Below are 66,471 nucleotides of genomic sequence, written 5' to 3'. Positions count from 1 at the left end.
ACTATTCATCAAAAGTTATCATTAAAAGCATGGAGACACAAACCACAAAGTGACAAACACACACACACGTGCACACACACGCATGCACGTGTGTGTATATATGTAAGAGGCTGCATGCCAAATATATAAGGAATTCCTACAAGTAGATGGGAAAAAGGGCAAACATCCAAAAGATGTAAATGGACAAAACACTTAAATGAAGAGTTTTGGATGTCAATAAACATGTGAAAAAGTGCTCAACTTCATTAGTCATCATGGAAATGCAAATGTGAACTATGTGAGGACTGGGGCTGGGGCTCAGTGACAAAGCACTTGCCTTGCATGTGTGAGGCACTGGGTTTGATTCTCAGCCCCACGTATAAACAAATAAATAAATAAAGATCCATCAATAACTAATAAAAATGTTTAAAAAAAAAAACTATGTGAAAACTGCAGTGCACATCCACCAGAATGGATAGAACTAAAAACAGAGATAATAAGGCATGTGAAATAACTGGAACCTACCAATAAAAGTGTACAACTGATACAACCAGTCTCTTCCATATTGTTCGGCAATAGAGACTAATGCTGTACATACATGCACATCCTTTGACACAGGAATTTCCCTCTTGATGTTTACTCAAAAAGAAATATGTATTGGGCTGGGGCTGTAGCTCAGAGGTAGAGCACCTGCCTCGCACGTGTGAGGCACTGGGTTCCATCCTCAGCACAACATAAAAATGAATAAAGATATTGTGTCCAACTACAACTAAAAAAAAAATTTAAAAAAGAAATAAGCACATCGAAAGTCATGTATAAAAATTTTCATGGTAGGGTTGGAGCTAGGGCTCAGTGGCAGAGCACTTGCCTAGCATGTATGAGGTACTGGGTGTGATCCTTAGCACCACATAAAAATAAACAAATAAAATGAAGGCATTCTGGGGCTGGGGCTGGGGCTCAGCAGTAGAACACTTGCCTAGCATACATGAGGCCCTGGGTTTGAACCCCAGCACCACACAAGAAAACTAAATAAACTAAATAAAGGTATTGTGTCCATCTACAATAAAAAATATTTTTTAAAATATATTCTGTCCACCAACAACTACAAAAAAAAATTAATGGCATTATAGTATCCAAAAACTGGAAATAGCCCTAAAACTGGAAACAGCTACCCATCAATAGTAGAATGAGTAAGCGTCTATCATGGTATATTCATACAATGAAATCCATCAAAAATCTTTAAAATGAGCAAATTATATCTACATATAATGTGAAATAATTTCACAAACACTATTTTAGAAGAAATCAGACATAAAGAAATGTATGCCGTGTGATCTATTTTTCCCGCATTTGTATTGGTGCATTGTAGCTGTACCTACTGATGGGATGTGTTACATATCTGTACATACACACAGAACGATACAACTGGCCACTATCACTTCCCCTTCCCTTGCCACGTGATTTAATTTGTATAAATTTCAAAAACAAATAAAACCAATCTTCATTAGGCTCCATATAAGTGGTACCCTTTGGAAGGAGAGGGGGATAGTGGCTGAAATGGGACATGAAAAGGGTCTGGGGTCCTGGTAATATTCTATTTCTTGACCTAGGCACGGTTATCCAGGTGGTCTCACTTTGTGACAACTCACTGAGCTGTACACATAAGCTCTGTGCGTTTTTTCATGACTTTTGATTTTTAAAAACGTTAATTCACCAACACAAATGGGAGGGTAAGCCCTCTCCTTGGGTGTTCCCTTCGCTTTTCTCTTTCCCGAGGGCCAGCCCTGCAGACCTGGAGCCCCTGAGGACGGCCAGCTATGAGAATAGACCTAGAAGTACAACCTGGGCGCATCCCCTCCTCTAAGTCAGGCACTTACTAACCCCGGGTCGTAGCTAAGAGAAGGAACCAGAAGTCATGTCTCTGAAGGAAGATTGACGTGTCTTAAACAGGAAGAAGGAGTACAACTGAAGGGCCATGAGGGGTCACTCCTGAGAGACAAAGCAGGTGAGAGTTAGAGGAGGTGGTGAGCAGAGATTTGGGGATTTCCTTGGCAATGGCTCATCCCACATGATACCATGCAGGAGAGGGCTGATTCCAAATGGCTTTACACTGGCAGATGAGAGTGTGCAGTTCTCAGTGCCCCAGCCCCAGACAAACAGCCCAATGGGGGGATTTCAGTGACAAATGGGGGGGTAAGATACTTAAGCCCTGATCTTTTCCTTGTTCTTTAAATCCCACCACTCTGACCATGTAATGTCGAGTCTATAGATCTCGGATTAATGTGGGTCTTCCAAGAGAGGCCAATGCTGGGTGAGCTATGCAAATGGCTAATCAAGAGAAATACATGTGAAAGAGACCTGGAGAGAAATAATAAGAGAAAGAAGGGAAGCCCTTCAAACTTCAGTGCAGGCCAGAAGTGCAAGAGAACAGAGGAAAGAGTGGGAAGAGTCCCAACCCCAGCAGAGTTCCAAGAAAGGCTGATGGGGAGCCCAAGCCAAAGTGGTCCAGCCACTTCTGTCAGCACTGGATCACCCTTCGCACCCTGCCATGCTGCATCACAGGGTGAGAAGCCCCAGAGAAAGCACAGCCTGTGGACAATGCAATGATGGACTGGCAGACAGCTGCAGGGACTGTCCATCAACTCTGCCCCCTGTTGCAGGAGACTGCTGAGGTACTGACTTCCACATTTTACTCCTGGTTCTAAGAGGATCTGCTCTTCCACACCACTTCAAGGAGAAGCTCCTCCATGGATCCCGTGGGCCTCTCTTCCTGAAGCATAATTTAGAAGGGGAGACAGTAAGTGAACTGCAGCCTTGGTCACTCTGACTCTTTCCAAGGACACAACTGGTGATCACCCTCTTCCTCCTCCACCCTGCCTTCTTAGTCACTAGCCTTAGTGAGCACCTTGACAAGTCGTGACGATTTCCCTAATGATATAACCCAAGACTTCATTTCTTTTTTTTTTAATGTTCTAATTCGTTACACATGACTATTCATGACGGTAGCCAAAACTTTATTTCTGAGGAGCCTGAGCCCTTGACTATCGAGACAGGAGCAAAAGCCAGGTACCTGATTGTCAAAGAGAAGGAAATGGGTTGCCAAGGGACAGCACTTCTCTGCTCAACCAATTGCTAACCCCACTTTCCAAACCCACGATTACTCCCTGGGCTGCACTTGACCTGCCTTTGGGCACGTAGGGAGGAAAGAAAAAGAGGGCGGAGGTCTATAAAACAACAAGGCACACCCCCTCCTCCACAGAAAATCTTCATCAAGCTTCTCCAGAAATCTTTACCATAACTGATCTTAGGCCTATCAGCACAAGAATCTCTACAAAAGAGTTCAATGTAGTTAAACTTCTTATTTCCTGTTGTTCCATCTTATTTAGACAGGAAAAGATCAGCACTCCAAGTGCTGAACGCCCCTTTACTGTTTTTCACAAACGTTATGGACGGTCTAGTGTAAATAACAACACATATAACAGTTTGTGAAAGTGTGCTTGCAAATGCAGAGTGCAATATGGAAAAGAGATCTATTTAGCTAGGCCTCTGGCCTTGGGCCGGAGCTTCCCAGAGATGTTTACCTTTCAAAGAGAAGAGGTCACTAGTTGGGCTTCATGGTAACAGCGGGCAGGGGGAGGGAAGAGAGGGCAGAAGCAGCCCTCCCCTTCTCAGGCACTGTCTTTGAAGGGTTAACTTGTCCTGAGCAGTGAAAGAAAAAGCTGCTTTGAGCTTCTGCAGACTGTGAACTGCTGAGCTTCTCCCTTACACGCTGGGTTTAAAGTTCTGAAAGTACCTGAATTTGGGGTTCAGAGGAACTGATTGATTACAGGGAAAGCTTTGCCCTCTGAGCCTGACTACAGCCAAATAAACCTGTTTCCTGCTCCTATTTGGTGTCTTGCCTGTCTATCCCCACAACCCTAGGCGTGTCCTGCCACCTAGGCCTCCAGCTCCTCTGAACTTTGCAGAGCCCTGTGCTGAGCCCTCGCTTGGTGCCAGCACCTCCTTTCCCTCTGTCCATCTTCCCTGGAGAAGCCTGGGCCAAATGCGACTCGGGAAGCTTTTCAGCACGGCCCCTGGGTTCGGCTACAGCCAACACGATCTCCACCATATTAACCTGACGAAACACCCAGAGGGGACTGGGAGCAAAAGTTGACATGGTGAGCGAGGAACAGATTCGAGCCAGCACCACGCTCTGGGAGTCCATCTTTCTTCACCTTCCCATTGATGACTTTGGCCTTGACCCTAACACCTCCCACGGGGGCAGAACTCTAAGATCACAGTTCACTGGTCTTTCCCTCAGTTTCACATGCTAATAATGGATGACATTAATCCTGAACCTTTCAGCATCTCTTCCATCGAATCAGAATTGCTTTCTCATAGATTATATTAGAAAGATGACCAATATCCTAAAGCAACCAAAAAAAGGTGGCGGATGGAACCCCCAGACTTTGAAAGTGTTGCTCTGAGCTGGGGCCTCGGCTGCCCCTGTGGGGCTATTCCAAAGCTCTGTGAGGCCGGCTGCTTCTGGGTGGGGTGGGGTGGGATACCATCATGACCGAGTCATCCTGCCCCTACTTGTAGGGTGAGTTAGCGGGGTGTGTTCCCTGTCTGTGGATCAGGCATTATGTAAGCCCCCAGGCATTGGTGCAGGCTGAGGCTATGCAGACAAGAAAAGTAAATCCACCCCTCTGGGAGAAAACCTTTGGCCCTTCAGAATGGAAGAGGCCCAGAGGAGGTCACATGGCTTGTTGGCATCCGCAGGAAATAAATTGCTGAGCCTGACCTTGAACTTGAGATAGTCCTGCCTCAGCCTCCCAAGTTGATGAGATTACAGGCCTGGGCCACCATTCCTGGCTGTGTCTTCTAGTCCTCTGCCTTCCATCCTCTGACTGGGTGGCCAAGCCATTGGCTACTAACAAAAATATGTATATATTCTCACTCCAGGACAGTTCTTCCAAACAACGTGGATATAAGGGGCATCACTCTACCGACTAGAAAGAAATATCCCTCTGCCTTTTAAGACCACATTTGAAAGTGGCCATCCTGTAGCTTCTAGAGGCTAGACTTGGGGCGAGACACTGCTACAGCTCTGGCAGAAGACATGGAGTCTGGGCTGCCTACCCACGCAGCTGACCCTGGCCCCACAGTTATGTCAGCCTTACCACCAAAGGCACCATTTCTACTGGGGACCAGACTGCTTGGGAAAAGGGTGGCGCAGGACTGATCACACACACACACCTGGGATAAGATAGGGCTTACTGTCAGGAGCCTGACCAGGCTGCTCTGCAGGGAGAGGGGCGGCAGCAGCAACCCCCCCTGGTTACCTCTTATGGGCTAGAATCATGGCTGTGCAGTAGAGGCGGGTTTAATCTTGGGGACTGGCTTAGCAAGCATCCCCTGATCTTGTGGAAGACAAGTTTGTTCCTTGGGAACAGAGACAGGCGGTTTTCCTATCTCTCAAGGAGGGAACAGGGAAACCAGCACATCCCCATCTCAGGGGCCGGTCAGCTGTCTCCTCTTTATCTCTCAGTGAGAGAACAGGCAGAGGCCAGCCTCGTTTCCATTTCCTGAGAATGAGAACACATTCATAAGGTGGGGGTGGGGAAAGGAAGGTGGCTGCAGTTGGGCCAACACTGCTGTTGGGCCCCTTTTAGGACTTAAGGGCCCGTTAGAGCCCGGTTCACAGCGAGCAGTTTCGAATGTGTGCTCATTCGATGTCTAACGGTCAGTGGATGCCCAGGGCCTGATAACGGGTCAGAAGCGATTTCCCAAAAAAGCATCTAATTTTCTGCTATGGATAGAATGACCTTAGTCCAGAGCCCCAGGCCCCTGCATTGCTCTTCTCTCTCTGGGGCGTGCCCTAATCTCCCTACCACATCTTTCCCCACTGTTGACCCCTCCAAAATCACAGGACCTGCCAGCTCCTGGCGGAACTGCTTGCACAACAGTGTGGACCTGCTGCCGAGCCCTTCACACTCCTGATCCCACTCAACTCTGGCAACCTTCAGTGTTACCTGGTGCCTAGCCAGAGCAAAGCTCCCGGCCGTGAAATGTCGCCTCCAGAAGCCAAGGAGGCCTGCCATGCTGCCTTCTTCATGGCGGGGGATGCAGGAGGCAGTAGTTTGCCTTTTATTCTGGATGTGAAATCCCAGGCCCGCGTGCTCAACCCCAGGGTTGCAGACGCCCCGGTGCACGGTTTACGAATCCCAAAGAAAGAACAATGGAGAACTCAGTGGGGTGGGTCTGGACGTTTTATTACTCACGTAGTCCTCAAAGGCCGCGGGCAGCCACATGGAGGTCCGCACACCAAGGGAATACACACAGGATAAGGTGTGTGCCTGCTGGGCAAATGGACTTCTTTGGACATTTTACGAGTATATTCTTTTACTTTACAACCAACCTCACCTAAAGACTGGAGGCAGAGGAAGTGGCCAGTTTCCCTTCTCCTTATCTTTATTATCACATTCTTTGAGGTCCTTCTTATCTCCTCACCAGGAACAACAAGCCCAACACTACCCCTGACCACTGGACTCTTAAAAATCTCATTGAAGCAATAAGTCCCTGGATCTTCAAAGTGCATGTGTCTCACCAAGAACTCCAAGGCCGGAGTCACCTCTTGCCTATCCTGTCTTGTCAGTCCGTCACAGAGCGGGAGGACCAAGTTTGAGATCAATCACTAGGACCTCTCAGTTGAACTGGATTCTCAGCTACCTAAGGAAGGGCCTGTGGATTCTTCCCCTGCAGCCACCTCTCCCAGCCTCACAGGCAGCAGATCCCCACTCACAAATCCCACAAGGATTTTTAAGAAGTTCTGCATCGTCTTTGACAGGCCTGACTTCATCAGCATTATCATCTTCTGGGTGTTACTGTGAAACTGATCAATCAGCTGTCTCAGGCTTCTCAGCATGGGCATTACTCACCGATGTTTTCAGACATGTGTGTTCTATCACCAGGGGTAGATCTCTTAGAAAAGAATAAGGTTGATGGATGATAAGATCGGATGAAAAGGACCTGAGGGGAAGGAGGTGTAATCCGTTTGAAGGCAAAGCTAAAAGGGAGCTGGATTAAATTCATTATGAACCAAGTGAAACTCGGGGGAGTGGCTCGGCCACCCGCTCTGCCCTGCAGACAGCATCATTTGCATTGTATTCTACAAGTTGTTCTGCAGGAACAGCCTCTGAAGGATGCTCCTGGAACAATGTGCTGCTCTGACAGGGGACAATACCTGGTACTGGAGCCCTGTGAGGTCCCCGACACAGTGCTGTTGCAGTTCTTGCTTTGCACAGGAAAGGAAGAGAGCTGAACTTCCCCGTGGGTATGGGAGCACACTGGCCCTGGAGGCTGGCTACCAGGAGACCCTGCGGTGACCAACAAAGGGGTGGCACACTTGTGGCAAGACTCTCCATGCAAGCATTGCACGTCTCTACCCAACTCCCAGGCTTAGCCGCAACTCTTCCCAACAGTGTGGACTGTCAGAGCTGGAGCCTGGCATCCACAGCAGGGCCACAGTTCCAGACCATCAAAGTCATGGACCTACACAGGTGCACAGACACCCGCATATGCACAGGTGCATGTACACACACACGCATGCACACACACACACACACACACAACAGCATGACAGCTCACAGTGTTGTCGATGACACTCTGGTGCAACTTCCACTCTACAAAACCAGCCCTGAGAACCCACCTCCTGCCAGGCAGGATGCAGGCCTGTAATCCCAGCAGCTAGGGAGGCTGAGGCAGGAGGATTGCAAGTTCAAGACTAGCCTCAGCAACTTGATGAGGCTCTAAAGCAAATTCAGACGGAAGTCAGCCTGCCTCCTGAAACCTGCTCTTCACTGCTCTTCCGCATGATGGACTCCCAGAGTCCATCATGGACTCCAGAGCCCGCCGGGCAGAGCCCACTGTCTGGAGAGCCATGGACTTCCACAGCACAGTCCGGTGAGATCTGACAGGGAGAAGCCCAGAGACTTCCTCCGGGCAGCTGTTTGCAATTCAGAGCTCAGGACAGCAGGGAGTGGGACCTCCTCCGGCTCCAGAACCCTGCATCTCCTAATCCTTCAGTCCACAGGCCACTCTGGAAGGCATTTGCTTTTCGAGAGTTTACTATCAAAAGTAGCACCTAAACTGAGACCTGCCTTGTCTCTTACTTAATATTGGCAGGAAGGGCCTCGGGTTACAAGGAAACTGAGAAATAATAGGTAAGATTTATCTCTTAAGATCTGCCTCCTGTTGAAGGGGACCAATAGATGAGTTTGGTGGGAACACAGGCTGAGACCAATTCTATAAAATGAGCCCACTGTACTGGCTCCACACAGCAATCTGACTGCAGCCCCACCTGGCCCGAGGGTACAGGAAATTTGTCACATTCCTCCACAAACAGATGCAACAGCAAAATGCCTCCAGTCAGGGTAGAAGAATGTTGGGGTGAAGAAGATAAGGGCGAGTTACCAAAGAAAAGACAGTGGGTTGCTAACCCCTCCAGGGCATGCACTGCCCAGCACAAGCAATGACCCCCAGGCTGCCCTTTCTGCCCCAGGCACCTACACCGAGAGGAAAGAAAAGGGGAGGAGGTTCTGGGGGCACAAAAGAGCAAGACACACCCCCTCCAACCGGCACCCAGCTCTGGGCCCCACTTCTATCTGGAGAAGTCTGTCTCTGTCCCTTTCTTAAATGAAACTTGCTTTCTACGCTTGCCTTGATGTTGCTCAGTGTGTGATCTTCAACACGGGGAACCAAGGACAGGTTCCTGATCTCCAAGACCCGAGTCACTGTGGTGGGTGGGCCATTTGGAGAATATTCTTTTGTCCTGTTACCCCCCTGATGATCAGTCCACAAAATATCCTCTGGTGTGATACTTGGCCCCTGCTAAAAACTGATATTTTAGGACTGTGCTGTCCAATAAAGTGGCCACCAGCCAAGGAAATGGACTTTTAATTAATTTGAACTTAAATTTAAAAATTGTAGTGTAAACTATGCTTTAAGCATATTCACAGGTTCTGTGACTAAGGATATGGGCATTATTGGGTAGGAACAGTAATTATCCTGCCCTTGTGAGTTTCATTGTGTTGATGGCTAGATTTAATAATTGTTGGGATCTCATGATCTTGAAATGCTGTGGAACCTCTTGTTATTCCAACATCTCTCTCTTTAGCAGGTGACATGATTTGGGGGACAGAAGTGACAGCCGTTCAAGAGATGTCTTCCATTTGCAACAACAACATCAGGGCTTCATCTTATTAAATAAAATAAAATTAAAAAGATTCAAATGTTGACCAGTATAACTCCAAAACCCATGTCTTTATCCACTACCTATAGGGCCTTCCTGCTTCTTACGAGTCTGACACTGAACCCTCATCTCATTCTTGGGAATTATTGAAAACTAAAAAAGCATCGACATTTTCAGTTTTGATCTCGCTGGTGGCTGAACTCACACCCCACCTGCCTAGTCCTTCTACAAATCCAGCTTCCCTGCTGTGTCTTGAAGAATGATTTCCCCAGATCCTAGTGTGGTATCTGCTGGATTCCTCCCGATATCTTGAATTACACGCGAGTTCTAACTCACACACAACACCGGAACACAGCTCATTCAGGTTCTTGGACACTTCATAACAAGGATGATCACCTTTCCTTTCGTTTTCAGTGACCTGTCCCTCATTGCCACCTGAGACCTCACAAGAATGGCCCTGGTGATCATATTTCCAGCCAACATCCTGTTTGTGGCAGTTGTATAGCTGCACTCCACTCATTAGTACCAAAATCTGAATTAGGCTACATTTTGGACTCTTTCTGTCCCCCGAAATCCACATGTCAAAGCCCTGTCCCACAGGTGGTGACACTTGGAGACAGAGTCTTTAGGAGAGATTGGTGTTAGATGAAGTGGGCCCTGGACTAAGAGCACCCGTGTCCTTAGGAGATGAGAAGAGACACCAGAAATCTCTAACTCAACGCAGTGAGAAGGTGGCCATCTTCAAGCTAGGAACCTGACCCCGCCGGCACCCTGATGTGGACTTCCCAGCCTCCGGAACCGTGAGAAATCTGCTCTTGTTAAGCCACCCCAGACACTCCCCCGACTCTACTGTATGTATTCAGGGCAGCCCAAGCTCAGGCAAGTTGCCATGATTTTACATGGTATTATGTAAAAGTTCTGAGACCCTGCCTCAAAATAAAACATAAAAAGGGCTGTAGATGGAGCTCCATGGTAGGACCTGCCTGGGTTCAATCCTCGGTACCACAAAAAAAAAAAAAAAGAAAGAAAAATCATCAATAAGGCATTCCATTTATTAAAATACTGTCATTTTTCTAACTTATGTAATGTTTGTGGTATTTGTCAACTTTTTGAAATTTGTAATTTGCTGCATTCCTTAATTCACTCTAAATAAAAATCCACTTTCATTTTTCGTTTTACATTGATGGCTTTGTTTTCTATTTCTGAAAAAAGGCCCCCCCAAAATGTGTCAGGTCCCACAGTACGTGCTCTGGCCCTCACGCTCAGGCCCATCTTGAGCACCAGGGACCCCCAGCTCCAGGACGCCAGGGCACTGTCTTGTCTCTCTCTGGCATCCAAAGTGCTGGAGTTACCTCTCCATAGGGGCGTCCTCTAGCCGAACAGCAGGGTCCTGGGGACAGGCACAGAGGTCCCCACCCAACAACAGGAGCTCACAGAGAACGTGTCTGTGGAGGGTAGTAAATTCCAGGCAGGCAGTGGAGGGACAGGATCCGGCTGACGTGATGGCCCGGGAGCCAGGACAGGAGTCTTCAGTCCTTCTTTGCCCCTGAACAGAACACACTTCTCCCTGGACTAAGAGGTCTTTGTCTTTTCATCCATCAAAGGGGAAAGCAGTTGCCGGCTCTGTGAGATGATGCGTGTGAACGCACCTAGAGAAGTCCAAGGGGCGTATAGATAAGTGCTGGGGATTCGCTGTATCACTCCTGCTGACGATTCCGGTTGAACACAAGTGACCAAGACACCTGGGACCTCGAATTCCAAGTCTCCCCTCCCCAGGCGCACCCCAGTTTATTGAAATGGGTGGTGGCAACCCAATTCAGTTTCCACAGGGAGTAACAGCATGGTCAACTGCACAATGAGAGGGTGGAGCCCAGGGCTCCAAATGCCCCCGAGGTCAGAGCCCACCCTCAGGTGAACCCGACTCCCTGCTCTTTCTCCACAGAGTGTCCCCAGCTCACCTCTGAGCCCCTTCCTCTCCCCTGGCACAGCCCCCTCCTCCTCAGCATGAGCGCAGAGGATTCAGTCCCAAACCCAGGCACACAATGAGCAGTGGGCTGCATGCTGTCCACACCCCAGTCCTATTGCTGGTGCCAGCATCTGCCCACTGAATTCTCACCTTCATTCAAAAAGATGTCATGCTATCCATAAAAGTCCTGCCCAAGCTTTGCTTTTTTTTTCATTTTTCTTTCTCTTTCTTTCTTTTTTTTTTTAAGGTAATTGCCCATAGTGCTCGCTAGCCCTACAGAAAAACAGGAACTAAAGATCAGGGTTTGATTTGTAGCAAAAGGTGGGTGCACATCTGTTCTGCCTGTAGGATCGGAGGCTCCCAGAGACTGGAGACGGAAGACAGACGGGCCTGGCAAATCCCACTCCCCACCCAGTCCTTCCCACCCCATCCCACTGATGGGTGGTCAGCCATGCTCCCCCTGCAAGGGCAGAGTCTGTGGCTGGTTTGTCTTTCGAGGCTCCCTTGTGGTCCCCCTTTGAGGAAGAAGTGTGAGCTTGCCAAGGCAGCATCACGGTGGTCAGGAGAGCTCTGCCCTGGAGTCCACAAGTTCAGGTTCAGTCCCAGCCGCATGTATGTTCTCAGAGGGCTCTTGAGCAAGTTGTCTCACCTTTCAGTGACTCCATTTCGTCACCTGTAAAACAGGGGACTTGATAGCATCTCTTCCATCATGTCGTGCAAACTAAGTGCATTAATACCATCAAGGGCTTGGAACAGGGCCAGCGTGCGGTATGTCCCAATAGTGGTTAGCTACTTCCTCAAAACCCTCCTTCTCCCTCCTCCTCCACCCGCCATCTCTCACTAAGGTGATGCTGTGGTCCCTACTTGGGAGCATGGCCCTGGCCGCTCTCTGACCAGCTCCACTTTCCTACCTCTTTCTAAATTGAGAGCATCGCTGTTCTCAGCCCTCGCCCATCCCCAGCCCCCAACGACGGCTCTCCTGAAGCCCAGGGACAGCCAACCAGCACCTTCGTGGCACTAGATAGAGGACAAGGGGGGGTCAGGGTGGGGTCAGTCTGACCCAGCCAGAGGAAAGCTACATGATGCCCGATCCTTCCCATTAGACAGGCAGCTCCGATGACCGGGGGCATCTTCCCCCAGACTGGAAGCTTCCTGGGGGTCATTGTGACTAAGGGCCAGAGCCCTTTTTCTGCTGGGTTCTCAGGCCAACTTGGGGGGAGGCTGATGGAGTAAAGCCAGTAGACCCCCAGCACATAGGTGAGGGTGGACTTTACAGGTGAAGTCCCAGCTGTGAGGACTGCTGGTCCCAGGGGACAGGTGGCTGGGATCTCAGGTTCTGAACTATGCAGCAACAAAGAGGACCCACTCCCAAGGCTGCTGAAGTTTCTCTCAGAGATTAATCCCATTAGCAAGGTACAGAACACAGAAGCTCCTCCCGGGCTGCTGGCCCAGCTTCCCCACCCACCTCCCGGGAATGCACACAGGCATGACCCCGCCACTCCCCAGGCCACAGCTCTATTACCCCAGTGGCCTGGGCATCAGCCCACAGGCACCCCATGGCCTCCTCCACTGAAGGTGAAGCACCCCTGAAACTCAACAGTAGGTGCACCCCTACCCCCCCTCCAGCTCCCGCCCACCTTCTCCCACCTCTGCTAACCCTTTACTTTTACATTATCAGGTGAAGCGCTGACACGCGGTTCTGGAACCACGATTAGATCTTCAGGCTTTGTTTACGGATTCATTAGAGACAGCCGAAAGCGGAGGCGCAGGGTTGGCAGAGTGGCGTAATTACAGGATGGCAACCCGATCATTGTTTACTACGCAGCACAAAGTTGCTAAGATGACATTCCTTTGTCTAATGGTTCCAAGTCACAATCTCTGGTCTCTTTCAGGATGATTATCTAGGGTCAAGACCAAACATATTCTTTTCATTCTTTTTGCTACAGGTTGAATATTTGGGCTCCCTCTAAAAATTCACATGTCAAACCTAACCCCCAATAGTATCTGTAGTGTTTGTGATGAGATCGTTGGAAAGGGATTCAGTCACACAGTAGAGACCTAAAGGAGCCCCTTTACCCCTCCCACTACGGGAGAGCCCAGCAAAAAGACAGCCAGCCATCTGGCCCTCACCGGACCCCGAGGCTGCTGGCCCCTCGATCTTGTACTTACAAGCCTCTGGAAGGGTAAGAAATAAATTTATGTTGTTTAAGCTACCCAACCCATGGTATTTTTTTAAAAAAAAAAAAACAACCTGAATAAACTGAAAGGGCTAAGACTTTTTAACTCTCATTTGCTCAAAATCATGCTACATTAAAAAAATATTTTTAGTTATACATGGACACAATATCTTTATTTTGTTTATTTGTTTTTATGTGGTGCTAAGTATCGAACCCAGTGCCTCACATGTACAAGCCCCAACCCCACCCCAAAATCATGCTACATTATCATGTGCTTTCTTCCTGGATCATGATCTCATTTTTATTCTCTGTTTTATCTGAACATCTCTAATTGCTTTGGTGGATTCTCTTATTAAGAAAAGAAATATAGGAGCTAGGGTTGTGGCTCAGCAGTAGAGTGCTCACTACAACTAAAAAATAAATATTTTAATAAAAGAAATCTATCTTTTATATTACTATATAATATAGAATTACATATATAAGGTCATATGTATTACCAACTAATATAACTAAAGATTCTTATTCTATTAAATAAAATTTTTTTCCACCAAACAGAACTTTTCTGGAAACCCCATGTTGAATATTTTTAAGAATGCAGTTTTCTTCTGGTTCCTACATTTTCTCCTTTCCATCTAGGGCCATTGATTTTTCTACATATTGTTTTAGTCTTCCTCTTTTATACTGTGAGTGTTAATATTAAGGTGATCTTACATCCTTAGGAATTAATGAAAGGTTAAGTTAGCTTTTCTAAGTAACTCTTTTTTTTTTTTTTTCTAACCAAGGATTGAACCCAGGGGCACTTAACCACTGAACCACATCCCCAGCTCTTTTTTATTTTTTATTTTGCAATAGAGTCTCACTAAGTTGCTCAGGGCCTTGCTAAATTTTCAAGGCTAGCCTCAAACTTGCAATCCTCCTGCCTCAGCTTCCTGAGCTGCTGGGATTATAGGCATGTGTCACTATTCCCATCTCCAAGTAACACTTAAATTGATGCAGGTTTCCTGCATTGCTGTAAACATGTATATGTTTCCCAGCTGGTTTCTCCCCTGCACAGGAGAGCTGCCTACAGGTACCATTTATAACACTGAAGAGCTGAAGACTGAGTTAACAATTGTTCATACCTACATAATGAAGCCTCCATAAAACATGGGGTTCAAAAAATTTCCAAGTTGTCAAAAGCATCCTTAAGGGCTGGTACTGTGGCTCAGCGGTAGCACACTTGCCTTGCATGTGTGAGGCACTGGGTTCGATTCTCAGCACCACGTATACATAAATAAAATAAAGATCTATCAACAATACCACACACCAACTTCACAGGACAGAATCTCCTGCACCTGGACCATCCCATCTCTTCATCTGCAGTACGTCTTTATCCTTCACCATATCCTTTATAATTAATCAGTAAACATAATGGCATAGCAAATTATCAAACATAAGGAGAGGGTTGCAAGAACCCACAATTGTAGCCAAAACATATAGAAGTGTGGGTGACCCAGGGACCCACTACTGGCAATTGGCATCTGAATTGACAGCATCTTGTGGGACTAAGCCCTTAACCTGTGGAATCTGGCACTAACTCCAGGTAGATATTGTCAGAATTGAATTAAATTGTGGGACACCCAAATGGTGTTTGGACAGTTGGAGAATTTATTGGAGGTTAGGGCATCACAAATACACTGTCAGAAGTGCAGTACTGTGTGAGGAGAGGAAGTGTTTTTTCCTGTATGTTCTCTTTCTATAAATTTTGCATGCATTGCAGTGAGCATTTTTTGGTCTACATGAGTGTGTATCTTTTTCAGCTTGGAAACTTTCTATGTCGCAGTTACTTCTGCTCTATTATGCTGATCCCTTCCCAGGAACAGCTATAACCGTGGACAGTGCTGTGCTTCAGGGTCTAGATGCCGAACCACATCCACTAGGCTATGTGATCTTGGCTGCTTTATTTTTTTTTTTCCTTTAATGAGATAACTTTTCTTTTATAGCTTTATTTTATTCATTTATTTTTTATGTGGGGCTGAGGATTGAACCCAGGGCCTCACACGTGCTAGACAAGCGCTCTACCACTGAGCCACAACCCTAGGCCATTGGCTGCACCTTAATTTTCCTAAACCTGGCTGCTCATGTGGGAAAAGAGGGTAATGATACCTTGCAAGGATTCATTGTGATGTTTGTGAGTGCTTAGTATAGTGACTGCTACCTGAAAACTCTCAGGTTGCAAGGTACCCGGAGCTTTAACTTCCTGTTCAGAATAAAATCGAAATTAAAAAAGGAGCAAAGAGCTAACTCTTTTATAATTATAACTTCATATGTGCTTCATCTTAATTTCTACTTGATACTTAATCTTCCATGGTTGGAATAATTGTTTTTAATTTTTCCCTCTGTCAAGAATAATGTTCCTGGGGCTAGGCTGTGGCTCAGTGGTAAAGCACTTGCCTCGCATGTGTGAGGCACTGGGTTGGATCCTCAGCACCACATGAAATAAATAAATGAAGATATTGTGTTCATCTACAACTAAAAAAAAAAAAAACTAGGAAAAAAAAAATCATGTTCCCAGCCAGGTATGGTGGGGCACACCTATAATCCCAGTGGCTGCAAAGGCTGAGACAGGAAGATCACAAGTTCAAAGCCAGCCTCAGCAAAAGCAAAGTGCTAAGCAACTCAGTGAGACTCTGTCTCTAAATAAAATACAAAATAGGGCTGGGGATGTGACTTAGTGGCTGAATGGCCCTGAGTTCAATCCCTATCACCCAATTCCCCCTCCTCAAAAAAAGAATGATGTTCCCACTCAGTGTGGTGGCACACACCTATAATCCCAGTAGCTTGGGAGGCTAAGGCAGGAGGATCTTCAGTTCAAAGCCAGCCTCAGCATCTCAGCAAGACCCTGTCTCTAAATAAAATATAAAAAAGGGCTGGGGATGTGGCTCAGTGTTTAAACACCCCTGGGTTCCATCCCTAATACAAAAAAAAAAAAAAAATGATTCCCCACCACTCAGGAGCCTGAGACAGGAGGGTGCCAAGTTCAAGGTCAGCATGGGCAACTTTCCAAGACCATGCCTCAAAATAAAAAGGTCTGGGGATACAGCTCAGAGTAGAGTGCCCATGAATCAACACCCATACCAATAAAAATGAAAGAAGAGATAAAGAGAGGGAGGAAGGAAGGGAGGAAATATGTTAAGATTTTGTGACTCTTTCACATAATCCATTTTTTTGGTAATACAAATAATTTCATCCTCTGAATTGTGCAATAGCCAGGCATGGTGGCACACACCTGTCATCCCACCGACTCAAGAGGCTGAGGCAGGAGGACCACAAGTTCAAGGCCAGCCTCAGCAATTTAGTGAGCCCCTAAGCAACTTAGCAAGACCCTGTCTCAAAATAAAAACTAAAAAGGTCCGGGGATGTGGCTGGGGTCAAGTGCCCTGGGTTCAATCCCCGGTAAATATTCTGAATGTGAGTGTGTGTGTGTGTGTGTGTGTGTGTGTGTGTGTGTGTGTGAGTGTGTGTGTACCCTTCATTTATATATTATATAAAATGAAGATATGTGGGTTCTAATGTTAATTCTATTTAATAATATAAAGGGCTAATAATTCACCTAGTGGATGCTGTAGCTGTAGAGAAAGTAGTTTAAGATTTGTTATTATTGGTGGCTTTTGTTTGTACTGTTTTCTGGTTTTGCTTTTGTTTGGGGAGCTCTGGAGAGCCCAGCACTGTTCACTTTTTGTTTCGCACACCCCTGCGCCCACCTCATCCGCGCTCACCACCCAGGCGGGCTGTCACTGATATCTGGGATCCTCAAGTCAGCAGGGACAACTACCTGTTGCTGCAATGACATGTCCCTTCTTCTCTCTGGCACTACTTCCTGCCCTGTTCTTTGGGAGCTGTGGGCTCTTATTAGATAAAGGAAGATTGGAAAGAGGAGGGAGCTCAGAGCCCTGGCTGCCCCTTATTAGGAAGAAAAACAGAAATTCAATCAAACAGACTAAGAATTGTCCATTGAAGGACCTGGGGTATGACTCAGTGGTAGAGCTCTTGGCCCGCATGTGCAACCCTGCGGTGGTGGGTTTCATCCCCAGCACCACTAAAAAAAAAATGAAGGGAGGGTTGGGAAACCCTGTATAACGGGAAACTCCTTCTCCCCCCACCCGCCCGGTGAAGGAGGAAAGGGAGGACTCCCCTTTTAAGTACCACCGCCCAGAGAGGGTCGCTGTTGGAGGATGAGGCTTCCACACAAGGTGGGGGGATTTGAGTTCATTGAAGTGTCCAGATCCTGGGTCCTCCTCCTGCTGAGTGCTCTCTGCTCCCACCCTGTCTGACACCCCTGTGAACTCTCTGGCTTAGGAAGGGATTGCATAGGCGTCCAAATCTTTATTATCTTGCATCTCTACCCTGCCTGGATTTTTTTTAAGTGCCAAAAAATAAATAAAATAAAATCCTGCCAAGATGGCAACGCCCGTGTTTTAATTGCAATGTCCCTGTTAACCACCTCCACTAAAGCCGCAGCAGGCCTGTTTTGTGGCTGGATGTGTGTGGAGGGGGCACTCCAGGAACCGCTCAGTGAAACCCAGAGGAGGATAAACCACAAAGGGAGGGGCGGGGGCTGTGGCTCCGTGGGAGAGCGCTTGCCTAGCACGTGTGAGGCACTGGGTTCCATCCTCAGGATCATGTAAAACTAGATAAATAAAAAGTGAAGGTATTGTGTCCATCTACAGCTAAAAATAAACATTAAAAAAAAAAAACAAAAGGGAGCCCCATCCCCTACCTATCTCTAAGCTCTCCCAGAAGCAGACCTTTGGGGACAACAGTTCTCAAAGTGTGGCCCCCAGACCCGCAGCGCCTGAGAAGTTGCCACAAATACACATCCTCAGACCCCGGACTCGCTACGTTAAGGGCCTCCGGGAGTGGGGCCCAGTGAGTCCCCTGTAACCAGCACTTGGGGGGATTCCAATGCAGGCTCGAGTCTGGGGACCACCACTCAGAAACCAGCGTCCACTCGCCCTTTCACAGGCTGCAGAAACTGTTCCTAGAGCAGAAGAACCGCACGCGGCCCTCGGCCCTCGAGTTCGGTGCCCATCACGCCGGGTGGTATGAGGGGGTGGTTTCTCCCATGTTCATGGGGTTTCACAAGGACATAGGGCTCCAGGGGCCACTGTCTGTCAGTGCCTCCTGTGTTTCAAGGCTCAGAGGAGGGCCAGCAAGGGGCCAGGCCAGGACCCATGGCACCAGGACACAGGGCCCGAGGGTCAGCCTGGTCTGCGTCACACGGTCACACTGTGGCAAACAGAAGTAGGGCAGGAAGATCGGAGGACCCCAGAGCAACGTGGAAATGGGAGAAAGCTCCTCTAGGAAGGCGGGGAGGTATAAATGGGGAAGAGACGCCAGTGGACATACGAAGTAGGAATGAATGCAGGAACGACTCCCAGGACCCACAGGTGGGACCAAGGCAGAGGACAGGAGCTGACTGTCAAAGAAAAGGAAATGGGTGGATGACACTCCCCTCACCCGGCGCTAACAAGGCCGGGAAGGTTGCACTTTCCAACACAAGCAACCCCCCCCCCAAGGCTCTCTTCCTGCCGTTTTGGTCAGCTTTCGGTCACCTAGGCATGGAAGAGAGAAAACCAAAAATCTATAAAGGGGCAAGACACCCCACTCCCTCGGGTACCAGCTCTCGACCCCCTCCTCTCTGGAGGAGTGAGTCAGTCTCTCTCTCTCTCTCTCTCTCTCTCTCTCTCTCTCTCTCTCTCTCTCCTAGTTCTTAAATAAAATTTACTCTTTTATTCTTGCCTCAACATTCCTCTGGTATTTAATCTTCAACACTGGGTGAACAAGGACCCGATCCTTATTTTCAAGGCCAGTGTTACAACCATGCAGCTAACTATTCACCCTTTATTCCTCCCGCCCATCCATGCCTCTACCTACTTGTTCATCTGTCCATCTGTCTATTTGTCCATCCATCCACCCACCCAATAAGTTAAAAAAAAAATGGCCATTAGTGAAAAACTCCTAGGGGTTAAGTTCTATACTAGGTGCTGGGCATCCAAAATCAAATACACTATCCAGCCCCTGGAGCCTGGGTGTGGTTCTCTATTCTACGCTCATGCAGAATTCATTAAAATTACAGACCAACATTAAATATGGGCACATGGATGTTCCATGAACCCCAGTGGGTTTGAGAGAAACCATGTTTGCCCTGTTTCATGGTAACCACCTTGCTTTCTGGGAATCTTTAAATACCCAATTCCGAATCTTCCACTCCTGGAGAAGGCTTTTCTCTTCCTGAATTTGCTCCGACTAATGTTTTTTCTAACTGCTTTCCAGCCTGTTCTTTCAGTTGTTCAATAGCTTTCAGTTTCTTCTTTAGGTTTCTGTCTGTCTGTCTGTCTACTTCAGGGTCACCAGAAGATGACGGAAGGACAGTGTTTCGTGATGTGCTCTATGGAGCAGGAGTAGGTGCCAAATCTGGCTCTTGTCATTTTTTGCTTCCTGCCCAACAGCGTTCTTAGCCTCATGCTTCCTTTGGTTTTGAGGGCCGTGTTTTGATGACGGCTTATCATTTCCCGGTTGTGGGTTCACATTCTGAGGTGGCTCCTCTTCATGCAGTTTGGAACTGTGACTGGTTTATTTCATAAACCTGGAGGTCTGTAAGCTGTGGCAACTTCAGGGTCCTCACCGGGCACTTCACTCAAAGCTGCTTCATAACTGGTAAGTTGTTCTTGTTGCTGGGAATATTCCATCAAAAAATGGCTGCCAAGAAATCTCCCACGATTCTGCGTTCGATGGCACCTCGTGCTTATGCAAGATGGAGCCAGCGTGGTGCCAAATCTTGTGCCCATAATTAATGCATAACCTGGGAGCACATGTGGCTGTAATATGCTCACTGTCTGGGCACTGCGCAAAATAATAAGTTAGTAGTTTTTAATATACCACACTTCCATTTTCCCCTCAGATTTCCAAATCCAGCTGGGACTCCTATATGTCCAAGAGCGCAGAAATAGAGTGCACTGCAAGACCCCATCCCAAAGTCAAACGCAGGGTCACATTCCAAGTTGAAGATCATTGCCTTGGCAGGCATAAAACCATAGCAGGACAAAACCTGGTAGAGCTAGAATCACACCCTACATCCTAAATGGGGCCATTTTTTGGTAACTGCACTCTCCATCTGTTGCATTGTAGTGCCGTTTGTTCTCTGTAATACGAAGCTCCTGTCTTGTTAACATCACCAACACAGCAGTAGCTTTTTTTATTCCATAGCTCTGTAACCTTATCGGCTTTAAAGAAATTTTATTGGCTAAAACTGCGTGAGGTCCAGCAGAGTTGGGGTGCTGACACAATGTAACAATTGAAGGTGCCCCTTTACTCCCTGGGACATGGACAGCCACCTGAAATGGTCGTGGCCCAGGTGGTAAAACAAAATCATCCACTTTTTGCAAATGTAATTCACTTACAATTGTGTCCACGTTGTTGTTTTCAAAGAAGTGAACTTCGTTGTTGACACTTCGGGCACAAATAATTTCATCTTCTGACCAGGATGGACACCAATTCTGCATTTTTTTTTTTTCTGTATGAAAGATTTCAAACATGTCCCAGTTTTCCTGGGACAGTTTTCACATCATTAAGCTGCAGATTGGGTAATCCAGCTGGGCTGTCTTTAGAAGTTTTCTCCATTGCTCCAGGAAAATAACGTTCCCTCCTCACTAAAGGCGTAGACTTTGCAATTTTCCCAGATTGCCTTGGAAACACTTTGCTGTCTGTGAAATGCAGTGGTCTGTCCACTTTCTGATCTTCGGACTGTCAATAGCGGCATTGACAGAGCCATCTTGTCCCAGAAAAAGGGACCCGTTTGGTGTTAAACACCTAGCAACAACTGTCATAACTAAAGCACAACAGTTCTTTCAGTGTAACTTAGGATATCACCTGTGCCAGCCCCATCAAGAGCAAGGAACACTAGAGGCTTTGGAAGAGGAATTCTTAGGCAGAAGGACGACCTGAAAACTATCAAGACTCCAGAGTCGGAAGCTTTTGTAGTCAGCTGTAGGCCTGCAGGTCTTCCTACCCTCCTCACAGGCAGACTTGGTTTGTTTCCTAGCCCTAAGTGACAGAAATAAAGGGACCTCTGCCAAACAGAGGCTCTGCCAATAGAAAGATATTTTACAAAAATAAGATGCCGTTAGAGTCTTGACGATACCTTACGGAGGCATCTGTTACATTATAAAAACTAAGTGTGGTGTGTACAGTCCTGATAACTCTGGCAACGTAACTGTCCCCAATAGAGGCCACGTAACTGTCCCCAATAGAGGCCACGTAACTGTCCCCAATAGAGGCCACGTCCTCACTGGCTTTGTCACGGAAAGAACCTCTTAGCTCGTGCACTTCCTGGTGAAAAGTTACTGGTTTCTCTCGTCCTCGTGATAGTCATTGACGGGTTCCAGATGCTGCGACGTTCGTTTTGCATAATCTCGTTCCAGCACTAAGTGTTTTCGTTCCTCTCGTAGAAGCTCTCCCTCCCACGTGACTTAAGACCTGTGCTTTCTCAGCTAGACTTTTACCATGGACCCCTTGACAGACCCAGAACGTTCCTAAAAGGAAATCCCAAACTGCTTGCCCCTCTCAGCCTGAAGCAGCTTTACAGCAGTCAGGGGCCTTGACCAGAAGGGAGAGTGTGACCCGGGCAAAGACAGGCAGCTAATCATCAGAGAGGAATGGAGAGACAAGTCTCTCCAGAGGAGAGGGAGGTTGCCCTTTCCAACACAAGCCATCACCCTCTGGAAGGCTCTCTTCCTGCCTTTGGGTCACCTTTCGGTCACATAGGCATGAGAAGAAAGAAACCAAAAATCTATAAAGGGGCAAGACACCCCCCCATTCCCTCAGGGACCAGTTCTGGACCCCTTCCTCTCTGAAGGATTCTCTCTCTCTCTCTCTCTCTCTCTCTCTCTCTCTCTCTCTCTCTCTCTCTCTCTCTCTCTCTCTCTCTCTCTCTCTGTTCTGTTTCTTAAATAAAATCCACTTTGGGCTCTTGCCTCAGCGTTTCTCGGGGTTTACCCTTCAACACCAGGGGAACAGGATCCCATTCTGATTTTCCAGGATGGTCTCACCTGCACTCGGAGCTCACGAGTCCTCTGGCACCATCCTCTGTCCCACCTGACTCACGGCCTGCTCATCAGCTCCATGAACAAGTGTTCCCACTCCCCCCCACACACAGGGCTAGGAAGTCTTCTGCCAGAGAAACCCAGGAGCCCATGAGTCAGCTCCCCAGACCAAGGTCCGGACCCCTCTTCCAGGTCCGTCCTGAGCTGTGGGGCTGACCCTGAAGACAGGAAAGGGGGGACGAAAGGATCTGGACTTGGGCTCGGAGTTCACAGAATCCTGCCCCCAGGGCAGCTCTGCTGGGCCGCGCCCAGGGCTGAGCCAGAGTAAGAGGCTGGCATGCAGGCTGAGATGTGTCCTCAAGATGGGTCAAGGGCCACGCCTTGTGGGGTCTGGTGGAGACGGGAGGGTGTCATCTCTGTCATCCTCCAACCACTGCCCCACCCAGGGCTGGACACGCCATGGCTCCCACCTCCCACCCACCCTCCCCTCCTGATGCTCCCAGCCAAGCCAGGGAGCCAGCCTGACCAGCACCTCTGAGAGGAGCGGCCATGCCATCCGAGAGGGCCCGCTGGGGCTGAGAACCTCCCGAGGGCAAATGCCCCCGTACGTCACCTCATTCGCCTTAACCCCACGTGGGTTCAGGCCCCGTCCCTATTTCAGAGATGTGATGATTCTGAATGAGAACCAGCAAATTCCCAAGGACAAACAGCCAAGAAATAAGTCAGCCAGGATTCAAGCCCAAGTCTGTAGAGGGGATCCACAGCAGAGTCCCCCAGGGGTTTTTGACCAGCTGTAGAGAATGTCCTAGGCAGGAGGTAATAAGGTCCATTGATTTTACCCATCCAGGGAAGGAAAGGCTGAGATCGTTCAAACACAGGCCCGAGCTTCCCGCTCCAGGGCCGGGGAGCCGGAGCTTCCCTTCCCCTCTAAACAGGGGCACGGACCTTGAAGACCACCCACCAGAGGGCCGGACGGTGTCCTGTGGGATTGGGGATGCAAGAAACGGCTCCTGGCTCGCGTCTAAAGCATTCTGGAAAGGAGAGCCAGCCAGCTCCAAAGCACATGAGGGGAGGCAGCTTGAGAGGTGACCGCCACTTCCAATGACCTCCAGCAATTATTAGGGTCCCAAGGGCAGATATGAATCCCCACCAAAGGGACCTGCCTGCAGGACTGACCCCCAACACAGTCTATGTAGAGCCTTCTGCTGGAACCCGGGGGCAGGAGGCTAAGTGACCAATTGAAGGAGAAGTGTTCCCATCAGGAGTTCACAAGGAGGGGGAAAGCTCAGGGAACCCCCAAAGCCACCCCAACTGAGGGAGTCAGCACTTGGATTTCCACCACCCCAGGAGGACTCCAAGGTCAGTTTGTTTGTTTGTTTGTTTCTGTGCTGCGATGGAACCTAGGGCCTCCGGCATGCTCTGCAAGAGGTCTACCACTGAGCCCTATCCCTGTCCTTCAAAACCAAATTATAGATGCTCCTGTCAGAATACCTTTGTGATCCGTTCTCTGTCCCCTCCCTCCCCCTTAGAAGCGCCAGGGTGGAGGGGAAGGGGGCTTGAAGGACAGAGAAAAGCTGCAGCATGCTGCAAGGCGAGCCCCGGCCCCGCAGGAGAGGCACCTTGACCGGGATGGGACCCAACTTCTCACCATCTGAGAATCAACACCCCGAGCGACTAGAGAGGCCATAGGAGGGCTAGGTTATAGCTCAGTGGTGGAGCACCAGCCACCTGCACAAAGCCCTGGGTTCAATTCCCAGCTCTGCCAGGAAGGAAGGCAGGCAGGCAGGCCTGTGATCCCAGCCATTTAGGAGGCCGAGGCAGGAGGATCACAAGTTCAAGGCCAGCCTGGTGAACTTAACAAGACCCTGTCTCAAAATAAAAAACAAAAAGGGCTGAAGATGCAACTCAGTGGCAAAATGTGCCCATTGGTTCTATCTCAAGTACAAAAAGTAAATGAAATAAAATTAAAAACTAAGCTCATCTTCCCAGATTTGTAAGGGTCGGAGCCCTGTGTAAAACACCTTTTTCAGGCACTCTCCGTCAGCTCTTTATCCCACAACCCTCACAGCATGGACGTGTGATCAACCATTCAGCCAAGATTTAGTGAGCAGCTACTATGTGACAGGCCCTGTGCTAAATAAGATGAGGATGGCATGGTGCCTTGAGCTGAGTAGACTGCAGTCTGAATATCAGGAGGAGGGGGAGAAGAAGGGAGACAGACAGACGCATAAGCCAGTCCTTAGCACTACAGTGTAATAAGGACTACTATACAGGCATGTATTATTTCCAATGGGAGATAAGAGCAGGTGGCCCTTACCTGTGCCTAGGACCTAAGATGTCACCAAGGAAGTGGCATAGAAGGTTGTGGGGGAGGGGGCTGCAGGCATTGCCAAGAGACGGAAGAAATGGCACACACACAAATCATGGAGGTGCAAAGGACCGGCAAGATGGGGAGGCCAAAGCGAGTGTCCCTGGTGTGGGCAGTGCTCCTTCTTTCTGCCAGCAGGGGGTGACTTTAGCAAGCTGTCCAGGGAGGAGGTGTGGGCTTGGGTCCGTGGAGCTGGGCTAGCAAATGTTCTGTCCACTTTGGTTCTACATCAGGGTTTTTTCTGAAATGCCTGTTAGCAAACACAACTCACCAGAATCAAACTTTCTACCTGAAACATACACAGTCCCCGACTCCTGTACCCTCAGTCCTCTTGGTACAAGGGCAACACTAGCTGTATCATGCTGTGGTGAACTTTTCCTGTTTCTGGTTGACTCCTTCAAAGGACCCCACATTAGCTGCCTCAGCCGTCAGACCAAATAGCGCCTTGCTGCTGCGTCTTGTCCTAGCTCCGCGTTTCTCTCCACGTCACTAAAACAAAGGTTCCTTTGGTCTCCAGAAGTTCTCCTATCCAGGGCCCAGACCCAGGCCTGGGGAAGGAGACAAGTTACAGAAAAAGAAGAAAAGGCAGCGACGAACTCGTGAAGGTCTCGGTGCAAACCTAAAGACCTAGAGCTGGTTCTAAGGTGTTGCAGGAAGGCAAGGCAGGGTTTTTGGAACCAGCTTTATTTGCCAAAATAACGAATGTACCACAATGTCAAAGTCTATAACTCAGCTTTTTTCCTTACCTGGGTGGCTACACATTATCAGAGCTCGGTGACTTGACCCTGAAGAGCAGCAGAAGGGTCTGGACTCTGTCCTAGTCAGCTGTTCAAACACCTGGCTTTAGGTTCTTGAAGGTGGTCCCTTGGCAATCCCCCCACCCCCTCCTCTGTCCCCAGGGCGGAACCACAGTGAGAGGGAACGGATGGCCAGCAGGGGGAGCCAAAGGACCAGTGATGGGGAGAGGAAGGCCACTGGTCCCCAAGCCCTAATACAGCTGACCCTATGGGCTGTCCTTCCTAGCCCCATGCTCTGACCTCAAGTGGACATCAAAACAGAAAGGAGACATTTTCAGCCCCACATTCGGGGCAGGGGACCAGGCAAACACTACCCTCACACCAGGTTTTTTGAGGGCTCTTCCCCGTTCCTTGATGAGACTTTGTCTACCAAGCCTGCTCATATCCTGATCAAATTTTGAACAGTAAATTCGCATGTTCCTAAACAAATGCTGCTGCAGCTCTGAGCTTCAAAAGACACTTTGTCAAAACATAGAATAATCTGTCAGCGCGCAGTGCAGGTCACAGAACTGGCGGATCTGGCGATGGTTCATCCTCTGGAGAGTAAGTGGCCGACAAGATGCTGGACTTAGGACAGATTTGCCGCAATCTGTAACTCGGGCAAGGGCACCCAGAAACAGAAACTGAGTGTTGGAAACTTTGGCAAATATTGAACATCAACAGGAAGAAACTGGGTGTGGTCATTAAGACGGTAATTATGCCTCTGTGGGAAGGTTTGGTAAGAAGTCAGGAATATTTGCCTTTGGGGTGGGGAACACATTGAAAGGAGTTTTCTTCCCTCCCTGGGAGCGGTTCCCTCTACACACACTTGGAATATCCCCCCTCACCTGAGCGACTCAGAGCAGGCACAAGCACAAGGGCTTCTCGCTTGGCTCAAGGTTTAAATCCTTTGCCCTTTCTTTGATGGCTGATAGTGTTTTCTCATTTTCTTTCAAAATTGATTAAACCCATAGTTCCATTATTTTAATGTTATACATTTTGAAAACTTTCACATAGAATACAAATATCTATTTCGTATCTTATTAAGGTGCCAAATACCAAGACACAGGTGTCACCTCTCGCCCCATATAACAACCGCGGAGAAGGAGCTCTCCCAGGCTCAGCCGGCTCTTCTGTGGCTGATCACTGAGGCTGACGTCAGGGTAGGGCTTCCACCATGGAGGAAGAAGCAGAGGGAGGGAGGGGGTCTCCAGGAAAAGAGGAAGAAGGATGGGGGTCCGTAACGCGGGACACAGAGCGAGCAGGGCTGGGAAACTGTCGGGAAGTTGCCATTCGTTGTCCAGGGTTCCTGGGCATCAGGGGGAGAGAAGGCACCATGTGAGGCACGTGGGCAAGTCCCCAGGGGACACAAGAAGACAGTCCCTCAAGTGTCACGCCTCCGCACTGATGTTGTTCAAATCCTCCTGTGAGTGGGGACTCCCTCTCTGTCCAGTGAAAGCCTGGTCAGTGGCAGCTGTCACCATGACCCAGCCAGACATGTACCCAAGAACAGCTTCCCATAGCACCCCCAGGACAAGTGCACAGCCACACGGCACCCTGGACACCTAGCAAGGAGGTGGAGAGGGACTCCCCTGCTCCACCTGGAAGAATAAACCGGGCAAGGTGAGGGTGGGGGAGGGTCAAGTACATACCATGAGGTCAAGTTTAAAAAGTAGACCCACGTGGTACATTCACCAGGAGCACAACCACGTGAAAGTCAGAGGCTCAGGAAAGAAGAAGGGACACCCAACTGGAAAGCACAGGTAGAACTCTGAACTGTTCATATTTTTATTTTCTTCTCTGTAACAATGTCTCTTCAAAATTCCTAAGTTTACAGCCCTTTGCTCCTCTGCCCCGCCCCCCAGGACGCAGGGCTCTCTCTCTTCTGCAGTATGGAGGAAACGTGCTTTGCCCACTCGCCCCAGACGTGAATCATTACCACTTAGGAACTGGCCAGCAATGCCCCTTGCGGGCCCCTTGCAGGGTTCTAATGATAAACCAAAACCCAAAAACTCTTTCTTCCCATAAACACACCCATATCATTATTGACAGAATCCACTTTTATCCTGGTATCAAAAAATATACCAAAGGCCTGGGGATGTGGCTCAAGTGGTAGCGCGCTCGCCTGACATGCGTGCAGCCTGGGTTCGATCCTCAGCCCCACATAAAATAAAGATGCTGTGCCTGCCGAAAACTAAAAAATAAATATTAAAAAAAAATCTCTCATTCTCTCTAAAATAATAATAAAATAATAAGTATACTAAAAGTTCATCACTAAACTGTTATATTTTTCCCCTCTTCAATTCTTTGCTAAATATCTCACTGTCCTGGAGACTTCTGCTTCTTATTCCCTTGGTGTCCACTGTGTCCTTGGCCTTCTGGATGTCCATGACATCCCATGGCACCTCGAGAGGCGCTCCGCTCAGGCTCTCTGCAGTCCAGGCTGCACGCGCCTTTCCGGACCTCAGACACCTGAAGTCTGAATCTGCGGTTGCTCCTTTCTCTTCCTGGTTCCTTGTGGGGAGGATTCTGTCTTCCCGACCCCAAGCACATCCCTCGGGAAGACCCAGCTTGACTTCCCCACCACAGTGGGAAAACCTGCTCCCATCCCACCCCCCAGCCCCTTGCCCTGGAGCGCACCCCCCTCCACAGACGGCAAGCCCCCCCAGGGAATTCCACCCCATGGAGGCCCTCCTCTACTGACTGGGCCCTGGCGCCTCTTCTGAATGCCCAGACCCACAAGCGATTCCTCCTGGTCGGCCTCCTTCCCCAGGCTTTGGGGTGAGTGGGATGATTTCAGCGTGCACGGGACTCATCCTCCACAGTGCTGGGCCCCGGCCAGCTAGGCTCTTTCTGTGGTCTTTGTTCTTACTGCTCATCTCCAAATAGTAACCACACTAGGTGACAAACTGAATTGCACATTGTCCCTACCCACAGTCCCTTTGAATCATTTGGGTCTTGAGCTCTGGTGACTACTTCTGCAATGTGGCTGTGATGTCATTTCCCTATGACTGGATCTGTCAGCTCTGTGCTCCTGCGGTTGTCATTTTGACATATGGCTACTTAGTTTAAAAATAAAGAATTCAGCTGGGCACGGTGGCGCCCACCTGTCATCCCAGCCACTGGGGAGGCTGAGGCAGGAGGATCGAGGATTCAAAGCCAGCCTCAGCAGTGAGCGAGGCCCTAGCAACTCAGTGAGACCCTGTCTCTAAATAAAAATATAGAAAAGGGCTGGGGACGTGGCTCAGTGGTTAAGAGCTCCTGGGTTCAATCCCTAATAATAATAATAATAAAGAATTCGGTGCCAGGCAGTGACACACACCTGTTACCCCAGCAACTCCAGAGGCTAAGGCAGGAGAATTACAAGTTCCAGGCTGGCCTGAGCAGTTTAGTGAGACCTTGTCTCAAAATAAAAAATAAAAAGGGCCAGGGATGTAGCGCAGTGGTAAGGTGCCTCTAGGTCCAATCCCCAGCATCAGGAGGCAGGATTCAAGTTGTTCCTTATAAGGAAAACGACCTTCCTCTGCCCTGCCCCAGGCCCACTCCCCAGAATGTCACCTTTAACAAGGTTACTGCTACTCCTTGTCCCAGACCTGACCTTAGTCACTTCAGCCCGATGCTGAACAAGTCCTGGGTGGCTGCTCTGAGGGACACCAGCACGTGGCTTTCTCCCTTGTAAGGAGGTGATAGGTGCTTGGTTCCCAGCGTCCACACCCTTGAGCCTTGAGGGATCTGGTAATAGAAAAGCATCTCTTTCCTCTCAACAAATTCAAAACTACCTAATAAGTATTTGCTATGTTATTACTACTTTACTATATTAATAAAACTCATTATAATTGTCATCTACTATAATACTGTACTAAGTATTGTAAACGTATTACTTCCTTTCATTCTCACACCTCTAACACTCCCACTGGCTCCACCCCACCCCTGTACTGGGGATTGAACGCCACCAAGCCCGCTCTCCCACTGAGCCACACATCCCCGGTTCTTTTTATTTTTTATTTTGAAACACAGTCTGGCTAAGTGGCGGAGGCTGGCCTTGAACTTACAACTGTCCACAGCATCTCTGTTTAAGAGAACAGAAAGGAGGCTCAGAGGGGTACAATTAGCTTGCGCATGCTCAGGCCTCCAGTGAAGGCACAGTGTGTGGGGGCGTTTGCAGTCCTGGGGTGAACAGATGCTGCAAGGGCTGTGGTCGAGCTATGACCCAAGGACCACGCGCTCAGGGAGCTGGGCTCCAGAGCCCAGTCACACACTGGACAGCTGGGTATTCCTGTGTGGCCATAGGTAAAGAACATCCCCCGTCCCCTTCTCTGCTCAGGGAGAAAGATGGGGATTGGAAAGATCTATTTGGAGCTCACACCAAATACTCCGTTGGTTCAAGCATAACTATACAGAGCTGCCAGGTAGAGTGGCTCACGCCTGAAGTCCTAGCAATTGGGGAGACTGTGGCAGGAGGATGACAAGTTCAAGTCGAGCCTGGGCAACTTAGAGAGACCCTATCTCCAAATTTAAAAAGGGCTGGGAATGCAGCTCAGTGATGCAGTGTCCCTGGGCTCAATCCCTAGCACTGGGGGACTATACAACTCTAACAGAATGACCCTTGTAAAGAATCTTTGAGGGCCGGCCGGCCGCGGTGGCACATGCCTGTAATCCCAGAAGCTCAGGAGGCTGAGGCAGGAGGATCACAAGTTCAAAGCCAACCCCAGCAAAAAGCAAGGCACTAAGCAACTCAGTGAGACCCTGTCTCTAAATAAAAAATACAAAATAGGGCTGGGGATGTGGCTCAGTGGTCAACTGCCCCTGAGTTCAATCCCTGGTACAAAAAAGAAAAAAAAAAAATGAAGAAGAAAGAGAAGGAGAAGGAGAATCTCTGAGGGAATTAAGGCCATGATAATGTCAGAATTGCTACTTCACGAGTGTTTTTGTTAGCTTTTCACCACTGTGACCAAAAAGACTTGAGAAGAACAATTTTAGAGGAGGAAAAGTTTATTTGCTATTCACGTTTTAGAGCTCTCTTTCCATAGATGGGCGACTCCTGGCTCTGGGCCTGAGAGAGGCGGAACACCGTGTGGAGGGGTGAGGAGGAGGAAAGCAGCCCAGGATGCGGGGATCAGGAAATAAAGAGCTTCACTCAGCAGGGACAAAAGGTAAACCCCAAAGGCACACCCGTGACCACCTCCTCCAGCCACACCCTGCCTGCCCTCAGTCACCACCCAGTGAATCCAGTCAGTGGACTCAGAGGCTGATTCCATTAAAGCTCCCATAACCCCATCATTTCACCTCTAAACTTTCTTGCATTATCTCACAAATGGACTTGTGGGGAACGAATCCTATCTAAACAACAAGGAAGAGGGTCGGTGACGTTAAAAGTGCCGTAATTTGCTTTCTATTGTAAGAAAGGCCGTCCACTCCTGGCTGTCTGTCTCCAGTAGAACTGAAAACATCTGCCTGCACAAAAGCTGAACATGAATGTCCGTGTCGTCTTATCCATAACAGCCAAAAAGTAGGGGGAACCCAGCTGATGAATGGGTAAGTACAAGTGAAGCCATGTATTCAACCAAAGGAAGAATTCAGGGCCCTCACGTGCCACAGGACAGAGGGACCTTGAGCACACTGTGCTAAGTGGAAGAAGCCCGTCACAGGAGGCCACCTACCGCTGACTTCAATGACATGAAATGTCCAGAAACCGTCCTGGCTTATAAGTGTCTTCATCAACAGCATCATGAAATATAATCTTTGATATTTTTCTATGGGGGAAGGGCCCAGAGGCTAAGATGCCTAGGGACATGGGAGTCATAGGCCCCTGCTGTCCCGTAATGGGTCTGAGGAACCCAGTGGGAGCCTTAACGGGCTGCACTCCTCCTGAGAGGCACCCTAGTTAAGGACCTTGGCCCCACCCTTCAGAGCTGGCAAGCCAGGACGGGAAAGCTCCAGGAACATTCTAGAAAGCCAAGGGCCTACAGATAGGACCTCCTCACTGTGGGTGAATTGCAGTGCCCCAAGGGAGGAGCTTGGTCGGGCAGAATTGGAGCCCGGGAGAACCGGGGGAGGAAGAGGGAAAAGAGGCATCCTCAGAAAGCCCAGAACTGAGCCTGGAGGAGAGGAGGACCTTCCTCCTTCAGTGACTCTTGCCTTCCAGTGGAGCAAGAGTGGAAAGCAGATGCCCCAGGGGACTCTCCACCTTCAGCTTTGGGGACCGAGGGCAGGGCTGGCCTTCCTCCGACCTGGGAGGTCACCGACAAGGAAGTTGGGCATTCAGGAAATAGGAGGTGGGTCTCCTTGGACATGCCCCTGAGCAATGGGCAGGGTCCTTGGCTGCTCTTTGTTCCCACACACTTCACCTCCCACCCCAGGGAGAGCACCACACTAAGCCCAAGTTCAAAGTCCCTGCCCCCACTCTGCGAAGCCGGGCATAGAGCAAGACCCCTTCCCTCCCCCGCCCCTCTTCAGGGCCCACTGAGTCTGCTCCTGCTCACCACCTACACTAGGTCTCCAAGTGAAGTGCAGGAGTGCCCAGTGCACGCCTGGCCACCAGGAGCCAAGAATATGCCACCCCAGTCTCCCTCCTTGGCTCCGTCCTACCTCCCAGGACTCCACCCTGTTGTCCTTTGTCCAGCGAAGCCTCCATGTGCATCTTTGGGCACCTGTCTACCTCCCCCGCCACCTCCTCCACTCCAGACCCTCAACATTGGCTTCCGGCGGGCACTCTGTCCAGTCCGGCACCTCCCGGCCTCCCAATCTCTTGATGTCCATCAAGGCCCCTCCTGTTCCAAACCTTCCCAACCGCCCACACCCAGGGCTTAGAGGTGGGGGCTTTCCAACCTGCGTCTGTCCCTAGGACCTTCCTTAAAGTAAGACTGTGGAGAAGCCTGATGAGAAATACTTGACGGAATATCTGCTTTCTCCCGTGGAAGTTTTCTTTCCTACAGTTTGTCATTGCAGGACTAGTTCTGCCTCGAGGGGGGACCTGCCCTGCAGCCGCACCCCACAGCCCTGGTCAAACCCGTTGGGACAACGTCTGTAGGAGAGGCCACACTTCCCCATCTGAGTCAGAACGGACATCTTCTGTCTTCTGGAGGAAAACAGTCCTTGGGGGTAGGATAAGATCTCTGCTTGACGGAAAGCCAGTTGGCAGCGCTCTGAGCCTGAAATGGTAAGTACACAGGTCCCTCTCCTCTGTACTGTGTGTGGCCCCAGCCGCCTCCTAGGTTCAAGGTTTCTTTTCCTTCTGGAAGTTTTTAAGGGAAGACTGTACCCTTGAGTCCTTCCACCCCTTACATCCCCAGAACCGTGGATGTATCACTTCCTAATTTCTACCCGTGCATCTCATTAGTGTCATGATAGTTGAAGAATCCTAAATCCAAGCAGATGTTTTCAAAAGGAGACCAGCTTTTAAAGTGCTTAGCGGCATACACACGAGCTTTGCACGGCTTGACCATTTCTCATACACGAACCTCCACATCCCTGAAAAATAGGATCTGTTTTTGAGAGATGTGAAGCTAGTCTGCACATACCTACACGCTATGTCAGGTGGCAATGGCACAGCAGTCCCTACGCGCCTCTGTAAGGAACAAGATGCTCTCTGTTTATGTGACGTTAGGTGCAGATTCTGCAGAAACATTCCCACCACCTGCAGGGGGCTGTACCTTTCACAGCTCTGTCAGACCTTACGTGCACAGTTTAAAAAAAAAAGAAGAAGAAAAGAAAAGAAAAAGAAAAATGTAGTCGTAGTCTGACTGCGACTGCAATACCGTAAGGGGCCCTGAGACACTCTCTGAACCACACCCCATGGCAGGGAGGCTTCTGAGCCATCCTGAGGACCCACTCCTGATCTTTATTTCCAATTTCACTGGCCAAAACTTTTTTAAACGATACTGCCTAAGGCTATCAGAGATGCTGGAAAGGCTGTCTCACTTCTAATGGGAAGTGTGAGGTGTTATTGATGTTCTGGAAAGTAATACAGCAATAGGAATTTATATTAAATATGCATACGCCCTGCACCCAGCAGTTTCACTTCTGGGAGTCTGTGCCATTAAAAAAAAAAAAAAAAGCATCCATTTAAGGATGTATATAAAGATATTTACTCTGCGCAGTGGTGCTCGCCTATAATCTCAGTGGCTCTGGAGGCTGAGGCACGAAGATGGCAAGTTCAAAGCCAGCTTCAGCAATTAGTGAGACCCTAAGCAACTCAGCAAGACCCTGTCTATAAATAAAATATAAAAAGGGCTGGGGATGATGTGGCCCAGTGGTGAAGCACCTCTGGGTTCAATCCCTGGTTCCAAAAAAAAAAAGTATTTCATTGTGAGAAATAGGCATATAAGTAATATGCATTCAGTTGACAAGTTAGGAAGGAAAGCATGTAGAAGTGTCCAGAGCCCCATTAACTTCTCCTTCACAGTCCCAAGGTGCACCTCCACCAGAATACCCACACCCCTCCTCTCTGTCAGGCTGGACAGTTCTACTCTTCATCCTAACCACAGTTACACCATATCACCGATTTTTTTAAAGGTATCATAAACCACCAGGTGCTGCAATGTACACCTGTAATCCCAGCAACTCAGGAGGCTGAGGTAAGAGGAGCAGGAGTTTTAAGGCCAGCCTAGACAACTCAGAGAGAACCTGTCTCACAATAAGAAATAAAAAGGGCTGAAGACATTTCAATGATGCAATGCCCCTGGGCTTTTCAAAATGTGGGTTTTAAAAATGAAATTCTGGAGCAGAGCATGGTGGCACACACCTGTCAATGGGTAAAAGTAAGTATCCTAGCCAGAAACGAGGAAGAGGTTCCCAGGCCCCGGCCACTGGCATCTCCCTGAGTCCCCTAGCTACATAACATCCCGAGCCTGCTAATCCAGGTGTCGCCTTTGTGCAAATGTAGAAAAGGTGTCTCATCCTCCGGATGTGTGCAGCCAGGCACCAAGGTGGTGGTTCAAAAAGTGCAGCACACACTGAATTTCAGCTGCACTGACTCCCTGTCAGGGATTTTTTGTGCAGAGCACTCTTATATAACTGTCCTCAGCAGCCCTGCCTAGGGTACCTCTGGGGCCCCACCCACCGCCAACAGCCCACCCAGCACTGGTACCCCACACTTCTTCAGACTGGCAGCCTGGCTCCCGGATGAAGCAGTTGAGCCATGCGTTTTTTGTGAGATATCTTCTTGCAGCTATACAATCCATTAAAATCGCGTTTCTAAGTAAACTGAGATGAGTTCCTCTTATGCTGTGGGCCGACAATTCCCTTGAGTCAGACAGGGTATCTCGTCCTTCCCAGCGTCTCTAGCAATGAGGATGGTTTCTGGCACACAGAGGCACTTCCTGAGCATAAATGTGTTGAATAAAAGAACAAATGATACCTATTATGGTTTGGATCTGGAATGTCCCCCAGAAGCTCACGTGTTGGAGGCTAGGTCCCCAAGGCAGCAGTGCCCAGAGTGATTAGATCGTGAGGACGCCGAACTCATGGATGGATTAATGCACTGATGGCTGATGGACTAATGGGAAGTGGTGGAGACTAGGCAGGTAGGGCGTGGCTGGGGAAGTATGTCACTGGGGGTGTGCCCTTGGGGACTCCTCCCTCCCTCTCCTCCCCCTCCAGGCTACCCTGAACTGAGTTTTAATATGCCCCACCCTTCTGCCCTGACGTTCCACCTCACCTGAGGCCCAAAGCCGACTGTGAGCTAAAAGTTCTGGAACCAGAACCTCGTGGCGCAACGGTAGCACGTTTGACTCCAGATCCAAAGTTCTGGGACTAGGAGCCAAAATAAATCTTTACTCCTCCAAGTTGTTTGGGTGAGATATTCTGGTCTCCATGAAGAAAAGATGACTAACGAAAATGGCAGAATAAGTACTTGGCCAGCCAGAAACATCTAAAACGGTTACTTAAAGTATAAACACTCTTATTATGTAAAAATATAAATTTACTTATTTATTTTCAGTACGGAGAATTGAGCCCAGGGGCACCCTACCACTGAGCTACATCCCCAGCCCTTGTATTTTATTTTTCATTTTTCGATTTTTGAGACAGAGTCTCACCAAGTTGCCCAAGCCAACCTTGAACCTCCCAGTTCTCCTGCCTCAGCCTCCCAGATAGAGTGACTGGGATTAAGGACGTGCCCCACCACACCTGGCTGAAAGTCCTTATCAAAGTGCCACAGTAGGCTATTTAGCAGGATAGCTTAAGAGGTTAAATCTAAATAAAAACAGAAACTCAGAGAAATAGAACAGCTTGGAAGCTGGGTCTTGCCTGAGGGCATTAGCCAGTACTCAAGATCTTTTCTAGGGAGGGAGCGTGTTGGGGGAAGCCCTGTCTCCCCTACCCCTACATAAAGCTGAGCTTTTAAAAGCCTCACCTGTAGGGTAAGTGTGAGGTAGAGGTAAACCTACACATCTAGGGACTCAGGAGAATTTGCCTTCTTTAAATCTGGGTCCTGAGTTGGGGGGGGGGAGGGGATTCTCAATTAAACAAGCTAGTCATCCCTCAAGTGTGCCTCCAGAATCTGCTAAGACAAACCTAAACTTGCTGTAAAGAAACCACCTTCAACCAAGAGGCCTCCAAAAATTTCCACCCACAAGGTTTCCAAAGACTGTGTTCACAGTCAAAAATCACAAAACAGAAGCGGGTGCTGGGTGGAGCGGGTGCTGGGTGGTGGTGCACGCCTGTAACCCCAGCAGCTCAGGACACTGAGACAGGAGGATCAGGAGATTTGAGGCCAGCCTGAGCAACATAGTGAGACCCCACCTCAAAATAAAAATGGAGGAGTGGGAGGGACACAACCTGGAGACATATCTCAGCTCCCCTGGGTTCAATCCCCAGCACAGGGGAAATTTTCCCACAGTTCCAGAAAGAGAAGAAAAGAGAGGAGAAGAAGGAGAAGAGAATCAAGGGAACATTAGCAGACCAAGGCTGAGGACTTTCCAGACATCATTGGGGGGGGGGTGCCCTGGGGTTGTGGCTCAGCAGTAGAGCAATCGTCTAGAATGTGTGAGGTCCTGGGTTCAATCCTCAGCACCACATAAAAATCAATAAATAAAATAAAGGTAAAAAAAAAAAACACCATTTCCATGGGTTCAACAAGATTTATGAAGCCCAAGCAGGTTACACACAAAGAAATCTAACCCTGGAAGCCAGGTGTGGTGGCACACATCTGTAATCCCAGAGACTCTGGAGGCTGAGGCAGGAGGATCATTAATTCGAGGCCAGCCTCATGAATTTAGACCCTGTCCGAAAATACAATAAAAAGGGATAGGGATGTAGTTCAGGAGCAGAGCGCCCCTAGGTTAGGTCCCAAGTGTGGGGAAGGGCAGTCTGTGGCCTAACCACACTCGGTCCCACCCCTTGATTGCTACACCCACCAGATTCCATTGTAAATGCCGCTTCCCTGCTCCCCACCGCAAGAACAAAATATTCTTCTTTTTTTTTAATTCTAAAATTATGTCACTAAAGCAAACGGAAGAATTTGCTACTGTCCCTTTTCATTCCTGTAGAGACGCAGAAGTTCACGGACAGGTGTTCTGTGCACCTGTGCGTCTCTCCAACCTCTGGGCTGCCCACCCTCCAGAACCCCCTAGAAGAGCGGAACGTAGGCCCTCGCCTGAGCAACCGCCCCCCGCAGCCTGGAGCCCATCTGCCCACGGAAACAAGACCAAGGTCTCCTGGCCTCTAAAGACCCTCGCTTGACTTTGCTTGGAGTGGGTGGGCCTCAGGTGAAGTTGATTGCTGGGCACCTGAAGATCCTTCTGCCTTAACCTCCTCTGAGCGCCAAGATCCATCTCCAGGGCTGTGACCCTGTGCGCCAACCCTAACACGGTTGACCCCTCTGCAGGGGCCCAAGAAAACCTACCCCGCGCCCCCCGCCCGCCCCTCCCGCGACTCTCCCCCTGGGGCCTTGCTCTCTGCCCGCAAGAGGGCGCTGTCTCCACGCCCCAAATTGTCTGCCCCTGGGCGGCGGCCGGGAATGGGGCGAGTACTTTTCCATGGAACTGAATAGCGCCGACACGTGGTCCTTCCCTTGTTTGGACAAGGCCTAGAGGCAAGGAATGTCAAAAGCCTCTACATCTCCCCGACCCCACCCTCCTGCCTGAAAACACTGATGCGGACCATTGACCCTAAGTCCATTAGTCATCTTCTCCGAAGGGGGCTGAGGGCTTGGCTCGGCTCCAGGGGGAAGGCCGGTGGGTGATTCATTCAAATGAAACTTCAGGGATGGGCTGGGTCAATATGAACAGAAGCTGCGTTGTGCCCCGTGTGTGAGCACCTCATGATTCACAAGTTCATGATCCCCAACATAGAGGACCCCATCTCTGAACGCAGGGAGAGAGAATTCTAGTGGGGTCCTCCATGGGCTGGTGATGGGGCTCAGTGGTGGAGCACTGACCTGGCATGCTTGAGGCCCTGGGTGTGACCCCCAGCACCATGAAAATATAAAAATAAAATAAAATGTGCCTCTCTACCTGCAACTGGAGCATGAGTAGCTTCAATCAACTCTACAGTCTAGTGGTCTCAGAGACCACCTCAGACCCCGACTCATGCATCTCAGATGTCCCTATGGTGAGAGGGTGGATTGGCCCCACCCCAGGGCCCATCCAGCACTTCCCCCTGTCACCACACCCAGAGCAAAACATGTCTTCAGGGAGCTGCTAGGACAATCTCTGCTCCACCTCTAGGGACCCCAAGTTCCTCACAGCCCAGACACCACTTCCTTCTCCAGCCTCACCCTAGATCTCTACTGGAGACCATTTGAGTCTTAAGATGGCTTCCCCAAGGGGGGGGGCATCTTTTCTAAATCACATAAAGTCTCCTTATGAGCTAGCAGCAGCCTTACAGGGCAGATGGCCCGTGGGTCAGTCCAGAGGTGAACAAGGAAGCAGACTTCCTGGTGGCTGGTACAGCCAGACCAAGGAGGAATCAGAAATCACTGGAAAGCCATGACACAAGGATAGATTCAGCAATAACAACAACAACAAAAAATTTATTGTGCAATTACCCACCACTGGATTGGACTCAGACAAGCCCCCAGAGGGCCTCTCCACCTTCCCAACTTATTTGCAGTCCTTGAGGGCATCGTTGTAGATCAAAGCCAAGGCCCCTAGGAAGGTGACATACTCCTGGAAGTTCACCTCCTGGTCCTTGTTCCGGTCCAGGTCTTCCATCAGCCTTGAAATTTCAGCATCCTGCAGCTTCTGATGTGTTAGAAGGGAAAGTGCAGGTTCAAGGATGAGCCCCTGGATGCTCTCCCTCCTCCCTCCCAGGCAGCTCTGCTCAGGGACATCCACCTTGGGTTCAGCTTGGCTTCACCTCTCTTCAGTCCCTGCTCCTCCCTTGGGGGAATGAACACCAGGATAAGACTATCCCCACCCCCGGAGGGAATGGATCTTCAGCTCAGGGAGGCCAGCGGCCCAGGGCCACATGGCTGAGTGGGCAGAGGGGCCTGGGAGGAGGCCACTCACGGCGCCGATGGAGAGCTCCTTCTGGATCAGTTCCTTGAGCTCCTTCTTGCTCAGGGTGCTCTTGTCACCCTCCCTGCCCGAGTACTTGTGGAAGATGGCCACGAGCAGACCAATGGCCTGATCCAGGGGGCACGCCATGACTGAGGGCTGGACCTAGGGCTGGTGACAGAAGGGCTGCTGAGTGTCACAGCACCAGGGACTTCTTGCTCACCACACACCCCCAGAGCTCTGTCCCCACGACCTGCCTGAACCACCCAGCCTCAGGCCACACACAGGTGGCATCAGGAGGCAGCCCAGGGGAGGTGGGAGCAGACTGAGGCCAGGGGACAGCGCCCCAAGAGGCCACCGCGGGGGAATAGAGACGGTTCAGGGTTCTGAGGAGCGAACGGGTCGGTGGCTTAGATCAGGCCGGGGACTCCTTTCCAGGGCTTCCAGGAAAAGCGAAGGAGTGTGACTGGGCAGCGGAGGGAATGGAGGCTGCCCTCACACCTCGCAGGGCCACACACTGCGACAATGACACACCCAGGACACACCCTCCCGCACCCCAGGAAAGCCTGGGGCTGCCTGGCACAGCCCGCCTCTCCCAGCTGTCCCTCTGGCCCCAGCACCGCGGACGGGGCCAGTGAGTCCCGACCCCGACAGGGAGGCACGGGGTATCGGGCGGGGACGCCTGGCCCTAGGAGGACCCCTGCGCTGTCCCCGCGAGAACTCACCACGATCGAGGCAGCGGAGCAAGACGGGAGCAGCGAGGGGACGGGCTGTGTCGCAGTCCGGCTGGCCTTATAGCGGCCGGCCGCATCCGGGAGGCCGGCTGGGGACAGCCCACCGCCCCACCCCGCCCCGCCCCAGCCCGCTCACACGGCACCGGGTCCCCCAGATGTCCACGCCCAGGGCTGTTCCGGGTAGGACGGGATTGAGAAAGCCTAGCAGCCGGACTAGGATGTCTAGGGGAGACCACTGCAGGCCAGGTGACATCAGAGTTCCCCCCAAATTTTCATAGTTCACTTTGCCCTTCGTGGTCTATGACGGGGCGTGGAGAGGGAGGTCCCGGGAGAGCGGTGGCCGCGGTCATCCCTGCATCTTCCGCAGCCACCGGCCGCCAGAGCTTGGATGTGGCCCTAAAGTAGCGACCGTGTGGGGAGGGGGAGAGGGAGGGAGGATCTCACAAGAGACCGGTGTCCCCCACCCCCTCAGGGTGATCAGGGTCAACTTTAGAGGAGGGAGAGGCAGCAGCCAGGGGTCGCAAGATGATTCAAAGACTCTAGATCACGCGTCCCCACCAACAACAAATTCCTCTCAATATCAACACTCCACCCCCCACCCCACCCCCCGGAATTCCTCTCCCACAACCATCTCACGTGGGACTGCACACCCGCCTGAGCCAAGTCCTGCCCCTCCCGCCCCGCATTAGTTACTCACTCTTGAGTGAAAAGTTTTCCAGATCCTCTCTTGAGAAAAAAATCTAGAGAGGGGGAGGCGGAGGGAGAAGAAAGCACTGGCCCCCAGAGACAATTGGGGCAGGGGAAGGATGCTTCTGAGAGGGGATTCAGCAGAGGGCTGGAGCGGAGCCAGACTGCCCCGAGAGCTAGCCACAAGCCAGAACTGATTGTCATCACTGCCTTCTGAGCCACACCCAGCGCTCCGTCCTCTTCACTCTCCAAGTACTTTCTCTGTTGGTTTCCTCTGCTTTTCTGCAGCCTGCAGAGAGCAGGCTGCAAAAGCCTCCCTGTTTTTCAGGAGGGCAAAACTGAGCCAGGACAAGCTCCATGACAGCAAGTGGGGTGGGCGCTCAGGACCCTAACACCCAGAAACTGTCTCCACTCACTAGCGGAGGACATCTACGTGCCCTTTCCCACCCACACAGAGTGGACAAGACACCTTCAAGAACAGCCTCCAGACACTTGAGGTGGAAAATCTTTATTGCCTCTGCTGGAAGAGTCTATCAGGAAGGAAGAGGAGGGTCAGGGGCCAAGGAGGGTCGTCAAAGGAGCTAGAGAGGTCAACAGCTGTGGCAAACAGAGAGGGCAGAGGGGAGCCCCGGTCACTGGTTGTCCTCCAGGAAGAAGTCATTGTAGGCCATGCACAGCGTGGTCAGGAACACCGAGTACTCCTTGAAGTCAATCTCCTGGTCGCTGTTTTTATCCAGGCTCTTCATCAGGTCGTCGATGCTGCTCTCCTTCATCTTCTGCAAGGGTCCAGGTGGAGGGACAGCTCAGAAACCCCTCCCCGCCCTGCTGCACTATGCAAGGCACCCTCATCGTGATCTCCAGCTAATTCAGCACCCCTGTATGCATGCTGATCCCCAGAATCCCCCGCCCCTGGGGCCAATACCTGGCTCAGGGTCTGGCGCCCTGTAGGGATCAGTGACCTGACTCCAAATACATTACCATAGGAAAGTTCGCCTAGTCTCTCCTCCTCCACACCTTCCCCTGTTAGAGAAGTGATAACCTAAGGCTGGAGATGTGGTTTAGTGGTAAAGCTCTTGCCTAACATGTTTGAGGGCCTAGGTTTGATCCCCAGGATTGCAAAAAAATAAAAGCAAAGGATTAGCCGGGCATGGTGGCACAAGCCTGTAATCCCAGCTACCTAGACTCTGAGACAAGAGGATCACAAGTTTGAGGCTAGCCTGGGCAACTTAGCAAGACCACGTCTTAAAATAAAAAGGGGCTGGGAATGTAGCTCAGTTATATAGCACACCATGTTCAATCCCTGCTAATGCAAAAATCATGATCGACCTCCACATGCTAATACCTAATAAAAAAAACAGCTTAAGGATTATGTGACACTGAGCATCATCTAAATCTCAGACTTATTCTGTCCTGTTTATTTGCTTTGTTTTGTTTTTTGTTGTTGTTGTTTGCTTGTTTTTGCCATGCTGGGGATTGAACCTAGGTGGGCTGTTCTGCTGAGCCACATCCCCAGCCCTTTTTATTTTCAGACAGGATCTCACTGGGTTGTGCAGGTTGTCCTCCAACCCGGGATCCTCCTGCCTCAGACTCCTGAGTGGCTGGGATTCCAGGTGCACCCTGGCAGTAGTCTGTCTCCATGAGAACAGTCCATGGAAGCTGAGAAGCCCTTCTGTGCCTTCCCCGTAGGAGAGCTGGACTGAAGCTCAGCCTAGCATTGGGTTGTGCTGTCGGTCTGGTCCCCTGTCCTCTCACCCTGGTTCCACCAGAAGGGTGGAGACAGAGCCCTCGGGATGGAACGGGAGGGAACCACAGACAGGCAGATGCTGCCTTCCCCTGTCTTTGCCCTCAGCTCCAGATCTTCCTAGGATCCAGGATGCCGGCACATGTGGAGATGGAAACTACCTCTTTGCCACAGGATCCTGGTTCTTCTCTAGGCTCCTGTGATAGCTAGGCCCTCCCCTGGGACTCTGTCCCCTAGTAACTAACCCCTGATGAGCTGGTAGCCCCTGCCTCTGCCCTCATCAACTCCAGAATGGTGCGATCCAGGCAGGAAGGTCGGAGAGCAGACTGGGGACACCTGTCCCTGCTGCATCTTCTGCCCATGGGGGCACTGCTCTAGGGAACTTCTCTCTGGGGCCCTCCAGAGTTCAGGATGTGACAGAAGGATGTGTCTCCTTCCTACCCTGTGTTCCCCCGCCTCCAGGCCAAATTGTAAAGGAAAAAGGGAGGGTAATGCGCAGGACTGCCCTGAAACTGCAGCTCAGCCTCTCTCTGGACAAATTCCATATAAGTTTCTTGATGTTTTTATTCCTCCCCTGCGTGGTACTGGGGGTCAAACCCCAGGGTGCCCGACCACCAAATTACATCCCCAGCCCTTTTCATTCTTTATTTTGAGACAGGGTCTCACTGAGTAGCCCAAGTTGGTCTTGAACTTGTGGTCTTCCTGCCTCCACCTCCTAAGTCTCTGGGATTACTGACCTGCGCCACCGCAACCAGCCTGAGCCTTGATTTTTTTTAATTGTCAAAATAAGATGATGTCTACTCGTGGGCCTTCCCCTCTGTCAGTCACCTCCCTTCTACCTTCGCCATCTGATAATAATCAGCTCTGTCTCCTTCCTACCCTGTGTTCACAAATCGACCCTTAATCTGCAGGTCAGCACCATCTGAGAGCCGTGGCTCTGCCAGGCACAGCACACAGAACCAGGCAGGGTCCCCCCTTGACCTAGATACCTGGCACTTTCACCCTGCAGGATTCCTGGCACAGGCTCCGCCACTTCTGTCACAGCCTGGCCCCACCATCAAGAAAGCATCCAGGGCTGGGGCTGGGGCTCAGTGGTGGAGCGCTTGCCTTGCATGCATGAGGCACTGGGTTCCATCCCCAGCTCCACATAAAAAGCTAAATAAACAAAATAAAGGTATTGTGTGCACCTACATCTAAAAATGTTTTTAAAAAAAGAAAAGAAAAGAAAGTATCTGCCTCTGATTTTATAGCCCTTGCGCAGGCTTGCGGTGTAGCCAGGCTTGCGGTGTAGCCCAGGCTCGGCCCTTCTCCTTCTCAGCAAGCCTGACTCATGCCCAGCACAGAGGTCTAGAACTCTGTTAGCTTGAGCAGTCCACCCTCTCCCTTCTGTCTCTGGCCATAGCTTCCAGACATCCCCACCCCTGGCTTAGACCTGAGTCCCCCAAGGGCAGATTCGTGACTTTGTTGGGGGGGGGTGAGAAGAAATGGTCACCTACCTCCCCAAGACTCAGCTCCTTCTTGATCAACTCCTTTAGTTCCTTCCTACTCAGGGTCAGCTTGCTACCCTCTCTCCCCGAGTATTTGTGGAATGTGGTGACCATAGTGGTCAGGGCCTTCTCAAGTGGAGTCTCCATCGCAGTGTGCAGCTCTAGAGCGGGGAGACGAGAAGCCATAGACCTCAGGAAGCCAGACCTTCTGTCCACCGTCATCACTCGCCCACCCAGAGCCCCTCCCTCAAAGGACTGGGGACTGGAACCCACGATGAGACCCAAATCCAACAGCAGAAGGACATTACAGTGAGACTGGCCAGCCCCCAAGGGAACTGCGGATCCTCCACTAGGGAGATGTTGGCAAAGGGGTCTAGGGGCAGAAAGAGGACAGATGACCTCCCCAAGAGAACTAGTCACAGATAGCAGAGCAGAGAAGGGGCCACGGTTTCTTCTCTGCCCTGTCCAGCCTGAGCACTGGTTTTACCTCCTCTCCTCCAGCACCTGAATCACCTGACATCAAGGAATGTCTTGCTGTAAAGTAGGGGACAGGGCAACGGGAGTCCGAGGGCAGGAGGGGCTGGGGCTGAAAGCTCATAACAGGAAGCAGGAAAGAGGTGACTGGACTTGCCTGTCTGACCTCCGGTCTCAGGCCAGTGACTTGCACCCAGGAGGCCTGGAGGCCAGAGGACTATTGACATCTAACTCCAGGGTCTTTCTGAGACCTGGACCAGAGGTGGGGTTGGAATGAGGGCCTCAATGCTGTCAGCACAGCCACCCCTCGGAGATAGCTGAGCTTCTGCAGCTCAGACTCAAAACCACTTCCCCTCGGGGAAGGAGGGCCCTACCCACGGACCTTGAGCAATGCAGCTGGCCTGGTGGAGAGCCCTTAGCCAGGGGGAGGAATGTCCGGCTCTGGCTCCAGCCCGAAGCCCACCCACCAGTCCTTGAGCTGGACCCCTCATTCATCTCCCACCTCCCCAAATCCTCATCTTCCCCCACCCCCAGGCTCAGCCAGGACATGATTGCAGTCACAGTCCCAGCACTCTGCCCTCTCCTCCCAGAGCACACACCCTCTCGCACAGCCTCCGTGGCTGGTCACCCTGCAACCTCGTCACCCAGCTCAGGCCAGCAGAGGTGAACAGAGATCAGAAGGAGGGACTCACCAAGGAGAGTGCGAACCAGCGGAGTGCCAGCAGCCACGGCCGCCTCCCTCCCCAGTTCTCTGCCTTTATTCCCTGGCTCCCAGTGCCCAGGGGATCAGGGAGAAAAGGCCAATGAGGAGGGGTTAGGGACACGAGGACACCCAGCAGAGCCTCCTGGGAAGGACTGGGGAGAAACCCCTGCTGCACATTTGCCTTCCTTGTTTACAGGTGGGGGGCGGGGAGGGGGCACACATAGCTACAGTTCCAGAAATGTCATTTTTCTAACCCAAAACCGGAACTCACCATCTGATAGAGCAATAAGCAGAAGAAGGGAAGTCGGGCTGTTTTGGAAACAGAAGCCTAGGAGGAGTGAGCCAAATAAAAGGTATCTCCCCGACCGAGGGCAACGCTCCACATGGAACCCGCCCTACCACCCTCTCCAAGAGCAGACACCTGGAGATCCCTGACTGTCAGTGGAGGAGGTATTTCCTATAAGACAGGATCATTAGCTAGCACGGAGCCAAAGGTTTTATTTGTTTCGTTTTCTTGTTTTTTTTTTTTTTTTTTTTGTACTGGAAATTGAACTTAGTGTGCTTTACCACTGAGCTACAGCCCCAGCCTTTTTTATTTTGAGATTCTTGTTAAGTTGCCCAGGATGACCTCCAAATTGCAATCCTCCTACCTCAGCCTCCCAAGTTGCTGAGATTACAGGCATGTGCCATTGTTCCCAATAAGCCAAAAGTTTTTAAAGAACTCTTAAATGAATGATTTTTTTTAAAAAAACTTCACTAAGAAATTCTTCATGGGAAAGAATAGTTGGAGACTCTGGGCACAGAGAACTGAGAATCAGGGATTGGGGGGGGGGGAGATCCAGGGAAAGGTTAGCACTGTGATGGGATAGAGGCTGTGGCTAGGAGAAGGGGTCCAGGTTGAGGGTGCAGTCATGGGTGGGGTGAATGTCAGGGAGGGTTACTCAGATGATGTAATACCCCCAGGCCAACCGATTGTAACAGAAGGGGTTAGGGGCTCAGCACCCACCACTGCTACAGTCCTACCCTGGCCTGCCTGGATCTTCCTGCTGCCCCCTACACCACCCCACCCCAGGCTGCAAGGCTAGAGAGGCAGCAGGGACTGGTTGCTAAGCAACAGGAGTTTCCGAAGTAGAAAACGATGCAGGAGGAGGCTCAGGGGAGGGCCTCCCAGGAAAGACGGCAGATGGACTCGGAGAGAGCAGGGGAGGAGGCGGTTTTTCCTGGACCAGCCTCTGTAGTCAAATTCCAGGGGAATATCTGAGTCACCTGCCACACTCCTCTGAGGCCGGAGAGAAAGGCCCGGAGTGATTAGAAGGGAAGCCTTAGAGGTCAAGGGGACCCAACCCTGCAGCCTCTGGGCTGGACTTCTGTGCACCCCTTCCTTAAAGGTCTCCATATCATCCAGAAATAGCTTTGAAATCTGACTTCAGTCTCACTCACTGTAGCCCGAAGTCACCAGCCTTCAGCCTACCCTGAGGGAAAGCAACAGCAGACCTCTCTTGGGGGGAGGAGATCTCAATTTCACTCTTCAGATCATCTGCCTGGAATTTTATCTCTAAAGCTACGGTCATTGCCCATCATCTCCCTCACTCCTACCCGGCACTATCCCTCCCTCAGCCCTTCAGAGGCCCCTCGTCCATCGTCCATCGGTGAAGGAGCCTGATAACAGTTCTCCTCGATGACACTCTGGGGACAGATACAGTGGACTGGAGCATTACCATATTCTCCAGCCATTGATGGGAAAGGGCCAGAAGTAATCCTTCCCTGTGGTTCAAAACCCACGAGCTAGAAGGATAATAGAACAGGGCCAGGAGCCCAGCCCAGCCCACTCACCCCACAACTCCCTCCCTGTGACTCAGCCCTATTGTCTTCCCTCCAGACCCCAACCAGGAGCAGATGTGACCTTCCATCCCAGCCTCAGTATGAAGTTGGAGGGTGGGGGGCTGGCTAAGATCCCACAGCTCTGGTGGTCCCTCTCCCTGCCTCAGCTCTACCCACCATTCACACACACACGCACACACATCCCTCTGTCACCCCACATTCCCCCCACCCAATGTCACTAAACTGCAGCTCAACTCCCAGTGCTCCCCTCCCCCACCCCATGACCCATCCCTCGGCCTCGAGAGTCCCTCAGATCATCAGCCTTATAGCTTCCAAATATCTTTTTATTGAACTTGCTCAGGGTTCTGCACCACGGCATGAACTCATCTGCCGACCTGGAAGACCTCTTTGGCAGACCTCTACCCCCAGCTGCAGCGGAGGGACCTTTACTTCTTCCGGGGCTGCTTATCCGGGAAGCCTTCAAAGAATTCGTTGCACATCATGGCGATGCAGGACAGGAAGACGCAGTACTCCTGGAAGTCCACCTCGTTGTCCCTGTTGCTGTCCAAGTTGCTCATCAGCTTCTGGAATGCAGCTTCGTCTGTCCTTTTCTGGAGGGAGAGAAGGCTACGGTAGAAAACAGAAGCCCAGGGAACAGAGCCAAGTCTAGACCAGCTTTCCACCTCCAGACTCCGGGGAGAAGGAGCTCCTGGGGAGGGATTCTGAGTATCTGTTGAAACTGGGAAATGAGGGGACCACATCTTCACCCAAGATTGTTCCAATGATTCAATCAGATAATGGTCCTGAAAGCAATGGGTTTGCAGGAGAAGTCTGTAGGTGTGTGTGTGTCTCCATAGTCGTGCCTCCACAGATAGAAACTTGAACATTGTTGGGTGGCAGGAGTCAGACAGTCCTGGTTCTAGATCACATTTTTTTTTTTGTACTGGAGATTGAATCCAGAGGTGCTCTACCACTGAGATACATCCCCAGATCTCTTTCTTGTTTTTAATATTTTTTTTAGTTGTTGATGGACCTTTATTTAATTAATTTATTCATATGTGGTGCTGCTAGGAAAGCCCTCTACCACTGAGCCCCCACCCCAGCCCCAGACCTCTTCACATTTTTAAGTCAGGGTCTCACGAAGTTGCCCAGACTGGCCTCGAATTTGAGACCTTCCTGCCTCAACCTCCCAAATCATTGGGAGTGTAGGTGTGCACCAGTCGGGATTGCAACCTGGTAAGTAACTTCCTTGAGAAGTCACTTACCTCTTTGAGACTTAGTTTTCCCTTCAGTAAATCGTGCAAAGTGTGTGCAGAGTCTGACCTGTCACCTGCTGACTCACTCCCGACCCTCTCCCTGCTGGGGACCACTGAGGTAGCCGGATGCATGCCGACTGTGTTTCTAGGCCCCCATTCACCCAGCTTAGTGACAGATGCCAGCTGGAGCGAATGCAGGGCCCCGCCCCTCCTCCTGGGGACTGCCCCACCGGAGGGCATACTCCCAAGCAGGACCCACTCACCCCCAGGAAGCTGGGCAGCTCCCGGGTCAGGAGTTCCTTTAGCTCTGCCTTGTTGAGCTTGAACTTGTCGCCCTCTTTGCCAGAGTACTTGTGGAAGGTGGACACCATCACATCCAGGGCCTTCTCCAGGGGGCAAGCCATGGCAGCAGTTGGGACCTGGGGGCAGGAGGCATCTTACCGGGCAAACCTCAGCCATGTACCTAGAGCCCCACTCCACTCCCACCTTGAGGGGCACTTGGTGAGACTCTACTCCCATCCCAAGGGACCCCGAAGAAGCCGGCTCAGCTCCTGGTGAAGAAGAGGTGCACAGGGGGAAACATGTGCTTTGGGCAGTGGCTCTGGAAATCCAGGCAGCAAGTCCCTGGGCCTCCCTCCAGCCTGGCCTCAACAACAGCGTTTTCCCAGCCCTGTGCCAGCCACAAGTGCCCCGCCCAGGCTCATTCTTCTCCCTCCCAGCACGGGCGCGGCTGCTGGAGGCCTGCCCAGGGGCCTGCAGCGGAAAAAACCAGCTGCCTACAGCCTAGTGCCCAGCACCCTGCACAGGGACGGGCAGGAAGAGGTGGCAGAGGTGGGGGTGCAGGGGAGGGGAGGGAGTTCTCTTGGGCTGGGCTGCGGGGTGCAGGCAGAGGCAAAAGCCCACAGGTGCCTTCGCTTTGCCTCCCACACCCGAGTGTGCACACAAGAGCTTGTGCAACCCAGAAGACACAAGTCGGCGGGCCAATCATGGGGCACACGCACTGGACACACTGTGGCAGCAGCACATCCAAGCCCTGGCCCCTCAGAAGCTCTCTGAGAGCTCGAATCCAGCCACCTCCACCCATTTTCGTTTTTTCACTCTCCCGCACGCACTTGTGCACACACGTCCACGCGCACGCACACGTGTGCACGCACACCAGAGCCTCCGCATCAGAATCTCACATCTGGATCCATTTAGGACATCTGCCCCCCCACTCTCCCCTTCTCCTACCCCAGCCTCGGCCTCGGCACCCCTTGCCCGCCGGTCAGGCCACACGACTCACCAGACCCAGAGAGAGGAAATGCTGGGGAGAGCTGTGGGGAGAGGCCAGCGGCCTGACCTATTTATACCCAGCCAGGCCCTGCCCATGAGGGGATGGGGGAGAGCGGAAACTGCCCTCCTGCTGTGGTAAGAGCCGCAGCCCCCTCCACCAGGGCGGGAGCCAAGCTTCCCGTCGTCCCCAGGCGCAGATGGGCACGGGGTACACCAGCAGGGACCCCCAGAGGGTGGGTACCACCCAGTGTCCACAACTTAGCCTGGGTGTCGGGGGCTGAAGACAGGGCCGTCTGTGCTGAGGTGTGGGGACAGGAGGGAGGAGCCCACCAGATAGGAGAGGGAAGCCCTTCCCACACGGTGACAGGTGGGAAATGGCCTTGGGAACGTGGCGGCCCAGGAACTTGGGAGGGGAGCCCAGGCCAGTTAGTAAGCTCTCCTTCCCTCCCCAGACCAGGATGGCGGTGGTGTGAGTGTGGGGGAGCAGGTCCAGGAGGGGATGGGACGCCCCAGGTGTTTCCCTGGGACCGCTCCTGGGGGAGGTGTGGTGGAGTGGTGGGTGGGAGTGAGCTGTGGGGCTCAGGAATGGCTGCAAGGTTCAGAGAAGGGGTCAGGAGGGGCCGTTAAAGATGGGGATGGGTGTCAGGAATAAAGAAGCCAGGTGGCGAGGGGGGCTGGGGGTGGGCGAGAAACGGGCTAACCTCTCAAGGTGCGGCAGGAACTCAGGATTGATTAGGACCAGTGGTGGGCATTAAGGCCCCCAGGGGACTGTGGTTTCAGGGGTGGGGTTTGTCTCAAAATACCCCCCTCCCATACAGAGAAGCCTCCCTGGCTGGGAGCAAACACCTCAGACACCCTAATCCTATTAGTGCTGCCCTCTGGGCTCCCACGGCCCCACCCCACCCCCTGGGCCCCACCCTCCTCCTGGGAACATCCCGTCATGAGGGTTCAGTTTCGCCCCCTGCACCCCCACCACGACCCTCCCTTTTTGATAGCCCAGGATGGGGGCTTCTCCCTCAAAGACGAGGCAGAGGGACTCCCCAGGGTCCCCTGGATGGGAGTGACCCCACCCCTCCTGCTGGACCATGGAGACCAGTGCTTCTGCAGCATTTGAAACTGCCCTCAGGCCCGTGGGGAGCTCCGACTCCCGCCCTCAGCCTCCTTCCTCCAGTGGAAAAGTCCAGAGAGGAGCAAAGAGCTCAGCAGCACTCTGTCCCAAGGCCCAGCGTGTCCTCGCAGAAGAATCGACCAACCAGGCTGACACCAGGGCTTTATTAGGGTTAGACAGGCCCTTCCCCCCTGGCATCGCCTGTGCACACCCTGCTGGGCCTGGCCTCAGAGCCCACCCCTCCGTCCACAGCAGGGAGGCAGCGGGGGTTGATAGCTGCCCCCCCACCTCGCCAGCCGGGCATCTGGGCATCCTGGGAAGGTCTCTGAGCCCTGGGTAAAATGGGTGAACCTGGGCCATTCCAGATCCAAAGAGTGACCGGAGGAAGGACAGGCAGGGCGTGGGAGACTGCCCAAGGCCAGCCCCCGGTGGGGGCTACTCAGCACAGGGGGGCTCTGGGCGGCACTCCTTGAAGTACTCGTGGCAGTAGAGACAGAGGCAAGCCAGCGAGCGCACGTACTCGGCGAAGTCCACCTCGCAGTCCTTGTTGGTGTCCAGGACACTCATGAATTTATTGTAGTCGCACTCCCGAAACTCAGTCTGTGCCAGGGCGGGAGGGGAAGGGATGCACGAGCAGGATTAGGAAGGCAGAAGAGCACCCCCCCCCCCGCATTGCTTCCCCTCCCCCCACAACCCACAGCCTCCTGGGCACCAACCTCAGCCTCCCATTTCTGTCCCCCTTTCTCAGCCGTTTCCCCAGGGCCTGCTCTTCACTGTCAAGTGCCTGCTGTTTTAGTCTTTCTCCACGGAGCTTTCACTTGATCCTCCCCAAACCCTGCTGCAGAGTAGCAGCAGTGACCGTCACCCCGTTTTATAGATGAGGAAACGGAGGCTTGTGCTGTGTCAATTCCCTTCCTCTGCCCGCTTGCTGCCCTACACTCCTGCTTGTCCACGGGTCCCTCTTTGCAAAGTCCAAGCAGAGCCTCTCTGCTGTCAGGGAAGGGCGGGCAGCCCGGGGCTCACCGGGGTCCAGGTGGGCAGCTCCCTCTGCAGCAGCTCCTTGAGCTCCGACTGGCAGAGCTTGTACTTGTCCCCGCAGCGTCCTGCATATTCCTGGAAGGTGCACACGACGGCAGCTACTGCCTGCTCCAGGGGCCGGGCCATCCTCACTGTCACAGAGCAAGGATGTGAGCTGCAGCAAAGGCCAGCCAGCTCCTCTGCTCGCCTCTGCCCGCGGAACTCCCCAGGGACCCCTTCCTGGTGTTTCCCAGGGGCTCTTCCCCGACTTAATCTCCACCAGGCTTCAGGCCCCCCAAGCTCTCCTCCTCCCAGCAGCCCTCCCTGACCACACTAGTTCCCTTCCCGCTGCCCCCATTGTGATTCTCCTGGACAAAGAGGTCTCACTTCCCAGCATCAGTGCAAACTCCTCACCCCCACAGCGGAGCTCCCTGGGGTCTCCCTGACACTTGCCCACCTTCTCTGACCCACAGTGGCTCAGTCCCCTGCTCGGCGTCCCCTGCTCCCACCTAGAGGTCTCCTCCCCTCAGGACCCCAGAGCCCCTTCCTGAAGGAACCTGAGTAGGAGGTCCTTGCCCTCAGGCCCTGGGGGAGCTGAGCACGGGCAGGGAGGGGCCAGTCTGAGAGGAACCCCCAGACCCCCTGCCTCCTGCCCCGAACCCAAGGAAGCTGCAGTCAAGAGAATCACTGGGAGCCTCTGCCCCGCCAGCGAGCACCTGGGCGAGCCATTTCTCCCTCGGGTCTCAGAGGCCTTAAGGGGGCTCCGTCCCCCCGCAGGCCTAGCAGGGACATGAACCAGAAGGCCTCTGGGGAGTTGGCCCGCTCAGGGATTTGCCATCTGTGACCGTCCTTACGTGGGGGAGGCCATCCTCAGACCCCTGGGGGGTCTTGAGATAGAAGGCCCAGTTCTGATGGAGGGGAAGCCAGCCTGGAATTGCACCCCTCCCTAAATCTCACTGTCCCCTTCCATGCCCTTCCAGGATAACTGCTGCAGCCGAGGGAAACCCTGGGCAGCCAGGAAGATGAGTTGTTTCCATGTGAGCCGATGACTCACTCCTGCTTCCCCGGGGGACGGCATCCTGCAACACGGGACAGACAGGGCCATACTCTGTCCCCAGCCGTTCCCCTTCTGCGGGGGCAAATGGCCATCCTGATTGGCAGGGACGTAGGGGGCTGGGGTGCCAAGCCTGCTGGGTCCTAATTCTCTGTGGCAGCCCGGGGTTAGAGCGAGGTATGCACGTTCCCTGGAGAGGAAGGGCCATGGTCCCCGGGAGTCAGGGGCCTCTGGGGTGCACAGCCTGCCCTCCTGGGCTCCCGCCAGTCTGCCTGGCACCACCTGTGCTACTGTTTCAGAAGCTTAGGGCCTGGAGCCTGGCAGGAACCTTTCCCCACAGCCCTGGCGTGTCCCAACCCATCCCCGGGAATGAAGCCAGGGAGCAAGGAGAGGGCAAGGAGCCAACTAAGGGCTCCACCAGAACTTCCAGCCCACTGCCCGCTCCTGGAGCCAGACCTCAGTTCTGCACACACACACCCAGGCCTGAACCTCCAGAGAGCCCTTCATGACACCCGAGAACCCTTGAACCACCACGTAGGACTTCCCTCGCCCCATCACCCGTGTGGTCCTCTCTCTGCCCACCGCCATGCCCAGACGCTGGGTCAGGAGACAGGCTGGCTACCGGGGAGGCCCCCTGAGCTACCCTAACAGCCGACCCAGGGAAGGACCAAGCGGCCACCACTCACCACAGTGTTGGCGTTTCAGTTCCTGAAGCCTAGGGACAGGGCATCCCTATTTGTACCTTCCCCAGGAATGAGGGCAGTAATTATGGGAGTCCCAAGTAGGTCAATGCTAAGGCTGCCCCCAGGGGCTCACCTGCGCGCTTCCCCCAGCAGTCCCCATCACAGGCCCACCGCCCACCATCCACGCACACATCAAAGGCCCGCTCTGGCCTCAAACACCACTCCCCATTCACCCCTCTCCCACCCCGAGTGGGAACTGGGGCCTGTGTCCTTCCAGCCATGGCTGGCTGATCCCTCCCATCCCTCTCCCCGTCTCTTCCCTCTGAAGAAGCACCCACAGTACAAGGTGGGGACCCACGTTCGCCTCTTTTAGGTTGCACCCCAGAGCCTCCGTGCAAGGAGGTGCCTTGGCGACCATCGGGGGAAGCCCTCATCCTCAAACGGGAAGAAAGGCCAGGGAGACCCCTGTTTGCCCGACCTCTCTCCACATCCCTTGCTGCCGGCTTGCTGGAGGCTGCGTATGAACTGCTTGCTCCCCTGGGAGAGGTTACTGGGGGGTGTCCTGGTGCCTAGGCAGAGGATGCTCCTCCTAGGGGGCCTCCTGCAGCCTGGGCTTGAGTTTTCTAGCCCTCCGCCCCAGCTGATGCGAAGGAACCTGGGCCTCAGACTCTGGAGAGCCACTTGGGCTGCGTTCCTGACGAGTCGCTCTGCTCTGCTCGGCCCTTGGACAACTATCCTTGCGGGGTGTGCAGGTCCTCTGCCTTCTAGTTTAAGCATGGAGCCCTTTAGGGTTCCAGCATTTTGTGGGGTGTCTTTCAGTTGTGCTGCCTCCTCCGTGAACCCTGGGCTTCAGCTTCCCTCTTCCCAAATCCCCAAAGCCCAGATTTGGCTTGGCTTGGCCAACGCCTTCAGGGCATGAGGCCCGGTGCCCTGTTCACCTCCCAGATTCTGCTTTTCGCTTAGATTTTGACCTACTCATCATTACTGCCTTGGCGAGTCTCTGAAAAAATAGATGATTTTAATTGTATCCAGAATTTCCTCTGGTTGTTGTTTTTTTTTTTTTTTTTTTATTGTTTTTTTGCTTGAGCAGATGACCAGAAATGGAAATCCTTTCACATCGGTTCTCTGTTCTCCCTCTACCCCTAAGTTCCCTGATTCACAGAAAGAGACTGAAGACCTAGGAGAGTAGGGTGGGGTGGGGAGGGGACAACCAGGACAGTGAAGACATCCTCATGCCCACAGAGGCAGCTAACGACACTTGACCTCACCCGGGCCCAGCACCCAGCCTCGCCGGGGCCGTCACCTCCACCCCCTGGAGACGGGCAGAAGGGAAGGACAAGCTGTGATTAACCCTGTTTTATGGGCAGGGAGTTACGGGGAGCAGGGAAGAAGGCAGAGACAGTCAGGCCTCAGAAGCGGGGGCCCTGTTGAGCCAACAATTAATTTGGTTCTAGGTCAACCACTTCTTCCCCCCTGAAGTGGCTCACTTCTGCTCCCGGGGCTTCCTCTGCCAATGACGGAGGACAGTAGTAGTAACGACCACGTAAGTTTGTTGTGGGGCTGAAATGAGCTGATAAATACAACGCTCATGGAATAAATAGCTGCCCAGTACATAGGAAGGGCCTGTTGACCAAGGGGGGTTAATCGGCCCAAGGCCACATACCTAGTGAGTGGCAGGCTCAGGACCATGTGAATATTCAGAGGCATCTGTGCTGGCACCTGGCACCATGAACAAAAGGGATACAGTCCAGGGGCTGGGGTTGTGGCTCAGTGATTGATAGAGAGCTTGCCTAGCGCTGCTGAGGCCCTGGGTTCGATCCCTAGCACCACATTAAAAAAATTAAATAAACAAAATAAAGGTATTATGTCCATCTACAACTAAAAATGTTAGAAAAAAAAAAGATACAGTCAAAAATATTTTTAAAAAAAGAAAAGAAAGATACAGTCTCTGCTCCAGGGAGATGAATCTAGCCGGGGAAACAGACAGTAACAAATGAATGTTTAACAGGCTGGTGACTTAATGTCAAGAGGGAAAATGAAGCAGAGTTACGAGAAAGAAAATGGTGTTGGTGAGAGGCTGCTTTAGCTGGGTGGTCAGGGGAGAACCCAGAGCCAGGCTCCCAAGTCCACGTGCTTATCTACCAGCCTTTAATGTTGCTGGACATGGCTGCCCCGCCCTGTGTCTGTCCCCTGGGAGAGCTGGGAGAGGCCAGGCAGACGGCAGAGGGGCAAGGAGCTCACTCTGGAAGGTGACTCCTGAGGGTGGGCTGGGTACCAACCCGCGGGAATCGGAGGACCGTCATGGAAGGACCCTCACTCAGAGTTCCACCGCTCTCCACCAACTGACCTCAGCACGCGTGCCTTTACCCTTTTAGGGCACTACTTTCTTTGCCTCTGAAATGGATCTGGAAGATTTCTACCTTACAGATCTCATGGGAAGCTGGTCGTGGTCCAGCAGATTGGGAGGCCAAGGCAGGCAGACGGCAAGTTCAAGGCCATCCTGGGCAACTTAGGGAGACTGACTCAAGGAAGAAAAAGGGCCAGGTGCGGTGGCGCACAGCTGTAATGCCCTAGCTCAGGAGGCTGAGACAGGAGTCCTAAGTTCAAAGCCAGCCTCAGCAAGACCTTGTCTCAACATAAAAAAATAAAAAGAGCTGGGGATGTGGCTCAGTGGTAAAGAATCCCAGGGTTCAATATGTCAAGAGCTTTGTAATGTTTTAAACAACCAATAAATATATATATTTATTTAGTTGTAAATTAAAAAAAAAAAAAAGAATCCCTGGGTTCAATCCCCAGGACCAACAGAGTGGGGGACTAGGGAATGTAGCTCAGTGGTAAAGCGACCCTGGGTTTAATTCCCAGTGGAGAAAAAAAGAAGGGAGAGGAGACGGAGAAGACTAAGAATCCAGTGTCGAAGGGCTTTGTTTCACTTGCTGTCACTGTGGGCCATGTGAGAGGTCTCGGGGTCCCCTGCCGATGCTGTCTGTCTGGCGGTGCGTCTTAGAGCACTGTCCCCTGCCCCTTGTCCCCACTGTCAGTGCCATCATTTCACCAGGTTCCCTGGAAACTGCATCATCCACCTCAAGGTCACTGTCTGTCCTGGGCCTCAGGGAAAGATAAAATGAAGTGTCCTGAGCACCCGGGCAGTGCCTGCATTTGTGCCCAAAAGGCCTGAGTCCCGGGGACAGAGTGATCATTCCAATCCCATAGCCCCATGGGGCCAAAGAACCTTTCCCAACGCCTGACCTCCTTTCTCGTCTCCTGAGCCAAGTATAGGGAACGCCTGGGGAGGGATATTGGATGACTGCAGATAGGGCTGGAGCCAGGCAGGACTCTACAGAACTCAGAAAAGAAGACCTGGGCTGGGATCCGGGAGTCTGTGACGCTTAGACCTACCACTCTCTTTTGTTTTGTTTTTCCCTCCCCCAGTACTTTTCCCCCAGCTACATCCCCAGTAATCTTTATTTTATTTATTTATTTTATTTTTTTAATTTTGAGACAAGATCTTCTGAAGTTGCCCAGGCAGGCCTCCAACTTTTGATCCTCCTGCCTCAGCCCCCTGAGTAGGTGGGATTACAGGTAGGTGCCACCACACCTGGATATCTGTCCTTTTTTTTTTTTTTTTGACTGCCAAATCAACAGCTGACTACGTCCATTTCATAGTTCAATCACTTTTCGATGTCCGAGCTTGTAATTGAGGAAAAGCCTAAATAAACCCTCTAACTTCACTCGCTCTTAATTAACTTTAAAAAAACACTCATTTTGCCAGGCGTGGTGGCGCACGCCTATCATCCCAGCCATTTGGGAAGCTGAGGCAGGAGGATCACAAGTTCAAAGCCAGCCTCAGCAACTTAGTGAAACCCTGTCTCAAAATGAAAAGGCTCAGTGGTTAAGCACCCCTGGGTTTAATCCCCAGTACCAAAAAAAAAAAAAATTAATAATTTGGGAAGTGATGTAACTGAACAATACATTATGAGTCTCCCACCAGCTTAGCTACAGGTGACACTCCGTCATGTGGGTCATGGTGATAGCTGGGGTCTTTTCAAGGACCTACTGGCCACTTTTGCTAAAAGTACTGACTCTTCACTTGCGGCTGGACAAGTGTCTGTCACATCTCTGCTTCTTATTGTGTCTGTCTCCTGTGCCTTGACTTTTGGTTAAGATTTCCTCTTAAGACAGTAGAGTGAATCGACTTCACTTTCCTATGTTCATATCGGAATACAAGACCAGTGGAACGCTACACCACGAACAACCCAAGAATGGAAAGTGATGTTCCGTGCATGTTTGATATGTCAAAATACATTCCACTGTCATGAATAACTTAAAAAAAAAAAAAGGATTTCCTCCTTTTTCTTCCCCCCCAATCTGACCATTGGGTCAGATTTTTGCTCAATTTCACGTGTAGACATATTAGTCATTTAAGGAACATTTGTCTGGAACTAGTACAAGATTGATTTTCCCTAAATTTCCCTACTTTCTCTCCTCCCACTTCAAGGCTAAAGATATCAAGATAAAGATTTCCAAAATTCACAGGGGCATGGCGTCTTATGATTACAGCATACGTTGCAGCACCCCATTCCCGAGCGTGGAGAGGCACATGGCCATCTGTCCTTGATCCTTCCCAAAACCAAGGAGTCCCCTCCCCTTGCCCGAGGATAAAAGGAGCCTGAAACCCAGACTAAGTTCAGGTGGTTGGGTCTCGCCACCACCCAGGGCTCTAGCCCATCCTCTCCTCTTGCCGGTGTTCCCACATATCTTTTCCTTGTCCCAACAACTTGTAATCAAGAACTGAGCAACAAGTAAACAGACTTGACTTTGGTAAGGAAATCTACCTTTGCCCTCCATTTCCCTTTTCTTGGACTGTTAATGAACTGTCGGGGGCTAACCCAAAGGAGCAAAGGCCAGTAGGACATCACAGGAGGTGAGAGTCCCTAACTCTCCTCCCAACAGCAGTCTCACAGGGAAAGGGAGAGTCTGGCCACAGGTCTTCCTTCTCTGCCTCAGCACAGAGATTTGGAGACAGGGGGGAAGGAAAGAAGAATGTTGGGAGTGGCTAGAAAAGTGCCTTGTTTGTTAGTTTGTCAAACACCCAAGAAGAATGGAGATCAGCTTTCTTTGGGACATGCCCAGCTGGGGACAACTCCGGAGGCAGTCAGCTGAAGCCAGTCTCCACCAACCGAAGCAGTTCCAGAATCCAGGGCTGAGAAGCCAGGACCCACGGGGACCAGAAGTCCAAAAGAAATCAGACTGCAGGATCCAGCCACCAGGGAGTGGTCCTGCCCCCTGTTAATCAGAGCGGGAAGACCAGAAGCACCTGGCCTCTGGTCAGCCCGGTCCCTTGAGCTCACACAAAGCCCAGGGCTCTGGACTCGGCTGCAGGAAGCAGAGGAAGGCCCAGTGCCCCCCCCCCAGTGCCCCATGGACATGCAGACTTTTCTTACAGACGTGGCTCAAGTTCTTCTTTACCCTCTCTGGTCCATTTCCTCATCGTGGTGTGCAGAACCAACAGCACATCCCTTGTCCAGTCTTGGGAGGATCCTGGGTAGGCCCCACAGAGCACCTGAGGGTGTTCCACAAACGGCTGATGCTGCGCCCCCTCAGTTTCTCCATCTGTAAACAGGGCCTAGTGATCGTTCCTGAGGGGTTGCCAGAGGCTGAGATGACAGCGTGCAGGAAGGAGCTCTGAGAACTGAGCAGAGATGCTGACCACCATCACGACTCCCCGCCCTGTGTCTACTCGCTCCTTCCCTGCAGGGTCTGAGGACAGTGGGCTTCTGTCTGTTTATGGCCTCGAAAAGAGACCACTTGTCCTTGCAGGCCAGCCCAGCCTCGCCTCACCGGGCTCAGTGGGCAGTTAAGGCCAAAGAGTAGGTGAGAACCAGAGGGTCTCCAGCGCCTTCTCCTGGGTCCTTTCCATCCTAGAGAACTGAGCCTGAGCTACTCTGCACGTGGTTCCCAAGCAGCCGATTTCCCAGGGAAGGAAGAAAAATAAGAAAACAATTCAGAAAAACACTGCCTATTATCTGTCCACTCTTCGTCCCCCTCTTCCTTTTTCATTCAAGCCAATCCATGTTTTAGCCCTGCTCCGTGGTGCACGCCCATAATCCCAGCTACTCAGAGAGGCTGAGGCAGGAAACTCGCAAGTTGGAGACCAGCCTGGACAATTTAGAGACCAGCCTGTCTCAGAATTTGAAAAAAAAAAAAAAAAATTAAAGGGCTGGATGTAGCCCAGTGGTAGAGTGCCCCAGGAAGATTCTGCTAGTACAAAAAACTAAACAGGTGTCATTAACTTTGGGACCAGGCAACGGGTGAAAGCAGAGAGGACCTTAAAAAGGTAATTAGTTGGTAATAATTTGAATGACAGCCAAAAAATAATCATCCCTGCAGCTGGAGAAAAGGGAGACCCTGTTAGGTAGCGGTGAGATGTCTGGCAACACCATCATCTGGTGTTGATGGGAAATAGAAAAGGCTCCTGATAACGTTTCTAGATCCCAGACAAGAAGACCTTAGAAGAACAGTGGAGTTGCCTGTCTGTCTCTTCTGGCTGCCTTTGATTAAAAATGAGAAGAGAGAGCTGAAGCGAACAAGGACCTATTTCGGTTTTTAGCAGAACTTAGAGGAAATACTGAGGTCCCACTGGAGTTTTTCCAGCCAGCAAAAGCGTCTCAAAGTCATAAAGGGTCTCAGGGCAAAGGTCAACTCCAGGCCTCTGCCTGTGAAGGGGTCTCAAGGTAAAACTGAAATCAAAGGTGAGGCCTTTTCGTGAGACTCAGAAAGATTTAAGGGGAACTTCCGAAGCTTTCTCAAATAAAAAATACAGCTTCTGGTAATTTTATTTATTTTTATTTTTATTTTATTTATTTACTTATTTGCAGTACTGTGGATTAAACCCAGGGGCTCTTTACCAGTAAGCTAGGTTCCCAGCCTTTTGAGCTTTTAGGGTCTGGCTAAATTGCCCAGGGTAGGCTTGAACGCTCCATCCTCCCGCCTCAGCCTCCCAAGCCACCAGGATTACAGGTTTGCACCACAGCACCCACCATTTTGGCTTATAATACTTTTAGAAGTGTGCCACTTGGACCGTTGCAGAGAAGGGCTTGTAAGGGTCTTAAGAACATTCCCTCACAGCACCCTGACTCTCAGCCGAAGGTAAAAAGAGATCAGGCTCAAAGGGATTTCTAGCTGTGGCTTTCATCTAATTATAAATTGGTGCACAGGGAGTCCACAATATTTTTAAAGGAATTGTATCATCTTGGAAAGAAAGGAACAGAGAAAACTCAAGAGAGAGAGAGAGAGAGAGAGAGAGAGAGAGAGAGAGAGAGAGAGAGTGAGTTTTGAGTCTTTAGCCTTTTATAGGGAAGAAATAGAGAAAGCTACTTACCTATAAAACAGACATTTCTCTCTCTTCTCATCCCCATCCCAAATATTGAAGATTGAACCCAGGGGCACTCTACCACTGAGCTATATTCACAGCCCTTTGTATTTTTTTTATTTTGAGACAGGGTCTTGCCCAATTACCCAGACTGGCCTTGAACTTGGGATCCTCCTGCCTCAGCCTCTCCCCAAGTAGCCGGAATTACAGGTGTTCACCACCATGACCAGCCCAGACATTTCTTACGGGGAAAAAAAGAGTTGACTCAGAACATGAAGCCAAGAGCCAGGATCCAGGAGAACCATGTACAGAGTCGCACTGGGCTCCATCAAGGAACTGATGACCTGTGTGTGACTCACTTCCGACTGCACCAAGCATGCCCAGCCAATCAGAACTTTCAGATGATCCACTCCGACTCCCAATACCAAGCGCATGAGACATCCTAAATGAGACCCATTAGCTAAGCCCAGGCTAGCCACAGAACCATTAGAGACAACCAATTTGTGTTTTAAGGCACCATACAGTGGGCTGGTTCATTGTACGTCGACAGGTAACCCGTAAAGCATCTCTGAGCCACTGAGCCAAACATGACCGACCTATCCAGACGGCTTATTGTGTGAGGCATTAAAAATGCTGGTTTACATATGACGTTACTAGTCAGGCTCTCTGTAAACCAAATACATCACTAACTGGTAGAGCATTTGGTAACTAGAAATAGAATCTAACAAGGAGAAGAACATAAAACGTGAAATTGGAAAAAGACTACAAAGAAAACCATATCAAGACTGGAAGGTTGGTAACCCTTGTTATGACGTGGCAAAGCGTCGGGACAAAGTGTCACCTGATGTCCCTTAGGACGCAGAACCTGTGGCAACCTGGCCTACGGTTTTAGAGAAAATGGTAGGGGAACAGAAAGAATTTTGGAAGGAGCTAGCTCCCTAGGAGCTTTTAGCAGAGATCAACAGGAGAGGAATGAACTCAAAACAGAGCTAGCCAATCTGGAAGCAGATGCAAAAATAAGTATAGCTTTTATGAAAATAAGTACACAGCCTAGGGCCTATAATCTGACAAAGAGTCCTCAAAAATGAAGCTTGGCAGGGCTGCTTAGGCCAATTCATGTCTCCCACCAGCTTCTAGGCCCACTCCTTGCTCACGGTATTGAAGTCTGTCCTTTATTCTGAGGTTGGACACTTCTGGGTTGGAACTGAACTTTTCTTTTTATGAGATGTCAGGAATGGTCGATGGCATTTGCCTTTTTTTAAAAATATCTTTATTTGGCGAAATAAAATGTTGAAAAAAATATTTTGATTCCCAGACTTTTATCGGTGTCTGAAATCTCAGAACGAGGGCCGAAGGCACAGCTCTGACCTGGAGGGTCAAGGTGCAGAACCGGGTGGGATTCAGGAAGCCCCCAGTTCCCGGCACTTTAACTGAACCAGGAAAGTGACCGGGCAGCACTGAGCAATGAGAGTATTACCAACAAATAAAAATCTTTATTGAGTACAAAATTAAAAGGGACGGAGAGTCCTCCTGAACCCAAGAGACTAGTGGCCCAAGTCCAGAGTGGGTCCTCAGGGCCGGTCTGGGTAGCCCTGGAAGAAGTCATTGCACATGATAGAAACGAGGGCCAGGAAAACGGCATACTCCTGGAAGTCCACCTGCTGGTCGCTGTTCTCATCCAGGTTGCCCATCAGCTTCTTCAGCCCCTCCTCATCCACCTTCTCCTGAAAGCAGGAAGGACTGGGGTCATGGCCAGGCTGGCTCCTGCCCCACTCTGCACCAGAGCCACAGCCAGAACGATGCCCCCAAGCCAGGGCCCAGCACTCCCTCCACTGGCTGCCAGGGACGTGGTGGGCAGGGGTCTCCCGCACACCCTCCTGGGGTAGGGGGATGCTGGACACGCCTCTAAGTGCCCACCGGCTCTAACCCCCACTGTAGCCCAACCAGCTGGATATCATGACCCCATTTTGCTGATGAGGACACAGGCTTGCTGCTCCCCCAGATCAGCATGGGATTCAGAGAAGCAAATGCTCTTTATACAACCAAAATGATTTGGAAATTGTAGGAAGGAAATAAGGGACGGACAGAGGGAGAGTGGGAGGGAGGACGGAAGGACAGACCTGCCTCATCTGGTCAAAGCCTGGGACCTGACTTTACCATTAGTCAGTACAAGGGTACCAAGGGGCAAATTGAGAAATGACTGCATTTCTCTGCAAAATGTCCCAGAGTGCGTGTCTTTGCTGCGTTATCCTGTCTACATGCCCTCTTGGTTTGGCACGTAAATATGGAAAATAAGAGGAGGGGAAAGTACACAGGCTAGCTGTGTGATCTTGGGCCAGTCACTTTCCCTCTCTGGGCTTTGAGCTGCTCAATTCTCCAGTGAAGAGAATTGACAGATGGACTCTGAGGACCCCAACAGCACACAGTTCTCAAGAATGCTGCAGGGGACAGCCATAAACAGAACGCTCACACACGGGCCTTGTTCCCACTCCAGGGGAACCAAGCTCGACCCCACCCTGGCCTCTGCACCAGCAGGCATCACGGGAGTGAAGAGGCAGAGACTTAGCCTGCACCCCGCCCCGCGCCCCCACGGCCCCACCCACCCTCCCAGGCTGCCCCACTCACCCCTACAAAGCTGGGCAGCTCCTTCTGCAGAAGCTCCTTCATCTCCCCTTTACTCAGCTTGAACTTGTCGCCCTCTTGGCCAGAGTACTTGTGGAAGGTAGTGACCATCACCTCCAGCGCCTGCTCCAGGGGACTGGACATCTTGGACCTGGGGCCGGAGAAGTGGCAATGACGTTGACGTCACCAAGTCACCTGGGGCCAAGCCCAGCCAGCAGGACCCACTTCTGCCCTGGCCCCCCCTACTTCACCAAGCCCCTCTGTAAGTGGGGGCCCCATGTCGCCCTCACAATGTGGCTCCCGTGGGCAAGGGTCGTGCCCACACCTGGCATGAGGGCAGATGCTGAACCTTCCCGTGTCCCCCAAGGGCACAGTCACACTGGGAACACACCTCTGAGGGCAGGGCTCCCCCTCTTGAGAGTCTTGGGAAGGGAACTAACAGGGTGACCAGAGCCGTGCCAAGCTCCGGGGAGCACAGGTGTGCACAGGGCTGGCCGGTGGCTCCCTGCACCACAGGGCAATAGCCATGGCTCCCGGAGTCTGAGGCTCCCTCCAGGGGTCTCTTGTGCCTCGGGCCAGGGCTGCCGACTGCCTGGGAGCCTCTTTGGCAGGGATGTCGCCTCCCTCGGACTAGGGGCTCTCGGAGACGAGGACGTGTCTCCTTGATCACAGGAGACCCTCAGTCCTGGAGCGCTGTGTGTGCTGGCAAGACACGGGCAGGGGGCAGGGGCCACGGAGGACTTTGCTGGGATTAGAACTAAAGAAACTAAACGTTTCGTGCCTTGGGGTCCAGGTAGAATCTGGGGTCACAAGGATGGACCTCAGAGGGCATTTTCCATTTCCCCCTGAGAACGCTGAGGTCAGCCTGCAGAGTCAGGCAGGTCCCAGCGCAAGGCCGAGGAGCTGTCCTGGAGGCAGGGAAAGCCCTGGGCCTCGCGGCCAGCCCCGCCCGCCAGCCTGCCCTCACCTGGGCAGAGCTAGGCCGCTATTCCAGGCCAGGACCCGGGTGGGGCCATGTGTCGGGGACCCCTGCTCCTTGTTCCTCAGCCTTATTAAGGACTAGCCAGGACTTTGCAAAAACAAAACCAACTCAGAATTCTCTTAAAGTACCCCTCACACACATATCACCTGCCCTTGGTCTAGACCCCCGAAGAAGGACTCCTTCAGAATAACATGCCCCGACCAAGAGACCCGAGGAAGGCCACGGGTAACCCCCAAACTGAGACCTCACAGAACAACCTGGAGAAAGATCCCTCAATCTGACTCACAGAGGGTCCCCCCAACTGGCTCAAGGCCAATCCCACCGAGGAAATTGGAGATAGAAAACTATGGAAACAAGGGTCGAGTCGGAGATGCACTCACCAGATGGGGTGGCAGAGAGACCCAGGAGGGAACAGAGTGGCCAGGCACTCAGGAAGGGGATTTATGTGTCAGCCCCACGCCCAGACTTGGCGCTTTCAGGAAACAGAACCTGTTCTGGCCTGATGGCCCCACAACCTGGCCTCCTGCCACCCCACTCACCCTGGGCTCCCCCCTTCCTCCCAGAGATGGCTGGGTCCTCCACCAGCTGGAGGAGGGCCCCCGCCAGCTAAGGGCAGCCCCTGAGCCCACCCAGGGCAGGGCAGCTAGAGCGAGAGGTCATGGGAAAGGGGCAACGTGGGCCAGGGGTCCGGGGCTGCCAGGCCTGGTTCCCATGATCTGCCCGTGAGTCACAGCTCGCTCCGACGCCTTGGTGACCCAGAGTAGGCGGGAAATTCGCAGCCCCAAGGTCATGTGCATGCATGTGTGTGCGTGTTTATGTGTGTGTGTTTGAGCATGTGTGAGAGAGAAGCCGACCGGAGCTGCCCTTAGAAAGCTGGGGGCCAGAGAAGGCAGCTGGGGGGCATCAAGAGGAGGAGGTCAATGCTGACTTCAAGAAGTAAAGGAAATAAATTTTTGGTTTTTTGTTTGTTTGGTACCAAGGATTGAACCCAGGTGCACTTAACCGCTGAGCCATATCCCCAGACCTTTCCATTGTGAGACAGGGTCTTGCTAAATTGCTTAGGGCCTCACTGAATTGCTGAGGCTGGCTTTGAACCTGCAATCCTCCTGCCTCAGCCTCCTGAGCGACGGGGATTACAGGCGTGAGCCACCGCACCCCACCTAAAATTACTTCTAACGTAACTTTAAGGTAACAGAGTGATTGGGTGCAATTAAAAATACCTCACAGGGAGAAATGGGGATTGCTGTGCATGCAGCCTCAGTTAAAGTGGAGCGAACATCGGTGTGGAGCACAAGGGAGCCCCCAGGAGGGGTCCAGGGCAGAACAGGAAAACCCTGGGCTCCTCTTCTCCAGCTTGGAGAGGTGGGGAGTGGGTGGGAAGACACCCCTACCGGAAGCGGGAAAGAGGCAGTTGGGTAGTTTCCCCAGCCACAGCCTCCCTCACCGCCCCCAACTCCCCACCTGCCCTCTCCAAGCCCAGAGAAGGGCGAGCACTGTGGCCCTCAAGCCAGCCCAGGGGAGAGGTTTTAGGGAAGATTCAGCTTCACCACCACCCCTCCCAGGGCACCCACCTCCCGCACTCTGTGTACCCTAAACCCCGTTGGGCACCGCCCTTCCTGTGGGCCTAGCTCCCCTCCCCACTGCAGATGTCAAACAGACCTTCCCCTCCCCCAACCCCCCAACACCCCCCCCCTTGGTGACTCACCCGAGGTTCCAGACCCAGATGCCCAGGAGGCAGTGACTCAGCGGCACGCCCTACTCCCCCAGCGCCAGGGCAGCAGCAGCCACCGGAAAACCCGGGCCAAAGTCCTGGCATGGAGACCCTCCACTGAAGGACCCAGGTCTAGACGTGGATGATGGCAGCACACAGCCTGAGCAGACCAAGAGCACAGAGGTCAGACCCTGAGCCGGCTGGTCCTCCCGGGGGGCCAGTGTGAGACTTAGGGGCCAAGGGGAGCAGGAGATGAAGTAAGTTAGGGTGAGGGCAAATGGGACGTGGTGCACAGCCATTGTTCCATTTCACGGGGGCTTCAGAGGGTCCCTCCCTACTCAAACTGCACCGGCTCTTCCATAGGGCCAGCAGCAAGGTGCTCCGCACTCCGGTCCCCCCTGCTTTCCCACCTGCCTGATGATGCCCGACTGCCTTGCTCACTGAGCACGTACAGGGCTGGACACAGCTGCCGTGACCCAGACCCTTGGCTGATGACATCACTTGGCTCAGAATATGCCCCCCCACACACCCACATTACATCTCCTCTGCCAAGATCCCTTCTCCCCTTCACAGAGCCTTCCCAGGCCCAGCCAGATTCGGTTTCCACCTGTTCCGTCCCACACAGAGCCTTCCCGAGCACTCACTCCCAGCTACACTGAGTCTTTTGTGTACCTGTTTTCTTTTGCCCTCACCTGCTCATGGTGAGCTCACCGAGCAGGCACTGGGCCTG

At 51.7% G+C, this 66,471-nt stretch overlaps 5 protein-coding genes, 1 long non-coding RNA gene and 1 pseudogene across 10 annotated transcripts; all 7 read right to left on the bottom strand.

Moving 5' to 3' along the window:
• Positions 1 to 11,402: 11,402 nt before the first annotated feature.
• Positions 11,403 to 13,069, bottom strand: LOC144367811 (uncharacterized). The gene is made up of 2 exons (XR_013427295.1): positions 12,848 to 13,069; positions 11,403 to 11,850 (listed from the first exon to the last, which is right to left on the bottom strand). It is a non-coding gene; the product is annotated as an uncharacterized LOC144367811 (long non-coding RNA).
• A 6,508-nt stretch (positions 13,070 to 19,577) lies between these two features.
• LOC144368769 (eukaryotic translation initiation factor 2A-like) lies at positions 19,578 to 21,167 on the bottom strand (annotated as a pseudogene).
• Positions 21,168 to 38,534: 17,367 nt separating this feature from the next.
• S100a6 (S100 calcium binding protein A6) lies at positions 38,535 to 39,896 on the bottom strand. The gene is made up of 3 exons (XM_078027533.1): positions 39,746 to 39,896; positions 39,033 to 39,191; positions 38,535 to 38,765 (listed from the first exon to the last, which is right to left on the bottom strand). Exons 2-3 carry the CDS (start codon positions 39,168 to 39,170, stop codon positions 38,625 to 38,627), a joined length of 279 nt encoding a protein of 92 aa, XP_077883659.1. The 5' UTR covers positions 39,171 to 39,191; positions 39,746 to 39,896; the 3' UTR covers positions 38,535 to 38,624.
• Positions 39,897 to 40,933: 1,037 nt separating this feature from the next.
• On the bottom strand, positions 40,934 to 45,212 carry S100a5 (S100 calcium binding protein A5). Of its 3 annotated transcripts, none has more exons than XM_040287588.2 (3): positions 45,118 to 45,212; positions 43,679 to 43,830; positions 40,934 to 41,217 (listed from the first exon to the last, which is right to left on the bottom strand). In XM_040287588.2, exons 2-3 carry the CDS (start codon positions 43,814 to 43,816, stop codon positions 41,074 to 41,076), a joined length of 282 nt encoding a protein of 93 aa, XP_040143522.1. In that variant the 5' UTR covers positions 43,817 to 43,830; positions 45,118 to 45,212; the 3' UTR covers positions 40,934 to 41,073. The 3 variants fall into 3 exon arrangements, with proteins under 3 accessions (XP_040143522.1, XP_005331311.1, XP_077883657.1); XM_005331254.5 differs by lacking the exon at positions 45,118 to 45,212 and adding an exon at positions 44,836 to 44,992; XM_078027531.1 differs by lacking the exon at positions 45,118 to 45,212 and adding an exon at positions 44,157 to 44,304.
• Positions 45,213 to 46,990: 1,778 nt separating this feature from the next.
• Positions 46,991 to 49,313, bottom strand: S100a4 (S100 calcium binding protein A4). 2 transcript variants are annotated; one of them, XM_005331256.5, is made up of 3 exons: positions 49,206 to 49,313; positions 48,187 to 48,342; positions 46,991 to 47,278 (listed from the first exon to the last, which is right to left on the bottom strand). In XM_005331256.5, exons 2-3 carry the CDS (start codon positions 48,325 to 48,327, stop codon positions 47,114 to 47,116), a joined length of 306 nt encoding a protein of 101 aa, XP_005331313.2. In that variant the 5' UTR covers positions 48,328 to 48,342; positions 49,206 to 49,313; the 3' UTR covers positions 46,991 to 47,113. The 2 variants fall into 2 exon arrangements, with proteins under 2 accessions (XP_005331313.2, XP_021586239.2); XM_021730564.3 differs by having other exon boundaries at positions 49,154 to 49,215.
• A 1,164-nt stretch (positions 49,314 to 50,477) lies between these two features.
• S100a3 (S100 calcium binding protein A3) lies at positions 50,478 to 51,578 on the bottom strand. Its single transcript, XM_078024954.1, has 2 exons — positions 51,327 to 51,578; positions 50,478 to 50,903 (listed from the first exon to the last, which is right to left on the bottom strand). Exons 1-2 carry the CDS (start codon positions 51,465 to 51,467, stop codon positions 50,739 to 50,741), a joined length of 306 nt encoding a protein of 101 aa, XP_077881080.1. The 5' UTR covers positions 51,468 to 51,578; the 3' UTR covers positions 50,478 to 50,738.
• Positions 51,579 to 61,899: 10,321 nt separating this feature from the next.
• S100a2 (S100 calcium binding protein A2) lies at positions 61,900 to 65,871 on the bottom strand. Of its 2 annotated transcripts, none has more exons than XM_040287589.2 (3): positions 65,736 to 65,871; positions 63,052 to 63,199; positions 61,900 to 62,150 (listed from the first exon to the last, which is right to left on the bottom strand). In XM_040287589.2, the coding sequence occupies exons 2-3, from the start codon at positions 63,190 to 63,192 to the stop codon at positions 61,998 to 62,000; spliced, it is 294 nt and encodes a 97-aa protein (XP_040143523.1). In that variant the 5' UTR covers positions 63,193 to 63,199; positions 65,736 to 65,871; the 3' UTR covers positions 61,900 to 61,997. The 2 variants fall into 2 exon arrangements, with proteins under 2 accessions (XP_040143523.1, XP_005331315.1); XM_005331258.5 differs by lacking the exon at positions 65,736 to 65,871 and adding an exon at positions 64,411 to 64,565.
• Between the last annotated feature and the right edge of the window lie 600 nt (positions 65,872 to 66,471).

The sequence above is a fragment of the Ictidomys tridecemlineatus genome, chromosome 11, assembly GCF_052094955.1.
Source record: "Ictidomys tridecemlineatus isolate mIctTri1 chromosome 11, mIctTri1.hap1, whole genome shotgun sequence".
Taxonomy (NCBI): Eukaryota; Metazoa; Chordata; class Mammalia; order Rodentia; family Sciuridae; genus Ictidomys; species Ictidomys tridecemlineatus.
This window is presented reverse-complemented; position numbering and strand designations above follow the sequence as displayed.

Excerpts from the sequence above, each read along its gene's own strand:
- S100a5 (XM_040287588.2), bottom strand. The coding sequence starts at position 43,816 with ATGGAGACTCCACTTGAGAAGGCCCTGACCACTATGGTCACCACATTC. Across the intron at positions 41,218-43,678 it reads AGGAGCTGAGTCTTGGGGAG|AAGATGAAGGAGAGCAGCAT; the intron begins GTAGGTGACCAT and ends GGACCCTTGCAG.
- S100a2 (XM_040287589.2), bottom strand. The coding sequence starts at position 63,192 with ATGTCCAGTCCCCTGGAGCAGGCGCTGGAGGTGATGGTCACTACCTTC. Across the intron at positions 62,151-63,051 it reads AGCTGCCCAGCTTTGTAGGG|GAGAAGGTGGATGAGGAGGG; the intron begins GTGAGTGGGGCA and ends TCCTGCTTTCAG.
- S100a6 (XM_078027533.1), bottom strand. The coding sequence starts at position 39,170 with ATGGCGTGCCCCCTGGATCAGGCCATTGGTCTGCTCGTGGCCATCTTC. Across the intron at positions 38,766-39,032 it reads AGGAGCTCTCCATCGGCGCC|AAGCTGCAGGATGCTGAAAT; the intron begins GTGAGTGGCCTC and ends CTAACACATCAG.
- S100a4 (XM_005331256.5), bottom strand. The coding sequence starts at position 48,327 with ATGGCTTGCCCCCTGGAGAAGGCCCTGGATGTGATGGTGTCCACCTTC. Across the intron at positions 47,279-48,186 it reads AGCTGCCCAGCTTCCTGGGG|AAAAGGACAGACGAAGCTGC; the intron begins GTGAGTGGGTCC and ends CTCTCCCTCCAG.
- S100a3 (XM_078024954.1), bottom strand. The coding sequence starts at position 51,467 with ATGGCCCGGCCCCTGGAGCAGGCAGTAGCTGCCGTCGTGTGCACCTTC. Across the intron at positions 50,904-51,326 it reads AGCTGCCCACCTGGACCCCG|ACTGAGTTTCGGGAGTGCGA; the intron begins GTGAGCCCCGGG and ends GCCCTGGCACAG.